Consider the following 72,089-nt stretch of genomic DNA (forward strand, 5'->3'; position numbering starts at 1 on the left):
AAAGTACATGTCACCGAGGCAAGTTATCAATGAATTTGACAGTAAAATTTAATGGTAATGATATCAGTGAGGTAAATTTTAAGAGTCTTTAGGCAAGTTTATTTAAATCTTGAGATTTACAACTCAAGTGTACATTACATGTCACCTATTATTATCCCCCGCCCCAACGAAGTTGGCGGGGGAAATGGAAATGGATTCCGTCCGTGTGTGTGTGTGTGTGCGCGTGTGCGTCCCGAAATCGTTTCTGGAGCATAACTCAGAAACCGTTAAATATTTCTCTACGAAACTTTGCATGTCTATCAGACTTGTGCTGAACTGGTGCCTTTTGCTATTTAGGAATTTTAGATTTTTTGATTTTTTACGTTTCCATGGCAACAAGTTGGACTTAGGTTCTATGAGGGTGCTGTTTGTTTCCGGAGCGTAACTCATAAACCATTAAATACTTTCTCACAAAACTTTGCATGTCTACTAGGCACATACTGAACTGGTGCCTTTTGCTATTTAGGAATTTTATAAATTTTTATTTTTTACATTTCCATGGCAACAAGTTGGACTTAGGTTCTATGAGGGTGCTGTTCGTTTCCGGAGCGTAACTCATAAACCATTAAAAACTTTCTTAAAAAACTTTGCATTTCTACTAGGCACATACTGCACTGGTGCCTTTTGCTATTTAGGAATTTTATGATTTTTTATTTCTTACGTTTCCATTGCAACAAGTAGGACTTAGGTTCTATAGGGTAGAGTTTGTTTCCGGAGCATAACTCAAAACCCATTCAATACTTTCCAACAAAAACTGTGCATGTTTACCAGACACATACTGGACTGGTGCCTCTTGCTATTTAGGAATTTTAGAAATTTTTATTTTTCACGTTTCCATGGAAATAAGTTGGATTTAAGTTTTAATATAGGATTGGTTTACTTTAGTAGTATAACAAATAAACTGTTTAATATTTCCTTGCCAACCATTGTATGTCTATATATAAAGCGCATACTGAACTAGTGCCATTTGATATTAAGGAGTTTTAGAAATGTTTATTTTAGAATTTCCATTGCACCTATTTTGACATGGGCTAAGAGAATGTTGGGTCTGTTATCTGTTTTTGGACCATAACGTGTTAAAATGGGCGGGGGATATAGATGACTTTGTCAACTATACGCTTGTTATGACTTCATTGCAATCTACATTCTAAAGTGAAAACAATCAAAAAATGTATTACAAAATTCTCTAGGTTTAAAAATCAATACAAATTACTGCACAGCAATTACCAAAGCAGTACACAGTAGTGTGTTGCTACAATGCTACAACGATGACAGTGGTCAGTATCAAATACAAAAACAGTGGTGATAGCAAAGGTCAGTGATAATAATATATTCACCCAGCGGCGACAGTGGTCAAACTCCAAGATGGGGAATAGGCCTTCCTCACCACTGCTAACATTAAGTAGTACTACATTCCTTGTATCATTGTCCAAATACCATGTAACGACCTTCGAACGAATCTCAACAGAAACAATGTAGCACAGTTACAATCATTGTTTAACAATAACATACACTTCCATATAACATTAGTCTTTCCGTCAACATTAAGTGAGTGAGTGGTTGGGTTTTACGTCGCCTTTAATACTATTCCAGCAATATCACGGCGGGGGGGGCACCAAAAATAGGCGTCACAGTTGTACCCATGTTGGGAATCGAAACCGGGACTTCGGCGTGCCGGGCGAACGCTGTCACCACTTGGCTACCATCAGCATTAAGTGAGTGAGTGGGTAATAAATGTTATATAGGCAATTTACAGTAAGCTATATACTTTTTCCTTCACATAATACAGGACATTTTCAACCTAATTCAATCAACGCATTTTACAAACACGTTTTGATCATGACGAGTCCCACATGCGTCGATGTGTAGCGTCATGCACTCGTAGACTCAGATGTCATCAAGTGGGCCCATGCGTGGCGTAGCTAAATGTGAATAATTCATACATGTATAGACATGATGTGAAATCTAAATTGGAATTACGTTTTTACACTCACTATATTGTAATCTGATGCAATATGCGCTCTGGGTGTGTCATTGATCGGGACAATGCATGGCTGATGTTATTGTGACCACATTGGAAATGTTTCATGTCAGATTGAAATATTAATCCTGTCATGGTCCATACTACGATAGAAGATCTCTAATATTCTAGTTTTGCAAACAGCCCTAGATTATTAATATACTGAGCAACAAAAGTTCCTGTGACATTAAAATTTAATGCAAAGTTATATTTTTTACCAAATCTGAATTAATTTCGGTTTGAAACAGATAAAAGACTCCTGTAAGTGTTCAAATGGTTTAATTTTGCCATTCTGACTTCAGAAAATGCGTGATTTCATAAAATTGATGAACATGCCAAAATGTCAATTTACATATCAATAGCGTGTGTGTCCACCTCTGGTTGCGATTCAAGCGACACATCTTCTTCTCATGGAATGGACCAGGCGTCGCACAAAGTCCTGTGGGATATCTGTCCATATCTGCTGGAGCATGTTTCGAAGTTCATGGAGTGTCTGCGGAACACGTGGTTGACGCCGAAGGCGCCGATCCATCTCATCCCACATGTGCTCGATTGGTGAGAGATCAAGAGAGCGAGACGGCAAGGGGATGACATTCACGTTGTTTTGTTAAAGAGAATCCTGAACAAGTCGAGCAATATGAGGCCAGGCGTTGCCATGTTGAAAGGTAATGCCTGCGCCATGACGACGCAAAAACGGTAGAACAACAGAGCCGATGATCTAGTCGCGATAGCGCTGTCCATTGAGATTTCCCTCTACAACTATCAAACGGGTCCTCTGTCTTGCTGTAATCTCACCCCATACCATAACGCTTCCGCCCCCGAACCGATCTTCTTCCATAACACAATGATTTACGTAACGTTCACCCCGAAGTCGGTACACTCGAATCCGGCCATCGCTGTTGCTGAGGTGAAAACGAGACTCGTCAGTGGATAGAACTTGTCCCCACTGCATGGCCGTCCAGCGTAGACGCTGTCTGCACCACTGTAGACGTGCTTGGCGGTGGTTTCCTGTCAAAATGGGACGTCTGGCGGGTCTTCTGGCGACAATCCCTGCACATCTGAGGCTGCGACGTACGGTTTGTGAAGATATTCGTCAGGGATGCTTCTTGCAGCCACTGTTGCTGTCTGGAATCGATTTCGTAGGTGTGTTGTTCGAATCCAGTTGTCTTGTCGATTATTGGTTACGCGTGGCCTGCCACTCCGAGGATGGTCTCTGACTGCATATGTCTGTTGCCAACGTTGCCATAATCACCAAATGGTGTTTCTGTGGACGTTAAATTGTCTTGCAACATCACGTTGACTCGAGCATACCAATGGTTCGCAAACGCTCATTTTCGGACAGGCGTGGCATTTCGTAATGTTGAATAATTGCGTAATTTTGTTGTTGTCAGCACGATGCTAAACAATGCATATGGAATCCCGTTAACGCACATGCTTTTATACTCATTCTTGGGTAGGGAAATGCATGTGGCTTGCATAAAAGTCAACTTTTGCATGGAATGGATGCTTTTCTGTAGCAGTTGCGTTTTTGCGACTTGATTCCATACATGTACTACAAATATTGAAAACCAAACTTTACTTGTTTGAAAAATACACTAAAATATTGGTGTCACAGGAACTCTTGTAAATATTCCTCTGTTATAAGCAAAACTAAAGAGAGAAAAATCCTCACAAATTCAAGCAAATAAACTCAGGAAACACAGTGATGAGTCAAGCAGTATGGTGCGTGGAAAGTTATAGTCGAGAGATTAGGATCATATCAGTAAGGATGTCCTTGCTCTTAGGCGTTGTGAGGTACATGTATGCTCTCATTCATCAGGTATTAAATGTGCGTAAGTGAGTAAGTGAATAATAATTTACATCACAGTAAAAAATATTCCACCTGTCTCTCAGCTGCCTTTCAACAACTGTGTGGTGGATCAGACGCACCTGCGGTTGACAGCACCCTCTATGCGGCCAGTTACAGCCACCCAGCCAGCAGTATGACACACAGTGGCGGCCTGGTTGGCCTTTGGGTGAGTAATTTGACACTTGCATTACCGGCGACAGTCTTCCTAGGCTGTAACTGTGACCATTTGACAAGATGCTAGATTACCTACTGTTACGTGTCGATTCCGAAATTGAAACAATAATATTTTAACCCAGAAATCTGTACGTAAAATAAATTAAGTGTGAAACTAACAAACAACCAACAAATTGTATACAATTGACATTTGTATTACAAAATTAACTAGGTTTACAAATCAATAACAACTTCTGCACTGCAATTACAATGGCAGTGTACATTTGAGTGGCGGTACATTATTCAATGGCAGTATAAAGTGGGATTTGGTTGGTTGGTTGGTTTGTTGTTTAACGCCGCACTCAGCAATATTCTAGCTATATGACGGCCGTCTGTAAATAATCGAGTCTGGACCAGGCACTCCAGTGATTAATACTACGCAATTGGGATCCATGACATGCATCAACCAAGTCAGCGAGTCTGACCACCCGATCCCGTTAGTCGCCTTTTACGACAAGCACGGGTAGTATAAAGAGGGAGATCAGTGGAAATTTCAATGGCAAGAATAATAATCACCTCGACGCAACAGTCAAGCTTCCGAGATTTGCCAAGGGTGAACATCAGGGTTGAAACTGATCTTCACACGAAAGCTGATCTTGATGTAATGTCAGATGAAATTTGAGATGACACAAGCATGCGCCCGTTCCACTTATTTGTCTAACTATCTTCCAGCACTTTCCACAAAGTGCTAGACCAGTCCAGTGTCACTAGAACATCAAAAGAATATTCCATATGTTTCTATAACGGTTGACATCCACCTATGCTACTTACAAATACCTCGAGAATCTAAATATGATAACTTCCTGACCACTGCTTACATTAAATAGTACTACATTACTGGCAACTAATCATTGTCCAAATATACAATGCCATGAACTTCTACTGATTCCCAACGGAAAACAACCAATGTAATACAGGTACAATCATTGTTTAACAATAAATGACTCTGCCATATAAAACTACAAAGTGAGATGTTCAGTTACGCCCTTGGAAGGTTCTCATCAGTAGTACAGATACCAGATCACCCGAAAGGCCAACCAGGCTGAGAGGCTGTAACGCGTATCGGGTGCTGATATTAACGAAATTAACCACGCCATCAGGTACATTGGTACAGTATCGGGCAGGTAACAAATTTTCATTTCATTCAGGTCGTAAGATTTCATAGTTTGATGTGTAACGCCGAATTCAGTAATATTTAAGCAAAACAACGGCAACCTGTACATAATCAGATCGGGATCAGACAAACCAGTGATTGACGTTGTGAGCACCGATCCACGCCGCCGATGTAGTTTCGTGCTCGATCACCCGATCCACTAAGTTGCTGACCCGTGAAGATCCGGGGTAGAATAGCTCTTCAGCAACCCATGCTTGCCGTAAACGCGACTATGCTTGTCGTAAGAGGCGACTTACGGGATCGGGTGGTCAGGCTCGCTGACTTGTTTGAGGCATGTCATCGTATCCCAATTGCGTGGATCAATGCTCATGATGTCAATCACTGGATTGTCTTGCCCAGACTCGATTATTAACAGACCGCCGTCATATAGCTGAAATATTGCTGAGTGCGGCGTTAAACAACAAACAAACAAACGTTGTGATCATACGACAAGCATAGTTTATTTGGGAGCTTATTCTGACCCGAAATCCCGACGGGATCGGCTCACAAGACATACAATGTGTCCTGAGAACCTTTTCCAACTCGGAATCCAAAAGGAAGCAATAATTGTGACAACGACTGAATGATATGTGTACATCAGGCAATAACGTCATCTTCTTAAAACTCGTTGCATGTACAGTACATTACGGTTATAACGAAGTCAAAGGGACCATTAATTTTAGTTCGTTATAACCGTAGTTCATTTTATGCATATATACAGCACATACATTTGTACAGCAAATGGCCGGGACAAAAAAATGTGTTCGTTATATCTGTCAGTTTGTTATAAGTGTGTTCGTTATAAACGTAGTTTACTGTAAATGCTATCACGACTGATGAGTCAAACGCTTCGCTTGTTTGGTTATTATTTAACGCCGCGCTCAACAATATTCCAATGAAATGGTTTGAAATGGATCTGTTGCTGTAAACATAATCCGAAGATGCCCTTTCAAAGGCATGATTCCAATAGGTGGACGTTTAGGTTATATGTATTGTAGACATAACGTCAAGCCAGAGAGTAACTAGTCACGATAATCCGACCAAACAAATTTCATTGTGTGTAAATGGTAAAATAGCGGTGAACATAATGTGAATGGATCACTGAATATCAGCGACACAAAGAATTCGCCAAAAGGGTAACAGTCGAGGAACAAAAACAACGATACTAAAACAAGCGGACGCTCTAACGGCCAGGACAACATAACCTCGTCGGACACAATGGAAGTTTCATATCACGCCACAACGTTGCCGTTCTTGTAAAGTTAATCCTGTAACTCAATTATTCAGTTGTGATGAAATGATTCTTCAACTGAATAAGACAAATTGTGGTCATCTGCATTTAATATCTGATCTTGTGAAACATTGACCCAGTAAGCGTTCCTTCATTAGCGCTGATCAAAGTAACACGTCTATTTTTTTAGACCCGCGTTCTGGTTGCATCCGTTCATTTATCATAACACTTTTTTCGTGTAAAACTTTCTTTATCGTGATAACAGATTTTTGGGTTTTTTTTTAAAGAATAAAATGTTTTATTTGCAAATGCAGTTCTTTGCTTGACAGACCTATCTATCAGTCGTGTAGGATTTGGACGCTATGAATCAATTATTGATGATGATGTGTAGATTTATGGTCGGGTTGTGTTGACTGTATCACGAAGACTCTCGGCAGTTCCTATGGGAAATTATGGAGAATCATGCCTTAAGATTGCATCTGTAATTCTGTTGAGGATACAAGCATTGTTGGTGGGTACTTGGAATAGGCGGATACAAAATCGTTACCGTTAAAATGTCATCTGATACTTATTGAGCATGGAATGATTAAATGTCAGTAATTGATATTATTTTGTAGTCAGAGGGATCTGTAACGTAAGCACTATCAATCAATGAATGTTTAATGAAGCGAACGAACACATGGTCATACACCCGGGAACATCAATGAAACTTCATCCCACTTTCTCACAAAACGAATATATTTCGGAAACGTTTTTCCTTACTTATTAGCACCAGAATCTCTGCACTTGTTCACAGCAGACGTAATTCAAAATCATATATCTATGTTTGTGTTGGCAAAATAAGTAAATGCGCTATCGTGTAATTGGATTGTCCTTTCCATCAATTGTCTTTTTTTATTTCAGGCCGCCGTGGCGTTTTAGTGTAACCTAACGTACATATGAAGTAAATACTTTTATCTTACCTTTCGCGTAATTGACTTGAATTCGATTGGTCAATGACGTTTTGACAATCTCTTTATTCCGCTACAGCGGTGTATACAAGAGAAAACAAAATACCCTGCCGCGATGACAAGAAATTTAGCCGATCTTTGTAACATCTGCAATTCAAGCTCCTTACAGTGAAACGGCATCGCGTGACAGATGTGACACCCGTGATCTTCAGCAACCCATGTTTGTCGGAAGATGGGAATATCAGGATCGTTGACTGCTCCTGACTCGATTATTTAGGGACCGCCGACATATTGCTTGAATAGTGCGACGTAAAACAATAGACAGACAGACTTGAGATGTACGTAATTCCCACTGCCTAAACATGAACAAATTGAAGTCTGGATCTCACATGTCTCACAAACGTTTCGCATCTCATTGTTTAAATTGTGGTCAATGATAAACATGGTTACAGGATAAATTAAAGACTTGTCTCTTGGGGAATATGGAAATACCCTATGTGAGGCCGTGTACCGAGCCGACAGGCAAACGGTATTCCCCTGGTGATAAGCCTACAACATATGGTACACACATTCTGTCAACCAAGGTAATTATCTAGTTAGTAAACACTTTACACACGAATGCGTTATTTTAATTGGCGCACGATAACAAAACATTTCAAAATGTTTGTGTATTTACAAAGCGTTGCCATGACATGAATTGTGAGTGTGTGATGCGTGGCTGGTTTGTTTATCAATATCTAACAACAACAAGGGCGTTTGTGTACAGAACGACGTTAAGTAGTAGGATAAGGTCGCTGTTTCTCACTGTACGGACGGACTGGTTGCGAGAAGGAGAAAATACAGGTAATGCCCATACATTACTATTTTCTCATATTCTATTTTAAAAAACTATAAAAGAAATGTCATATACACTTTGTGCTGCGATTGTCAAGATGTCCATAAAAAGCGATAAGCTGACTGTATTTATATATTCTGAAGTAGCTTGTAGGCTTAAGTATCACATGAAATGCGGTAATACCATCAATGTCCATGTTCTACTATTTTCCTGATGACACCCGTGAAGATCCGGGGTAGAATAGGTCTTCAGCAACCCATGCTTGCCATAAATGGTTGATATATGTCGTCGTATCCCAAATGCGTGGATCGATGCTCATGATATCAATCACTGGATTGTCTGTTCCAGAGTCGATTATTTGCAGACTGCCGTCAAATAGCTGGAATATTGCTGAGTGCGACGTTAAACAACAAACCAAACCAAATCCTGAAGAATGGCTATCGAATTTTCTCTACACCTTTTTCGTAAAATATGTTTAATTCGTTTTTGTCTCTTGATCTGAACTATACATTGTAAACACTGCATGAATATTCGCGGATTTTAATTGAATCCATAATCCATTTCTAGAATCTGCAGCGACCATGGCAGAATTAACGGGTACGTAAACCATCTAATTGAATCTTATAAATAAAAATGCACTTTTCAGTTCCAAATATGTTCAGTGGTGATTCGTCCAAATCATTGAAATTAATGTTTTAGTATGAGTGAGGGAATTGGGTTTAACGCCGCTTTGAACAGTACTACAGTTATAATATAACTGCGTGTCAGCTAAATATGGTTCGAAAGCTCGAAGTGATGCAGGTTTCAGACATCTGCCACTTTGGTGAAACTCATAGGCACGGGAATGGTGCTGACAAACATAGAAATATAATCGAGGCGAACCGGGATTCGAACCCACAATCATAATTTTCTTGCGTGCCCAAGGATTGCAGCTGGACAGCGAAATGTGGGGCCGTATTTTAGTATGACACCAGCTAATACGCAATATGCGCTATATATGTAGGCAGACGCATTAACAATCACGTTTAAAAACATGAGCATGGTTGAATTATACTATACATTCCGCTTTAGCTAACCTTATAGCAAAGGATGGCGTTTGGCTAATTTGAACCGCATCTTCAGATGTTTCTGTAGACAGAAAGAAATATTTGATTTTACGACACTTCTCCCACAGTTTCCCCTCCCTCGTTGACTGAGCTAAGAGCCTTGTCTGATCAAGAACATTTGGAATGTACAGAAGAGGAACTCGTCACTGTTCAAGGTAAATTGACCTGCCCTCGATACAGCAGTTTGAAGATGAACACAAATGCGTAGTTATACTAGTGAATATATATTGCATGTCATAATTATAAACACATTCTAAACATTGTATGATGCATTGTTAACCCTCGCACGAAAACGTTTTCCTGGGGATATTGGACAAAGGTTGGACTTAATTTTGGTGTTTGTAGGGTATCCGGCATACTTCAACCGTCGAACATGTCTTTGTGCAACTTTGTGCAACTGTTTAATCCTATCAGAAAAGCGGTGCACAACTTCCCTTAGCTATTCAGGGGGTCTTTGTTGAATGTTCAGATTATGTCGTGTCGGAAGCAATAACAAGTTGGACTTGAGTTTAAATGAGGGTTCATTTTGCGGGTAATAATTTTTAACCCATTCAATATTTCGTTATGCAACTGTTCAAGCACATCAGATGTCATGCATCATACAACCGTTTTCGGATTCTGGGTAATATTAGATCGCCAGAAATATATGCTTGTTGTTAAAGGCGGATAAATGAATCGGGTGACCAGAATTGTTATCTTGGTTGATTGTGCGACAGAGTGCGGTGTTGCTCATAATGCAGTGTTTATTCATAACAAACAGCGCATCAAATACCAATTCAGGAATTGTTTAATTCATTTTATATTGTGTTACGGAATTATGATTTTTAAGTCAGATATATTTTAAAATATATATGTGACACGGCTATCAAGTTCTTTCCACCGTCACGATTTTGCTATTTCTCTAGAAAGAAGGAACCATTGGTTAGTAATCAATCATAACGTCATTTGTACTCACAAGCTAGAGTATAAACCGCTTTGGGATTAATGAGATATATGAATAATTGTTTTGATTTTATACACATATTTGAAAGGACGTGTGAAATCGATGGCTTTGTCTTCGTGTTGTTTTATCTCTGAATGTTATAAGATAAATTGACTTTTAAAAAAATGGCCATTGAAAATTCATATAAAACGTGTGCACCTATTCACGATAGTGTTGATGGTTTGGGTAGCTTTCTGGAAGTTGTGCTGAAGTCTGTAGATATAGGGCTAAGTAATCTGTCACTAATAGCCCAAGTCACTCACCAGGGATGAATCATCAAACAAGTCTTTATAAGTATCAAGTCTGTAGATATAGGGCTAAGTAATCTGTCACTAATGGCCCAAGTCACTCACCAGGGATGAATCATCAAACAAGTCTTTATAAGTATCAAGTCACCTACATAGGAAAAGGGAAGGTGGTGCGTTTGGTGGTGCGACTGCACGGAGTTGGTCATTGCTTACCTAGCCTGGGCTGGCCATTTACAGTAAAGTACGGTTATAACGAACTCAAAGGGACTTCTAAGTAGTTCGTTATAAGCATATATACAGCATAACTAAAGCAAATAGTCGGGACCAAAAAGCAAGTTCGTTATATCCGTCAGTTCGTTATAAGCGTGTTCGTTATAACCGTAGTTTACTGTAGTAGACTAAGTAGACTAAGTGTGTATGTGAGTATCAAACCTAGTCCTGCGTCAGTTCTTATATGCGTGAGCAGCATTACGTGGGTGTCTATGCTAGGCATTAGAGTTGAGTTGAGTTGGGTTTAACGCCGCTTTTAACAGTATTCCAGTTATATCCGGGCGTGTTAGCTTAATGTGGGAGGAAAGCCCGGAGTGATGCAGGTCTCAGACGTTTACCACTTCGGTGAAACCCACGAGCACGGGTAAGGTGCTATCTCCCCTGTTGTAAGAGTACCCCTTACTGCCATGCTAGTCAAGGGCGGATCAAGCATTTGTAAAGGGGAGGGGTCCAAAATATCAAAATCCTGTCTCAGATAATTTTACTGCCTACAACATACTGCATTTGGTTTTCAAAAGACGGTTCCGGGCCCTCTGAACCCCCTCTGGATCCGCCTATACTAGTTACGTCTCCGGTTCACACTGGCGACATGGAACGAGAATGTGTATGTACAGGGCCTCTCTAAGAAACACAAGACCAAGCTATCACCTCTGATATGAAACACTGAGAAAGCATCACAATTAGTATATGTAGCCTCTTTTTAGTGCCAGCAGTTTGACAGTCCACGGAATTTGGAAGATATGACTATTCAAATGATTCAGTGTTGTAATACATGATGCTTTACTTGACAGAATGTTTCAATTACACGATGAATGCGTACGCGGCTATATGGAAGATACCTGAGCCTCGTCTTGAAGTGAAATATCCACGAACCACCGGCCAGATGCCAACAGGGGAAGACAACCCATATAATGCTTGGTAAGGCCAAATGAGTTAATAATCCTGACATTGCCACCTACACGTACAATTACTACCGGAGAAATGATTGTGTTCGGTCGCTATCATTTTAGACATGTGTTAATCAATCCACCAATGACGATGTAAGTCGTATGGTTAACTTTACATCTTGACTGGGGTAAACTTACAGCTTTATAGAGGACAATTGCAATAATTTTGTTTACCTCAACCAAAGGTCATGTAAACCCTATGAAGTTAAATGCTGCTTATCATGCTGACTGTTACTCAAATTCGGCAAGTAAAGACAACCGTCCTGGAGGTAATTATGGCAAAGTATATACCATGTATGTCTTTGTTATTTTTAACAACATTTGTTGCCTAGTATAACAGTAAGATCTCTGAGCGAAGATTTAGGCAAGCACATATTTGGCCACCTAACTGCGGGCTTTAAGTCAATGTAAGTGACTTCTTTTTAACGCCGTTCTGAACAATATCTTAGTTTTAACATGTCTTGTCAGCTGGACGTGGAGTGGCTGAGATGGGTTTAATGCCGCTCTGAAAAATGTCTCAGTTAGAGAATGGCGTGTCAGCTGGACGTGGGGCATTCAGGGTCTTTGTCGTTTTGTAAGGAACACGAATATAGTGCTGAGAGCCAATGGGTCATAATCGGGGTCAATGTGGGGTTCTAATATTTGAGCATGAGCTCGTTCTTGATCAACGGGGTTTTCATAGGAGATGGTTAAAAGGTCTTCTTGGGCAAAGGACTTGGTATACGGAAGTAACCATCTTACAAGTAAAAGAAAGAAAGTTTTCTTTACTTTAAAATTTAACATTTCCAGCAAGTTAAAAAGGTCCCTTTTTAACCTCGACCTACGCTTATTTTCAACACAGGTTTGTGAAGTGTGAAGTGCAAAGAGCGGAGTCGGGTGCTCTGAAGGACAAGACAATTGGTATCTCGGATAACATCGCTCTGGCTGAGATCACCATGAGCTCTTCAGCTCTGTTGGGAGACTATGTCCCTGAGTACGATGCTACTGTGGTCACCAGAATTCTCAGTGAAGGTAACTCCCCATTCACACAATAGCCATGCGAACGACAGTAACTTACTTTTCAATTTAGTGATTGAATGAGATCAAACGTATGACCTCGTCAGTAGTATGTTAGCAAAGGCTCGATGAAATTTACGTTTCTGTAACATGAAACAACGTTTATGGACATGCTTGTGATCAAAAGCAAGGAATATACTAGTATTCATACTGACTGAGTTACTAGTGTAACGCCGAACAGTATTTGAGTTATATATTTTTCATCATTCCACGTAAAATTTCGCTTCGGAAAGAACAAGTTATATCTCGTTTGAGATATAGCTGCAATTAGCACAGTGCTTTGCAGACAAATATGACGTAGCAATAAGAGGACATCACTAATCTCTCTGCTGGTAAGCTGTTGTTTTCACGCCCAAAACATTAGAATTTACTATTGTTCACAACCGGGAAAAGTTGGAAGAATGATTTTGGATGATAAATAGAATCACACCCGGGTATCTTCCAAGCCCGAATATATCAAGAGGCGTTGATACAACGCCTGAGTTATCCTCGGCAAACCTACTTGTAATTTTAATCGCATCGTCTTGATAATTATATTTGACATTCGGGTGAAATTCTCTGTGTATCTGCGGCGTGTCAGTCTAATGGTTTCCGGTTTACCACTTTGGTGAAACCCTCGAGATTTCATACGAACCCAAGATCAGTGGTTCCAGCTACGTCCTGAGTAACACTTATTGTGTTGTACACACATGTATACGCTAGACTTTGATAAATAAATACCATTTTCCATACATGTGTAAAAGCTGAACGAAACTGAAAATAAAATCATCAACGTTCAATTGGATCGACATTTATCTATGACACTTTGTCCAATGTGTGTTGTCATGCTTTGTCAATCATCTACGCTGGCTGCTGATGCTGTTATTTTCTCCAGGTGGTGAGATAACAGGGAAGACTGCGAACAGTTCTACTAGTTGCAGTGGGGTTGTTGAAAACCCACATGATACAACCCGTTTGGCCGGTACCGCAGATTCAGGTGGCGCTGCACTGGTAAGATGATATAGGGACATTCCCCACCCGAAACAAACATCCTAGCTTGTGGGAGTAAGTGAGTTTGTTTGTTTGCACCGCTTTAGCCAAGCAGTGAGAACGCTTTGACCTCTAGGTTACATCACTGCGACCAGGCTCTGATGTGCTGAGATTCCATGGTAGAAGTATCGGAGGAATACCGGAATATTATTATTTTTATCATGCACTATCATTACTAAATACGAGTATTACATACACTCTTAAATAAAACAGAAACGCACAGGTAGATTTTTAGTAAATTTATTGTGCCTAGTATATTTAATTTCATAGATACAAATCTGAAATTTTGGAGCACGATAGTCACATGATGTCGTTTTACAAAGGCATTTAAAACTGTTCATTGTCATGTCACATAAGGCCACAAGGTTGCGCTGAACTCAGTATCTCGTGTAACCTCCCCGGGCAGCAATCACGACTCTGCATCTCCTCGGCACTGACTGGATAAGTTTACGAATTCTGTCCTGCGGAATTCTGCACCATTCTGCTTGGCCAGTTGTGGTAGTGTCTGCGACGTGTTTTGACGCACCGTTTGTCGAATATCATATCACCAACATTTTCCAATAACATAATTTTATATCCAATTTATATACCGAACTTTTTGTGTAGTCAGGTTCAATGAACTACATGTACATACTACCTGTGCGTTTCTTGTTTTGAGGAGTGTATATTTGTGACCCGTGAAGATCCGGGTACAGAATAGGTCTTCAGCAATCCACGCTTGCCTTTTAAGGCGACTATGTTTATCGTAAGAGGCGACTAAAGGGATTGGGTGGTCAGGCTCGCTGACTTGGTGCATGTCATCGAATCCAATTGCGTAGATCGATGCTAATGACGTCAATCACTGGATTGTCTGGGCCAGACTTGATTATTTACGGACCGCCGTCATATAGCTGGAGTGCGGCGTTAACCAACAAACAAACTAACATATATATGACGTGTCGGTATAAATCTCGTATCGAGCAAACACTCCAGCAAGTACGCTTACCGACAACTGTGGACAGTCTATGGTGAGGCTTGTTGATAGACCTTGCTGTTGTCCTGTTTTGACGTAGGTGTCTGGTGGCCAGCTTGACATGGCTGTGGGGCTAGATCACGGAGGGTCACTTCGTATTGCCTCCAGCTGGACGGGGATTGTCGGACTCAAACCTACCTATGGGCTGGTCCCGTACACAGGGATAATAGCGGCCGAGGTGACGTTAGACCACGTGGGACCCATGGCGAAAACAGTCGGTGATTGTGCAGCTCTTCTCGAGGTTTGTTTGTTCCTAGCTCATTTTGCGTAAACAGCCAAACGATATACAATATTGCTTTGACACTGTAGCTCACCTGGTTACAAAGAAAATATTAGGTTTTAACCAGCATAACATGTCAAAAGCAGCTTCTGTTGCCACCATTAATATTTTGATGTAGTCTATTCATTGTGACATGGGTGGGCCAGTCGTCTAAGGCGCCGCGATTCGCTGTGCAGAGTTGCGTCCCTTGGGCACGCCAGAAACCTATGATTGTGGGTTCGAATCCCGGTTCGCCCCGATTATGTTTCTAGGTTTGTCAACACCATACCCGTGCTCCTGGGTTTCACCGAAGTGGTAAACGTCTGAGGCCTGCATCACTTCGGGCTTTCCTCCCACATTAGGCTGACACTCCGTGATATAACTGGAATACTGTTAAAAGCGGTGTTAAACCCAACTCACTCACTCACTCACTCACTCACTCACTCATTGTGACATAGATCAGACCTTATATATTAGCAGACACCAGCAAACTTTGTTGGTGGATTGAACAATCGTAGGTGAAGTAAGTTAAATATGTGAATTGCGCAGCTAAGGATTCCACGAACACATCGTTGACCTCTGCGTAACTATAGCTACAGATAAATATCAAAATGATATTATATACAAAAATTGCATCATATGAACACATGGGGATATAGCTCCAACTCCAATGGATAATATTGAAGTACCGCAAACACTGACACTTCATTTTCAACATCAACTCCAGGTTCTCTCTGGAACCGATAACAACCTGGATCCACGCCAACCAACAACACTGAAGTCCGTGAACTACTCTCGGGAGGTACTTGCAACCATTACTATTGTTCCTCTTGATTCTGAGTGAGTGAGTTAATATTTAACGTCACATCGGCAATAAGACAGCCATATCGTGACTCCTCTTGGTTCTGAGAACATTCGTGGGAACCATGGAAACCTACATGAGCCACGTAAACTGATTCCTGATTCCCAAACTTATCAGTATTAATTAATATTATATCCTTATCGCGAACACCTGGTGTCATCACTGATTTTCAGTGATCCATTCATATATTTTTTACTGCTATTTTACCTTTTACTCCGAAATGTTTCGTCAGATAATCGAGACTAGGTATCCTCTCGCAATAACGTTTTATATTTACAACTGCTGAGTTTGCTATGGTATTGCAAAGTAGATCAAAATATGTTAATACCAGTAAACAAAAAAGTAGTTTCATGATGCAGTATTGAATATAATGAAACTAAAATCTGTGTTATCACAGTTAGAGGAGTCTGTTGATGATCGCCGTATCGGGCTACTGAAAGAAGGATTTGACCTTGCGGATGAGGAGGTGGCCAAAATAGTCATGAAAGCTGCCATGAAACTGAAAACAGACGCCGCCGAGGTTGACAGTGTGTCAGTACCAGAACACGTACACGGTATGCGTTTCGAAACAGTCTATTTTGGTGTCATGCATGAGTGAATGAGTGAGTATGGTTTTAAGTCGCTTTTAGCTATATTCCAGCAACATCAGGGCGGGGGACACCAGAAATAGGCTTTACACATTGTACCCATGAGGGGAATCGAACCCGGGCCTTCGGATTGACGAGCAAACTCTTTACGCACTAGGCTACCCCACCGCCCCTCGTGCCTTAGTAACACACAGGGATATAAATAACTTAAGTCGACATTAAATTCGCGTACATGTACACATAGAGAGCCGTGTTATTGCAAAGCATAAGCCATTATTACCATAATTATGATTTTGTATCTTTTTCACATCTTCAAGGTCGGGCCATCTGGGGAAGCATCTTTCTACAAGGATCAATCAAGACACTGACCCAAGGAAAAGGCATGTAAAATTAACCTGGTGTGAAAAACGTGTAGCTATTTTGCTTATATGTGAGTCATTCCTATTTCTCAATGAAAAAGGTCATTGCACAATATACTAGTATAACAATACTTCAAAATGAAAATACAGGTATGTTTTATTGGTGAAAGTTAGTCAATGAAGGTTCAGAATAATGTGATAGCATCTGAACATTGAGTATTTTATTTACGTTTATAGTTTAATCTGTATTTGAATGGGAATAAGATGGATATTCATTCGTGGAACATGTAATGTAAAATGCTCTTCCACGGGCAGCTTTTCAGTGTGTGCATCTGTCAACTCAGGTATAGGGGACGGCTTCAAGGGGTATTACCCAGGCAGTCTCCATGATGCCTTGACTGCAACACTCGGGAAAGAATCCGGTAAACTTCCTTCCACGTCAAAGGCTGTGTACCTCACTGCGAAGTATGTCAACCAGGAAACCAGCAACAGGTTTTACTGCAAGGCCCAGAATCTAAGTCTGAAGCTGAAGGCAGCGTACGACAAGGCCCTGGAGAAGTATGACGTCCTCGTTATGCCGACCGTGCCCTTCATTGCACCTGCATATACCGACCTGCCCAATATGACAGCAGGTGAGAGTACCAGAGAGTGGGGGAATGAATATTGTTTTAATAGTGTTTGTTTTTGTTCAACGCAACCGTACACACGCACTGGTCAAGGTGCATGTATACCGTGGCGGCCTGAAAATGAGGGTAATAAGCAATCATTCAGGTCATACATGTTTTTAGAAGGTTCTTTTGACAATCATGAGATACTGGGGATACCAAGTCAAGATGTAGACAAATGTGGGTTAGACGATCACATTAAAAAGCATCAGTTCACATAATAGCCTTTAAAAGTGGAAGGCGTCATCCACAATTATTTTCGAGACATCATGATCCGCAAACAATAATATCAGTGGAATAATAGTCGAGAATTAACAAATCAGTGGGAAACACAAATTATATTCCCCAACTGGATTCACGGGTTTTCTTCCACACGCAATACACACCTTCAACCCCCCAACCCAAGCCCCAATTATTGTATTGATGGAGATGTGGTTGAATCACGTGCACATTATTACACTTTGGCCTAAACGTCTAAAGTGACATAATTCGCTGTGCGGAGGTTGCGTCCCTTCGTCTTGCCCGATTTTCAGATTTGTCAGCACCATACCCATGGGTTTGACAACAGTGGTCTGAGAACGCCTTAAGGCACGTGGTGATGTTGATATATTACTATTAAAAGTGATAATAAACCCAACCTCACGCACCGTTATTACTCATTCGTACATTTGGATACCCTAGTCTTCAAACACCCTCGAGACCAGCGAAGATCCGGGGTAGAATAGGTCTACAGCAACCCATGCCTGCCGTAAAAGGTGACAATGCTTTTCGTAAGAGGCGACTGACGGGATGGGGTGGTCAGGCTCGCTGACTTGGTTGATGCATGTCATCGTATCCCAATTGCGTGGATCGATGCTCATGATGTCAATCACTGGATTGTCTGGTCCAGACACGATTATTTACAGGCCGCCGCCATACAGCTGGGAGTGCGGCGTTAAACAAAAAACAACAACAAACAAACAAACACCCTCGAATCCCGACATGAGAAAATTATTTGTGGATCGCCCTCGTTTCCCGATCTGAAATTAGATTCTTCGTTGTCATTCAGTGACGAATAAAATGACATTGACGCATGTTTCAGGTGACTACTTCAACGGCATGGAGATGGTGAGCAACACGTCTCCTTTCAACTGCACTGGTCACCCTGCTCTGACCATCAACGCTGGGACCATCGATGGCCTACCGGTCGGCATGATGTTGGTTGGGCGCCATTTTGATGAAAAGCTGCTGTTGCGAATCGCAAAGAAGTTCGAGGGGGTCCGAGATCAGAAGGAAGAAGATATGGAAACGCCACCCAATGAGGCTTAGACGCTGGAGTCTACAGGAGGATACTTCAGGCATTCGATATACACAACAGATATGGATTTCAGTTTTGAAAGTTGCCTGCCAAAATTCAACATAGCACGACGATTGTGATAACAAAAATCAAATTGACTTTGCGTTTTAGTCATGCATCTTGCCATTTCTGAATGTCTGTTTCAATTTGGTGCACCTTTACATTAATTGTATGTGTTTGTTATTTAACAACGTTCAGTCCAAGAACTTTACTCGTATTATCCAATCAAAGCAACATCGCATCTGTAGTATCACAGTTTACTTAGACACATACATGAAACTTTTTATAAATTTTATAAATCGTAAAACACGACAGCCCAATAACTTTCTGTTCGTAAAAGGGAACATACATTTAAGAAAACTCTTAATGATGGTGTTTTTTTGGTTTAACGCCGCACTCAGCAATATTCCAGCTATATGACGGCGGTCTGTAAGTTATCGAGTCTGGACCAGACAATCCACTTAATGATGTATGCACATGTATGCACATGTATGTACACTTTGTTATGAAATATTAACTGCATGGTTGTAAAATGATTGACATGTCATTATCTGCATACTCTCCATAGCTATGCGACGGTAAGTTAAAACTCACTCACTCTACATTTATGACTTACTCACTTTACGCTTTTACTCAACGCCACAAGTACAACCATAGATGATGTTGCATCTCTATCTTCAAACGGTCAGCACAACGTGTCAAAAATGAAAGTAAAGGTATAAGGTTTAATGCTTAGAAAACAAAACAATGTATGTGATCATGAAATGCCTGACTTCCTCATAACATCTGTTCACAGGCTATTTAGGCAAGTAGTAAGCACCAGTTGTGTTTCCCTACTTGCTGATCAGTTTGTTTATGCATACGAATCGGAATTACAGTTCGGATTGGCGAGATCAAAAGTAGGGAATTTAGCCAAGAGGTTTGGTTAAGCTACAGGTATATCGGTGATCGGATATCGTTCAATGATGGTCAACTCGCCACTTCCCTTCCACGGATTTACCCAGCAAAGCAAGAATTAAAGGATATCAGTGAAACCTCCCCATCTGTTTCATATTTAGTTCCCAACGGATTGATACACTGATACACGGTGACATGGACTTGTACGACAGTGGGTATCTGGCCCTTAGAGGTGCGCGGAGAATTGGTATTTTTTTTCTATCTGCTCCCGTCGTTGAGCAATTAAGATGTACGTGATTTGAAGCTTCTGTTTTTCACGGTATCCCGTAAAAGGAGATTAGCTGAATGTAGTCGCACGTGTCATTGCATTTTGTCGCGTTGTCATCTCTCGGATCAATGACTGTAAAACAATGCACGAGAAAGCTGATACTCGGCCCTATTTTAATGTGTAAACAAAAATAGTCCGTCGTGTCTGGTAACCAGGTTAGATAAAAAACCATGAGGGCGTGTTACCTAAATTTAATTTACATAAAAATGTTTTGATAGCAATGCAACCGGTATGATTCCCCATCTATATCAAATGACATAGTCACGTATTGCATATTGCCGTGGTGCTGAATCTAATGAGTCACATAATCCCAGAGACGAAAACGCTTCAAAGGTTTCGGATTATCCAGCAGCATCCTGCAATTTGGTTTTTGACCAAATTGGTGGCACCGACTTTCTTTCTGTCATGATGGACAATGTTCATGCAAGGTCTTGCAATATTTGTTTTGCTTTTCATGACGAGGACATCATTTCTAGTAAGGGTGAAGTGCAAAAATATTTTCCCAGAAAGTGCATGGAAAATATACTTATGTTTCAGTCTGTTGAAAAAGAATTTCCTTTTGCCTGGCACAAAAAAATTGCTGTTGGAAGGTGTGTTTATTTTTACAACACTGTTAGGCTAATTTCTGGTTTCATCTGTTTCGTCCCCTTAATATGTTGTCTTAATGAAGTTGGAGATATGTATGTTTAATCTAGTGTGACGTACACCTTTAATTCTAACCACCTTTGTTTACAGGAAAGCTGAAGCATGCCCGAGCAAAGCACATCAATTATTGCATGAATACTAACCTTATACCAGCCAAAGCACTGACCCATCCTCGCCTTTAGTCAAAATTATACAATTGTTCACATATTGTGTCAGGTTTTTGTGTACAAAGAGGAAAATTTACATTTGTGGATTTGTCCCAAAACAATAAAAATGCGCTGTCAGTTCACACACTGTAATCTTGTGGTTTTCCTTCCAGAGAGTGAGTAAGTAAGTATGGTTTTACGCCGCCCTCAGCAATATTCCAGCAATATCACGGCGGGGGACACCAGAAATGGGTTTTCACACATTGTACTATTGTCGGGAATCGAACCCGGGTCTTCGGCGTGACGAGCGAACGCTTTAACCCCTTCCAGAGAAGCCTCAAATCCAACACTATTACACTTCAAACTGATGATGTTAAATGCTACTATTGTGATGTCACAGTAATGCGACGTCACGGCAATTGTGAAACAGTAACATCGTGACCTCATAACAACAACGGCATACTATCTATGAAGTCAGAGGGGGCACGGGTGGCCCAGTCGTCTAAGGCGCCGCGATTCGCTGTGCAGGGTTGCGTCCCTTGGGCACGCCAGAAACCTATGATTGTGGGTTCGAATCCCGGTTCGCCCCAATTATGTTTCTAGGTTTGTCAGCACCATACCCGTGCTCGTGGGTTTCACCGAAGTGGTAAACGTCTAAAACCTGCATCACTTCGGGCTTTCCTCCCACATTAAGCTGACACGCCGTGATATAACTGGAATACTGTTAAAAGCGGCGTTAAACCCAACTCACTCACTCACTCCTTGAGAAAACCAATGAAACATGTTGAAACATGTGAAGGGATATTTAGCGTGTCAATGGTTCCTTAAAATATATATATTGATATAGACAGTAAGATTTACAATGAGTAATGATGTTTCGAGTTACTGCTACCGATAGGGAAGGACATGCTTGTCCTTTTCGCGAACACAGGGTGTCATCACTGATTTTCAGTGATCCATTCATATAATTTTCACTGCCCATTAGAATCTGTTTCGGCGCTGTTATTCTCTGTCGTTGACGTTTCATATTTAAGGGGGATATCCTCTAAGAGAGAGGCGGTGGGGTAGCCTAGTGGTTAAAGCGTTCGCTCGTCATGCCGAAGACCCGGGTTCGAATCCCGACATGGGTACAATGTGTGAAGCCCATTTCTGGTGTCCCCCGCCGTGATATTGCTGGAATATTGCTAAAAGCGGCGTAAAACAAAACTCACTCACTCACTCACTAAAAATACTAATTATAAATTATCATTCACGTTTGCTAAACAACCTATGGAGATTGTTTATAATTATACATATCTTGAAATAAAACTGCATAGAAACGGGAGATTCACAACAGCAATAAAAATGTCAGTGGGGATTTGAAAAGTACATCTAAAACTTCTGAAAATTGCAGTGGGTCTTCTTTACTCAAAACCAAATTTCGTGGTCTACGGGGAATTTGGAAGAGTGCCCTTGTATATCAAAATTTATAAACGCGTTATCATATTTTGGCATAAATTGCAACAACGACAAATTAACAAAAACAATTATACCAGTTTATCACTGTTAATGGAACCTGTATTGCTGATAAACTTCCATGGATTTATTTGGTAGAAAACATTCTTAAGGATTGTGGACTTACTGAATTGTTTGATAACCCGTATGTATGTTCTACACAATGCCCGGCGTCAAAGAAGAGGAAATACTTAAAGATCCCTATCTGCAAACTGGCGCAGCTCTATTATGGAAAGTACTGCAAACGATGGTTTGTGGGTTTTCGAGTAATCAACTGAATAGAATTGCAATATTAAGCAAGACTCAATAATGAACATTGTACCAAATTATATACAGTAGGTGAAGGGCTAACAGTAAAACCAATTTACGTACGCTAGAGAGATTGACATGAGTAGGCTGAAAAACAAAACCAGCAGGATGCTATTGTCACAACATGATGGACACTGGGCCCTGTTCCACAAAGCCACCTTAGGGCTAAGGTGATCGTAACTCCCATACTTTAACACAGCCTTACGATAGTCGTAGCGCCAAGATAGCTTTGTGGAACGTTGCCCAGGATGGGATGAAGTAGACGTGATCTCTTTTGTGTGATTGATGGCGAATCTGAACTGTTTCTGCTAGATATCGTGCCTATCACGTGCTTGTATATTGTTACATAAGTTCGTTTGTCATTAAACTGGGACCTAGGTTCTTTGCATTCACAATATACATGCATGTTGCTGTTTTGTTAAATTAATACTTTGTCATGAAACTGGGACCTAGGTTCTTTCCATTCACAATATACATGCATGTTTCTGTTTGGTTCAATTAATACTTTGTCATGAAACTGGGATATAGGTTCTTTGCATTCACAATATACATGCATGCTTCTGTTTTGTTAAATTAGTATTTTGTCATGAAACTGGGACCTAGGTTCTTTCCATTCACAATATACATGCATGTTTCTGTTTTGTTAAATTAATACTTTGTCATGAAACTGGGATATAGGTTCTTTGCATTCACAATATACATGCATGTTGCTGTTTTGTTAAATTAGTATTTTGTCATGAAACTGGGATATAGGTTCTTTGCATTCACAATAAACATGCATGTTTCTGTTTGGTTCAATTAGTTTTTTGTCATGAAACTGGGATATAGGTTCTTTGCATTCACAATATACATGGATGTTTCTGTTTGGTTCAATTAGTATTTTGTCATGAAACTGGGATATAGGTTCTTTGCATTCACAATATACATGCATGTTGCTGTTTTGTTAAATTAATACTTTGTCATGAAACTGGGATATAGGTTCTTTCCATTCACAATATACATGGATGTTTTTGTTTGGTTCAATTAGTATTTTGTCATGAAACTGGTATATAGGTTCTTTGCATTCACAATATACGTGCATGTTTCTGTTTTGTTAAACTGTGATAAAGGTTCTTTGCATTCACAATATACGTGCATGTTTTTGTTTTGTTAAACTGCAATAAAGGTTCTTTGCATTCACACTATACATGCATGTTTCTGTTTTGTTACATTAGTATTTTGTCATGAAACTGGGATATAGGTTCTTTGCATCCACAATATACACGCTTGTTGCTGTTTTGCTACATTAGAATTGTATCAATAAACTTGGTCCTAGGTTCTCTGCATACACAATACGCATTCATGTTGCTGTTCTATTAAATTGGTTCGTCCGCCATGTAACTGGGACCTAGGTTCTTTGCATACACAATATATATGCATGTGGCTGTTCTGTAAAATTAGTTTGTTTTGTCATTTGACTGGCTGGTTAATCTAAGCATATAAGTCTTTGTATAATCTCCCTGATCTAAGAAACATATTCTGGCCATAGCATTTTATTGTAACTATGCTGTGTGTACATGATGATTAATTCGCTTCTTTGATAGGTGGTTTAAAGCAAAACAGGAGACATTGTAAGCTCAGAGTTTATTGTCTAGTGACTTGGGCGACCAAAGTGTTCATGTTCACATTGCCAACGTTTGTTTGTTTGTTGTTTTTTTTTGTTTTTTTTTGTTTCTTGTTTAACGCCGCACTCTGCAATATTCCAACTTTTTCACGGTGGTCTGTAAATAATCGAATCATGACCAGACAATCCAGTGATTGGCATCATGAGCATGAACATTGCCAATGTACAAGATTCATGTGGCTATAGAACGTCACATCAGTAAGAAAAAACAAAACGTCCCATAGACTATCTTGAAATTAGGCATTGGCATCTCACCGATCACTTTATCAATCCTCGTCATCCCTTTCACCACATATATTTGCGTATATGGTACGGCCTCGGAGGTTCTGAAGAGGTCGCAGGTTGCCAAACTTCTTGATAAGAACCCCAGGGAAATGAGTATATGTGTTCTGGATGGCCTTCAGCTGAAACATTTGAGAGACTACTGTACACTTGTCACACATCACGTCGCACGTAAAACACCGCATCAGATTAAGAAAGCCACGTTACATGTAGGACGCCATGGCACACTAAGGTGCCCTTGTCATACAGTGAAGACACCAAAATTCGTCAACGGTTATTAAAGAACACCTCACACATATGAAAACACGTCCATGTATAAGGTTACGTTACACAAGAACGATCACATCACAGGCGGATGATCAGATCAGGATAATAATGCACGTATGATACCACGTCAGAAGGAGCAGAACGGAAGTCACGTATTAAACCACGTCTGAAACAGCAGACCACTCGTCACGCATTAGACCTCGTGGGAGTAGCAGACCATACTTCACATAGTAGACGATGCCATACTGAAACGAGCCAACCGTTGTAGAAAAAGACAATGACACGCGTAGGTTGGAAAATAACTTGTAGACGACCACACCATGCAAAGAGGACTACGTTACACTTTAAAGAGGTGAGGTGAGGTGAGGTGAGGTGAAATCGGGTTTAACGTCGCGTCCAAGGTTATTTCACTTATATAGCGACGTGCATGTACGCGTGAGTGTGTGTGGCTGCTTGTACTAGTCCGGACTGATGCCGATGTATAGTGCTAGCACACTGAGATACCATGCCGCAGTTTAACATGAATACCCCACTCAGACACAGTATACTGACTCCGAGCCGACAAGTCCTTGTTTTAACCCTTTAATGCCGAGCGCCAGACAGGGTAACAACATGTACCATTTTTTAACGTCTTTTGGTATGACGCGGCCGGGAATCAAACCCCGGACCTTCCGCTCTCCGGGCGGACGCTCTACCACTAGACCACGCGAAGGCGGTCCTACACTTAAAAGACTACACAATACACAAAGTAGTAGAATGCCACGTTCGGATATGTTGTTTTTGCGAGGATACCTAAATATGGACGGTAAGCATACTGGAGGGTGACATTGTTGGTAGATGACATTAGAGATGCAGCGGATCGAGAAGCGACCGAGAACGTAAGGGGGTCAGTTTCCGTACACATGAACATGTTTGTTCTTGGAGACATATGCAACTTGGTTCTTTACCCAAATATAAAATATAGTTGGATTTGACCAAAATGTGCCCGAAATGTTATTGTGTGTGATTTTGTTGCTGTGTTGCACGTCTAGCTTTAAGGAAAGGTGGTATCTCAAAGACAAGAGTAGCTTCACTGAATAATTTAATGAAATTCTCTAGAAAACGTACGTGTAGGCTATATCCTTTTTGTGTATGGTTTATTTTGTTACGCCGCTGATCGGCAAGCACACAGCGTCTAATGCTTACCTGAGCTCGTGAGATCCTGATAGGTTTCTTTATCAGCTGCCATAACACGCTTTCGGAAAGAGTGGGCGTGGTCAGAGATCCGTAGTAGTAGTAGTAGCCACGGCTTGTTACTTGCGATGTCAGAAGATGTTCCGGCCTGATGGCATGATGAATGCCACCTACAGTATAGATGGAAAACCTGACAGATTTTTCACATTTGTCTTTTCACTACAGGGCACATAGAATCATAAAGTTATTGATAAACAAAGCTGGTAGGGCAGGATAAAGAATATGTTTTACACTGACGGTTAAATAGATCACTATAAAAGAAAAAGATAAGAAAAGGAAGTCCCTGTGTCGCTCAACACAGTCCCTGCCCCCTGTATCACTCAACACAGTCCCCGCCCCTACATCACTCACCACAGTCCCCGCCCCCTGTATCACTCACCACAGTCCCCGCCCACTGTACCACTCACCACAGTCCCCGCCCACTGTACCACTCACCACAGTCCCCGCCCACTGTACCACTCACCACAGTCCCCGACCCCTGTACAACTCACCACAGTCCCCGCCCACTGTACCACTCACCACTGTCCCCGCCCCTGTACCACTCACCACAGTCCCCGCCCACTGTACCACTCACCACTGTCCCCGCCCACTGTACCACTCACCACAGTCCCCGACCCCTGTACAACTCACCACAGTCCCCGCCCACTGTACCACTCACCACTGTCCCCGCCCCTGTACCACTCACCAAAGTCCCCGCCCACTGTATCACACAACACAGTCCCTGCACCCTATATCACTCACCACAGTCCCCACCCACTGTACCACTCACCACTGTCCCCGCCCCTGTACCACTCACCACAGTCCCCGCCCACTGTATCACTCACCACAGTCCCTGCACCCTGTACCACTCACCACAGTCCCCGCACCCTGTACCACTCAACACAGTCCCCGCCCCTGTACCACTCACCACAGTCCCCGCACCCTGTACCACTCAACACAGTTCCCGCCCTTGTACCACTCACCACATTCCCCGCCCACTGTATCACTCAACACAGTCCCTGCACCCTGTACCACTCACCACAGTCCCCGCCCACTGTACCACTCACCACTGTCCCCGCCCCTGTTCAACTCACCACAGTCCCCGCCCCTGTACTTCTCACCACAGTCCCCGCCCACTGTACTACTCACCACAGTCCCCGCCCACTGTACTACTCACCACAGTTCCCGCCCTTGTACCACTCACCACATTCCCCGCCCACTGTATCACTCAACACAGTCCCTGCACCCTGTACCACTCACCACAGTCCCCGCCCACTGTACCACTCACCACTGTCCCCGCCCCTGTTCAACTCACCACAGTCCCCGCCCCTGTACTTCTCACCACAGTCCCCGCCCACTGTACTACTCACCACAGTTCCCGCCCTTGTACCACTCACCACATTCCCCGCCCACTGTACCACTCACCACAGTCCCTGCACCCTGTATCACTCAACACAGTCCCTGCACCCTGTACCACTCACCACAGTCCCCGCCCCTGTACTTCTCACCACAGTCCCCGCCCACTGTACCACTCACCACTGTCCCCGCCCCTGTACCACTCACCACAGTCCCCGCCCCTATACCACTCAACACAGTCCCCGCCCCTGTACCACTCACCACAGTCCCCGCCCCTGTACCACTCACCACAGTCCCCGCCCCTGTACCACTCACCACAGTCCCCGCCCCTGTACCACTCAACACTGTCCCTGCACCCTGTACCACTCACCACAGTCCCCGCCTCTACATCACTCACCACAGTCCCCGCCCCTGTACCACTCACCACAGTCCCCGCCCCTGTACCACTCAACACAGTCCCTGCACCCTGTACCACTCACCACAGTCCCCGCCCCTGTACCACTCACCACAGTCCCCGCCCCTGTACTTCTCACCACAGTCCCCGCCCCTGTACCACTCACCACTGTCCCCGCCCCTGTACCACTCACCACAGTCCCCGCCCCTGTACCACTCACCACAGTCCCCGCCCCTGTACTTCTCACCACAGTCCCCGCCCCTGTACCACTCACCACTGTCCCCGCCCCTGTACCACTCACCACAGTCCCCGCCCCCTGTACTACTCAACACAGTCCCCGCCCACTGTACCACTCACCACAGTCCCCGCCCACTGTACCACTCACCACTGTCCCCGCACCCTGTATCACTCACCACAGTCCCCGCCCCTGTACCACTCACCACAGTCCCCGCCCCCTGTATCACTCACCACAGTCCCCGCACCCTGTACCACTCACCACTGTCCCCGCACCCTGTATCACTCAACACAGTCCCCGCCCCTGTACCACTCACCACAGTCCCCGCCCACTGTACCACTCACCACAGTCCCCGCCCACTGTATCACTCACCACAGTCCCCGCACCCTGTATCACTCACCACAGTCCCCGCCCACTGTACCACTCAACACAGTCCCCGCCCCTGTATCACTCAACACAGTCCCTGCACCCTGTATCACTCAACACAGTCCCCGCCCCTGTACCACTCACCACAGTCCCGCCCACTGTACCACTCACCACAGTCCCCGCCCACTGTATCACTCAACACAGTCCCCGCCCACTGTACCACTCAACACAGTCCCCGCCCCCTGTACTACTCAACACAGTCCCCGCCCACTGTACCACTCACCACAGTCCCCGCCCACTGTACCACTCACCACAGGCCCTGCACCCTGTACCACTCAACACAGTCCCTGCACCCTGTATCACTCAACACAGTCCCTGCACCCTGTATCACTCACCACAGTCCCCGCCCACTGTACCACTCACCACTGTCCCCGCCCCTGTTCAACTCACCACAGTCCCCGCCCCTGTACTTCTCACCACAGTCCCCGCCCCTGTACCACTCACCACAGTCCCCGCCCACCGTACCACTCACCACAGTCCCCGCACCCTGTACCACTCACCACATTCCCCGCCCCCTGTATCACTCACCACATTCCCCGTCCCCTGAAGCATGATGTGCGCAGCCAGAATCCGGCTCTCCTTCACACAATGGGTCTGTGGATAAAGCAAGCAAGCAGAAGGCCATCAGTGCCTCTCTAGTGGTTACATTCCAACAGAGCACACATTGACAGGTGCCCATCCTTCACCTTAAGGTTAAGTAATAGGTATAGGACAAGTGAACATCTAGTTGTTAGGTCATCTTAACAAAATATAATAAATGAAGCCAAGATGCTTTCTTCATTTTCAGAAACTGCAGAAATCTAGACTTGCTAAATATTACAGACTTGCTTGGGCTGTATTGAATTTTTTTCAGGGTCTGTATGACAGACTATCAGAGTGACTATATAAGGATAGAGAGGTACAGTTGGAAGAACTGACGTATGAATAAATCTCTAGGTGCATGCAACTCCGTTGAGTGCCTCTGTTGTATAAAATGTTTTTTGGTTTGAATTATTTATGGGATATACTTGTACTACATACGACCTAAGCGTATTGGCGCAAAACTGTTAGCTGTTCTCTTATAATTATAGCAGTATAGAAGTTTCTCATAACCCTGAGACCCGTGAAGATCCGGGGTAGACTAGGTCTTCAGCAACCCATACTTGCTGTAAAAGGCGATTATGCTTGTCGTAAAAGGCGACTAACGGGATCGGGTAGTCAGACTCGCTGACTTGGTTGATGCATGTCATTGATCCCAAATGCGTGGATCGATGCTCATGATATTAATCACTGGATTGTCTGGTAATTGACAGACCTCCGTAATTTAGCTGGGATATTGCTGCATGCGGCGTTAAGCAACAAACCAACCAAATCATAACCCTGACCCGAAGAGATTTTTATCTAACATTTCTGGTCGATGATTAATACAGATGACAATTTTGTAATAAAATAGAATCTATTCTGAATGTAATCAATCATGAATGTTCAGGATGGTGTTCGATTCAACGCTACAAGCAGTGACTAGCGTTTTGAAAGCCTAATCCTCACATTCGTTTCTTTTGCTAGCTTTACCATATCTTCACAATAATGTATTTGGTCTCGTAAAACATTGTAACTATCAACCATGGTATATTGCTCTCGCAAAGACCATTTCTATATAGTTTAGACTTGTGAGGTACACATGTCTTTGACATACGACACTTACCCAAAAGGTGTCCGATCAACCTAACAACATTCCAGGTTCAGTAAAACATGAAACAGCTGTAAAACATGTCTTTAGATAATCGATTTCGGTGTATGTATTTCAATATGGCTATGTCAGGTTGTAAATATATATAGCCAATGCAAGAGAATAAGCAGTCATCAGTCTAGATTATCCACAGAAACAGATTTCAATTGGCGTAAAGGGCAAAATAGCTGTAAAAAATATATGAATGAACAAAGGGAAATGTGTTTCATCAGACAATACTACAGGATACGATTTTCATAAACTGTTATTTCATATGAAATATATAGATAACGGTGCTTAAATATATTCCAGGTGTATACCATGATGCTGTTTAAGGGATTGGATCACTCCTAACCTGAACTTTGTAAATATTTACCTCCCGTATACTCCTGTATGCGATGCACTTTGTTCAGCATAGCGTCCACCTCACGGTTATGTACGCCTTCCGTGGTCTAGACAACATAGGATATTATTAACGCATTAGCCACGTGTAAAGTTACTTGTAAGAAGTCCATACAGAGGCGGTGTGTAGCCCTGTGTTTACATTGTTGGCTCGTCAGGCCGAAGACCACAAGGGTTTAAAGTGTTGATAATATTTCTTGTGTCTCCCCGCGTTTATATGGCTGGAATTATGCAAAGCTGTCTGCGGTAAAGCGACATCCATACTCATACCACGCCCACATACCGAGAGGAAGATGGCGATGACGGCAAGTCCCGCCTTCTCGCCGCTTCCTTGTGAGCCTTCGCGTACATGGACCAAGTGCATCTGGAAACAGAATTAAGATATATTCTGCCAACAATACAAGTCTGATAGTGCATATACTCATAAGACGCTTACAGTTGGTTAGACGTGGTGGCACACAAGAACTTGTTAGCTTATCAGTCACGGTTAAGCTTAGCATTGGGTAATTGTTCCATATTACGAAGACTAACATCATTGTTCGACTAAGGCTGTTTGACCACCAGTTCCTACCAAGGGTTGAAGGTATTGTTGTATATTTGTCAACGCGAATTTTGTGAGTGTATAACACGATTCTTAAAAAGATACTGTTGATCTAGTGTTGCTGTTAGTAGGCTTTATTACATGCAGTTCCCTCACATCATACCATACTACACACCTCTGCGTCGTAGCTTTTTCCCCCAATGACGTGCTCGGAACCTCTGCGTTTCCATTCCTTCCCGATGTGGACATGGATGGAGTTCAGCTCGAAGTCCACATTCTCGAATCCGGGCACACCGTTGAGCTTCGCCTTGCCGATATCACCTCCAGCCAGCTTAGGGTAGTACCCTGTAATGATGGGCCAGTGTTTCCTACCATCACATCGAAAATTGAAATTCTTATCTACCATCACGGTGATATCGCTGGGCTTGTTATCTACAACAACAGCGATACTCCCGAGACTGTTATCAGTCATCACGGTGATATTGCCGAGGTTATGATCGGTCATCACGGTGATATTGCCGAGGTTGTTATCAGCCACCTAGGTGATGTTGCCGAGGTTGTTATCAGCCACCTAGGTGATATTGCCGAGGGTGTTATCAGCCACCTAGGTGATATTGCCGAGGTTGTTATCAGCCACCTAGGTGATATTGCCGAGGTTGTTATCAGCCACCCCGGTGATGTTGCCGAGGTTGTTATCAGCCACCCCGTGATGTTGCCGAGGTTGTTATCAGCCACCCCGGTGATGTTGCCGAGGTTGTTATCAGCCACACAGGGATGTTGCAGAGACTGTGATCTGCCACCTCGCGGATGTTGCCGAGACTGCTATTTATCATAATGATGATATATCCTTGACTGTTATCTATCACTACTGTGGCTTTGCCGAATGGGTTAACGGTTATCACTGTGATATTGTGGAGACTGTTATTTACCATCATGGCGATGTTTTAAGATTGTTTTGTGCAATCACGATGTTATCTCTGGATGTTATGTTGTGCTGTTGTGTCATGGTGTTGTGTCGCGATGTTTTGTCACGATGGTGTGTCAAGATGTTGCAACCCGATGCTGTGTCATGATGTTGTATCACAATAGTGTCCAACTGTTGTATCATGATATGTCACTATTGTGCTGTGTTGCGTCACGACGGTGTGCCACTTTGCTGTCGCCTAATGTTGTGTCACGATGTTGTTACAAAATACTGTCTCCCGATGTTATGATGTTGTGTCACGATATTGTGCCAATATGTTGTATTTTCTTGTATTAAGTTATGTCTCGATGTTGTGTCACGATGTTGTGTCACAGTACTGTGTCAAACTGTTATATCATGATATATCACTATTGTGCGAGTGTTGCATCAGAATGGTGTCACGATGTTGTATCCCGATGTTGTGACATGACAATGTCTCCCGATGTTATGTCATGATGTTATGTTACGATATTGGGTCATGTATCTTTATGTGATAATCTGTTGTATTGTCGTATTGTATTATAATTATATGTCTTGATGTTGTGTCACAATGTTGTGTCACCACGTATAATGATGTGATAATATGTTGTATTTTCGTATTGTATTACTTCATGTCAGGATATTGTGTCATGATGTTGTATTTTGATGTTGTGTCATAATGTTGTATCATGATGTTGTGTCACGATGTTGTATCATGATGTTGTGTCCTGATGTTGTGTCCTGATGTTGTATCATGATGTTTGTGTCACGTTGTTGTATCATGATGATGTATCATGATGTTGTATCATGATGTTGTATCATGATGTTGTGTCACGTTGTTGTATCATGATGTTGTGCCAATGTGTTTTATTTTCTTGTATTAAGATATGTCTCGATGTTGTGTCACGATGTTGTATCATGATGTTGTGTCAATCTCTTGTATTTTCGTGTATTAAGATATGTCTTGAGGTTGTGTCACGATGTGTCATGATATGTCTATCCGTTGTATTTTTGTGTTGTATTTCACGATGTTGCGTCACAATGTTGACAGAGAGATTTTGTCTTACCATCATTCTCAAGTAATCCAGTGACCTGTCCCACGGGACAATATCTCAGTTTGGTCCGGCCACAGAAGCGTCGCACCTTGTCAGTGTCCACGTAGATCGGAGACTGGTTGACGCCATGAAAACACTTCCGTGTATCCCGCACGTTAAACCAGTAGAAAGGCCCTACATGGAGAAAGGCACTTTGTTTTATACATGCACATGAAATTATTCATGAAGTGTCGCATTCTCGCGTTTTCAGACGGTGCATAAAATATACAACGACAAATGTCAGCATGTTTGAAAGGTTGAGAACGTCACAATGTTTCTTTAAGTCTCCCATGAATTACAGGTAAGTGAGAATGTTGGATAACATATATCCGTGTAAACAGAGGCATTGTCTGTCCTCAAAACAGAAGCATAGATGCATACTGTATTTGCGATGTGGCGTGTGGTGACCCGTGCGCCATCCAGAATCATGTCATGTATGTTATGAAACTTGTCCTTCGTGGTGGCAGTTGAAGGTCCCCTTCTTCCTCTCTTGAAATCCACTGCCCAGCCCCTAACAGTGGCAAAGGAATGAGTATCATCCTCTAAAGTTGTCCACAGGGTTGGCTGTTGGAGTTTCAGTTGAAGATACTTCATGACAGGACAATAACTAATTCCGTGCATAATGGTAACTGATTTCAGACCCGTGAAGATTCCGGGATAGAATAGGTCTTCGGCAACCTATACTTGATGTAAAAGGCGACTAACGGGTTCGGGTGGTCAGACTCGCTGACTTGGTTGATATATGTCATCGATCCCAATTGCGTGGATCGATGCTCACGATGTCAATCACTGGATTGTATGATCCAGACTCGATTATTTTACAGACCGCCGTCATATAGCTGGAATATTGCTGAGTGCGGCGTTAAAAACTTGCTTATTTGATATCTTCAGCTTGTCCGAGGATAAACCAGACATCGATGAGTGCAAGACGTGCAGCTATTGGACGTATTAATATACCAAACTGTATGTATTTCTGATATCCTGACCAATTTGTGAATGCGCCACACATCCAACTTTTTATCTCTGATGTCCTAACTAATTTGCAAATGCTTTATACACCAAACTGTACATATTTCTTATGTCCTAACCACTTTGTGAATGATCCATACACCAAACCGTATATTCATGTTGTCCTAAACACTTTTCAATTGCACCATACACCAAACTATATATCCCTGATGTCCTTACCAATTTTCGAATACTCCATACAACAAACAATGTATCCCCGATGTGCTAACCAATCCTTTCGACTAATCCATACAACCAATAGTCGATTGCTCCATACACAAAACCATATATTTCTGATATCCTTAACATGTTTCGAACGTCCCATGCATCAAACTGTATACTAGTATTTCTGATGTCCTGACCAATTTTCGAATCCTCCATACAACACTCTGTATATCCCTGACGTGTTAAACAATTTTCGACTATTCCATACAGCAGAGTGTAGATTATAAAGGTCCTAACCAATTGACGAATGCTTCATACACCAAACTATGGAGTCCATGCATGTGATTTCTATACTATTTTATTTATGGAATATGTTCCGGCAGATATTCGAGACAGACTCTTCTCCAGCCTTGACGTTTTGGATTTCATTTGTATTTAATTCATCCCCAAGTGATATAATTGATTAACTCACCAAACTCCTCGTTGTTGCGGTCATATGAGAAACAGAACTCGTTCTCCTGCTTCTGGATGCAAACATTCCCATCATCACTGGGCTTCGCTCGAGGCAGAACAGACAACGCGCCTGGGACGGCGACAGAGACAGCGAAAACAACGCAGGCAATGTCCATCATACCCATGACTGCTGTGTTTGGAGGAGGTGCAGGTTGGTCTAATGCCGTGATGCTTCTATATGTAGTGCCGGCTATGAGAGGCGGAAGCAGCGATTGATTTATGCACGACAGCACTGTCAGGGTAGATTCGTCATGACACACGAGCTCAGTTATATGTCACTGAAGTGAAGTATTGTCAGTGATTCATCTTGAAGCAGCGTGACTTGTCATCCCGATATATCACCGTAATGGTCGGTACCAATCTCTGCAATATCACCGTAATAGAAGGCACCAGTCTTTGCAATATCACCATAATAGATGGTACCAGTCTCTGCAATATCACCGTACTAAAAGGCACAAGTCTCTGCAATATCAACGTAAAAGATGGCACCGGAATAAAAGGTACCAGTCTCTGCAATATCACCATGATAGAAGGTACTAGTCTCTGCAATATCACCGTGATAGAAGGTACGAGTCTCTACAATATCACCGTGATAGAAGGTACCAGTCTCTACAATATCACCGTGATAGAAGGTACCAGTCTCTACAATATCACCCTAATATTAGCATGTATCAGTCTCTGTAATATCACACTAATATTAGCATGCATCAGTCTCTGCAATATCACCGTAATAGAAGGCACCGGTCTCTACAATATCACCGTCATTGAAGGTACGTGTCTCTACAATATCACCGTGATAGAAGGTACCAGTCTCTACAATATCACCGTTATAGAAGGTACCTGTCTCTGCAATATCACCGTTATAGAAGGTATCAGTCTCTGCAATACCACCCTAATATTAGCATGTATCAGTCTCTGCAAAATCACCGTAATAGAAGGCACCGGACTCTGCAAAATCACCGTAAAAGACGGCACCAGTCTCTACAATATCACCCTAATATTAGCATGCATCCGTCTCTACAATATCACCGTGATAGAAGGTACCAGTCTCTGCAATATCACCGTAATGGAAGGCACCAGTCTCTACAATATCACCCTAATATTAGCATGCATCAGTCTCTGCAATATCACCATGATAGAAGGCACCAGTCTCTACAATATCACCGTTATAGAAGGTACCTGTCTCTGCAATATCACCGTTATAGAAGGTATCAGTCTCTGCAATACCACCCTAATATTAGCATGTATCAGTCTCTGCAAAATCACCGTAATAGAAGGCACCGGTCTCTGCAAAATCACCGTAAAAGACGGCACCAGTCTCTACAATATCACCCTAATATTAGCATGCATCCGTCTCTACAATATCACCGTGATAGAAGGTACCAGTCTCTGCAAAATCACCGTAATAGAAGGTACCAGTCTCTACAATATCACCCTAATATTAGCATGCATCAGTCTCTGCAATATCACCATGATAGAAGGCACCAGTCTCTGCAATATCACCGTAATAAAAGGTATCAATCTCTGCAATATCACTATGATAGAAGGCATGTATCAGTCTCTGCAATACCACCCTAATATTAGCATGTATCAGTCTCTGCAAAATCACCGTAATGGAAGGCACCAGTCTCTGCAATATCACCGTGATAGAAGGTACCAGTCTCTGCAAAATCACCATTATAGAAGGTACCAGTCTCTGCAATATAGCCGTTATAGAAGGTATCAGGCTCTGCAATATAACCCTAATATTAGCATGTATCAGTCTCTGCAATATCACCGTGATAGAAGGTACCAGTCTCTGCAAAATCACCATTATAGAAGGTACCAGTCTCTACAATATCACCGTGATAGAAGGTACCAGTCTCTGCAAAATCACCCTAATATTAGCATGCATCAGTCTGTGCAAAATCACCGTAATAGAAGGTACCAGTCTCTACAATATAACCCTAATATTAGCATGTATCAGTCTCTGCAATATCACCGTGATAGAAGGTACCAGTCTCTGCAAAATCACCGTAATAGAAGGTACCAGTCTCTACAATATCACCCTAATATTAGCATGCATCAGTCTGTGCAATATCACCGTAATAGAAGGCACCAGTCTCTGCAATATCACCGTAATAAAAGGTATCAGTCTCAGCAATATCACCATGATAGAAGGCATGTATCAGTCTGTGCAATATCACTCTAATATTAGCATGTATCAGTCTCTGCAATATCACCGTGATAGAAGGTACCAGTCTCTGCAAAATCGCCGTAATAGAAGGTACCAGTCTCTACAATATCACCCTAATATTAGCATGTATCAGTCTCTGCAAAATCACCGTAATGGAAGGCACCGGTCTCTACAATATCACCCTAATATTATCGTGTATCAGTCTCTGCAAAATCACCGTAATAGACGGCACCAGTCTCTACAATATCAACGTTACAGAAGGTACCAGTCTCTACAATATTACCGTTATAGAAGGTACCTGTCTCTGCAATATCACCGTTATAGAAGGTACCAGTCTCTGCAATATAACCGTGATAGAAGGTACCAGTCTCTGCAATATCACCCTACTATTAACATGCATCATTCTCTGCAATATCACCGTAATAGAAGGCACCAGTCTCTGCAATATCACCATGGTAGAAGGCATGTATCAGTCTCTGCAATACCACCCTTATATTAGCATGTATTAGTCTCTGCAAAATCACCGTGATAGAAGGTACCAGTCTCTGCAAAATCACCGTAATAGAAGGTACCAGTCTCTACAATATCACCCTAATATTAGCATGTATCAAGTCTCTGCAATATCACTGTAATAGAAGGTACCAGTCTCTGCAATATCACCGTGATAGATGGTACCAGTCTCTCCAATATCACCGTAATGAAAGGTACTAGTCTCTGCAATATCACCGTAATAAAAGGCAACAGTCTCGGCAATATCATCGTAATAGAAGGTACTAGTCTCTGCGATATCACCATGATAGAAGGTACCAGTCTCTGCAATATCACCGTTATAGAAGGTACCAGTCTCTGCAATATCACCCTAATATTAGCATGTATCAGTCTCTGCAATATCATCGTAATTGCAGATAATAAGGTCAGCAATATTCTATCTTTTCAATCACAATGTGTCCATCAATTAAATATTAAATGGGAACTTTTATTAAAAAGATCCTTGATGGATGAAACTTATGATAAACAAATTAATACAGTCAAATAGATCATGCTTGACCGTGATTTATTCATAAAAAGGGATACAGAATGGAGGATCTTCACCTTTAAATAAATATTCATGTTTATCTCGAGTGGCCAATCCGACATCGTCGCATAATGACCTCTTCATATCTGTACCAACCAAGTTAGTGTAACCGATAATTGGAGTTATTTCATGTAATTAATTGATACCTACTTGGGTGTCCCACTTCTTTTGCATAAGACCTCTGATGTAACATCTGATCACAGGTTAATAATCGCAATATGGAATTAAAAGTGGTGTCACAGATTTATTGAGTGCTGCTTTAGAAGCAGCATCAGCCATTGTGTTACCAATGATTCTTACATGGCTCGGTAACCAACAGAGACACTATACTGAACAACAAAAGTTCCTGTGACATTGAATAAGATTAAATGCAAAGTTATGTTTTTTACCAAATCTGAAACAATTTCGGTTTGAAACAGATAAAAGACTCCTGTAAGTGTTCAAATGGTTTAATTTGTCATACTGACTTCAGAAGATGCGTGATTTCACACAAAACATGAACATGCCAAAATGTCAATTTACAAATCAATAGCGTGTGTGTCCACCTCTGGTTGCGATGCAAGCAACACATGGAATGGACCAGGCGTCGCACAGAGTCCTGTGGGATATCTGTCCATATCTGCTGGAGCATGTTTCGAAGTTCCTGGAGTGTCTGTGGAACACGTGGTTGACGCCGCCGATCCTTCTCATCCCACATGTGCTCGATTGGTGAGGGATCAGGGGAGCGATCCGGCCAGGGTATGATATTCACATTGTTTTGTTGAAGAGAAACCTGAACAAGTCGAGCAAAATGAGGCCATGACGACGCAAAAACGGTAGAACAACAGGGCCGATGATCTCGTCGCGGTAGCACTGTCCATTGAGATTTCCCTCTACCACTATCAAACGGGTCCTCTGTCTTGCTGTAACCACATCCCATACCATAACGCTTCCGCCCTCGAACCGATCTTCTTCCATGACACAATGATTGACGTAACATTCCCCTCGACGTCGGTACACTCGAATCCGTCCATCGCTGTGGCTGAGGTGAAAACGAGACTCGTCATTTCTTGTCCCGACTGCATGGCCGTCCAGCGTAGACGCTGTCTGCACTACTGTAGGCGTGGTTTCCTGTCAAAATGGGACGTCTGACGGGTCTTCTGGAGACAATCCCTGCACATCTGAGGCAACGACGTACGGTTTGTGAAGATATTCGTTGAAGTCCAGGGATGCTTCTTGCAGTCACTGTTGCTGGCTGGAATCTATTTCCTTGGTGTGTTGTTCGAATCCAATTGTCTTGTCGATTATTGGTTACGCGTGGCCTGCCGCTCCGAGGATGGTCTCTGCATTCGTCTGTTGCCAACGTTGCCATAAACACCAAATGGTGTGTCTGTGGACGTTAAATTGTCTTGCAACATCACGTTGACGCACATTTTCACGCACATTTTCGCACATTTTCGGACAGGCGTGGCATTTCGTAATGTTGAATAATTGCGTAATTGTTTTGGTTTTTTGAGTGGTTGTTGTCAGCACGATTCTTAACAATGCAAATGGAATCCCCTTAACGTACATGTTTTTAACCCCATTCTTGGGTAGTGAAATGCATGGGTCTTGCATAAAAGTCAAGTATTTCATGGAATGCATGCTTTTCTGTAGCAGTTGCGTTTTTGTGACTTGATTCCAGACATGTACTACAATATTGAAAACTTTTGTTGTTGAGTATATGTCGTATTTGCCAGTAGCAAGATTTATGTTTTGATTGCTTATTTATATATACTAGTGCTGTTAAAATCGCCTTTACTTCGGCCGTAAAAATGGAACATTTCTCTGGTAGTCGATGTGATATAGTCCTGGATCCAGCGTCACCATCATTGGAATCATCTGTAAATATAGATTTGTAGGTATCGTATAAGGATCTTAATTGATTATATTCTTGTTGATAAATTAGTTGTTTTGTTTCATTCGGTTAAGGTTTGGTCCACCTCTGGTTTCACTACCTGCAGTGGTGGAAAAGACAAAAGCTAAATGGTGGCTATATTATCAATATTTGTTTTAGTATCAGAAATATCAGATTGTATTCTTATTTCAAGAGGTGGAATAAGAGATGATTTTTTTTAATTAAAAACACATTGAAACGCTGGATTTGAGTGATTAGCAAATATTTTGTGATATATTGTGAGGACAATTGGAGACGGCGTTGCTTGAGGGATGGCTCATCCGCCTTCACATACAGACTATGAATAGGAGATGTTCTGAGAGCTCCAAGGCAAAGCCTCAGGCCTTGATGATGGACAGTATCTAGTTTTTGTAAATTACTTTTACAGGCTCCACCATAGACGATGGAGCCGTAATCAAGTTTGAGTGCAAGTGTGTTGTCTGATCCCCTACCCACTTTGAATTAGAAATGACTTTCAACAAATCGAGTGTCTTTGGGCATTCAGATTTGAGGTATTTGATATGTGGTAAGAAAGTTGAATAGCTGTCGAACATAAGTCCCAAGAACTTAGCCCCCTTTACAACTTTGATATAGGGGGGCGGTTAAGGCTGGATTTTAGTCATAATTGTGCACTTTGGGTTAAAAGCACCAAACTTGGCACACTTATACATTGAAACATTCCGAACATTTCTGGATATGGATCCACCTCAGCAGCGCCACCTGGTGGTAGAAAACCAAGAGGCCGCCAAAGTGGTTAAAATCTCTTATGACGTCAAATTATATTCAATATATCATCATTATTTTGTCAATTTTAGTCATTTATATAAAATTAATTGAGTCAATGTTGTATATAATTCAAATCTAATATGCAGCGCCCACTGGTGGCGAAGAAAATCCAAGATGGCCACCAAAATTACTTAATCTTCAAAAAATGTCAAATGTTTGTCCACAATACCAATTGCTCATTGCAATCATTTCAATCAAATATGGCTTCAAAACCATTCCAAGTAATGCTTTACTGAATGTATAAGCTTTTGGTACTAAAATTCATTCATTTGAAGCAAGATCTGTATTCCGTAAGGCAAATCTGGGGAATATATTGGACTGCATGAACTTGTTTAAAATTCGGTAACTGAACTTGGAATGTGATAAAAATATTGGACCAGCACTGAAACATGCCTTTTTGATTCTGAATCATTAAGGCTAACTAAACGAGCAACACTTATCCACAGACGTGATTTAAGGTTGAAACAAACTTTCAGAGGAACATTTCCTTCTGACTGCCATAAACAGTATGTACCTGCCTCTTTGAAAGCTCAGTATGAAATTTGTAGGACCAGGTAAGAAAAAACTACGGTAAACTACAGTTATAACGAACTCAAAGGGACCACTAATTTGAGTTCGTTGTAACCGTAGTTTGTTATAAACATATATACACCTTATAAACAGCAAATGGCTTGGACAAAAAAAACAGTTCCGCCAGTTCGTTATAAGCGTGTTCATTATGAACATAGTTTACTGTATCTCAGAACATCTTGTCTTCAAAGTATGAAATCTCGGTGCACCAGCTCATCAACACAAAGACACCACTGAGACCGAGAAATACAAGTCCCAGTTTACTTGGTATTAAACAAGAAAACCTGATCTTGTTGACACATTTCAAAATATGGTGTATTTGAACAGATATAGCACAGTTTGTGGTGTTTATGAAGACATTCTCAAAAGATAACATCTATCATAATCCCTGCTCTACAACAGCAACATATCCACTTCATGGTACCATCATTTCACTATTGCAGCAGCGTTCAAAAGCTGAAGAGGAAGGAACATCACATGTTGTTCTTTTGGCTGAAGAATGCACACAAACAAGGAAAACCATTTACAAACAGCCCACAGTATATACTAATGTACCCCCCTCCTGTTTTAGCAAGATGGGTAATTATGTGCATCAATTAAAATGACCTTTCACCCGGGATATAGATAGTGTTAACACAATGCCTGACCATGAGTAAAACTGGTCATATCACATGAAGGAAGTATTGGGAAAATAAGACAAACATAGCCTCCAAAAACAATTGCCCATATGCCAAATGAATGTTCTAGAATGTGCACACTCTGTTGCTATGATACAGCATTCAATTAACGTGGTACAAAAAGGGTATTGAACATTTGAATCCTGGTCAGATGCATGTGCTTGCCTTGGATGAACCACTATACACAATTGCTAAAACAATCCAGTGGAACTGTCCTGAATTATGTGATAAACTTCCTTATCATGTTTGGTGGTTTGCATATAGAAATAGTTGCTTTCAGGATTCTCAGAAACTGTCCCGAAGGAAGTAGATGGAAAACTGCAATCTGTGCTGCTGGAATTGCCTCAGTCAGATTTGCTGATTCCTTCATCATGTGTATCCATCCTACTACAACATCAGACATATGTGCGATATAAGGAAACAGAAGTGAACACAGACGATCCTTTCAGAAACTGGTGTGCACCGAAGTAAGCTGCTCAGCCCATTTCACTACTGACCCCTTGTTCCTGAACAAGAACTTTGTATATTTTGCCTGGTGGGTGCAATTCAAAAATCAGATTTCCCAAAGTTTGAAGCATCACTTGTCATATTAATGGCTTGCGTTTCACAGATATGTCCCTCTTACAGTAGAGCACGAGCACCGCTGTACCTCGAATATTGTTCCCGTGGATTCGTGACAAACTAAACTAAAGACTAAACTGACATTCTCTTGTGTGGCACAAGGTCAGACACATGAACAATTCAATAGCCGTATGAAAGGAGATGGAGGTGCAGTTGGATTGACTGAAACAGCCGAGAGTTTTCTTCTAGAGGCCAACGGAATTCAAAGACATTGTCACTATTTCCTGCCATCGCCGGTTCATATGCTTGGGATACGTGTCAAGTATTTCCTGAAGTCACCAATGCTTTCCCATCATCAGCAGATATCTCTGACAACACAATGCAGATCCTTGAGCGGTTTGTCGTTCTCACTGGTTTCTTTGGAAGGTCAATGAAAGGCAAAATCTCTGTTCATGAAGATCTCAGACAATTGACATTTCAACCCAAAGAGGCAGCTCTGAGACAGCACCAATGCATATTTGGGGATAGGTGCTAGACAAACGTCCCACACTACAGAATCTTGTAGCCAGGCATTGGGAGAGGACATGCAGTAATATATAGATACCCAAGTGGACAACACTTGGTCAGGCACAAAGAAGTGTTATAAACTAACACTACACCTGCAAGAAATCTTGCAAACCTTAGTAAACTTTACACTGCCTGCCTGTACAGTGCTATGTGATACTTAGAAGGAAAGAGTTCACTGTAAGTGAATTATAGAACCGTAAACACATACATTGAACCGATATTCCTGGTCCTACTTAAGTAGGAAGTAAGTCAATGTCATAGGTTTATTGGCAATAATGTCAATAATACCTTTACATACATTCTTGTTTTTAAGATATGAATCCATTCCCAGATGAATGATTTTGGGGTGATCTTATATAAACTGGGGGGAACCTTTCTCAGTAGACCATTTATAAATTAATATGCCGAGAATAGATCATAGACAATACATATTAATTAATACAATGTCATTTAAAATGTTTCATCATATCAAAACTTATCAACTTAGTCCAAAGATATCAAATGATATCTATATCTGCTGAAGAAATAGACAATTTCTGAAAACTAAAACATATTGGAGGCCATCTTGGATTTTCGTCATCATCAGGGGGCGCTGCATACCAGATTTGAATTATATACAGGATTGTTGTCATTACTCCTAAATACATTACAATGATAATTTGTATAAATTGGCCAGATAACTATGATGTGTTGAGTACAGATTGATATCATTAGAGATTTCAGCCATGCTGGTGGCCATCTTGGATTTTCTACCGCCAGGGGGCGCTGCAAACTGTATTTGAATTATATACGTCTCTGCTGCAATTCATTCCGCATGCATTAGTATGGACATATGTAAAAAAGGAACAGATAAGTATGATATATTGAGTATATATTGATACCATTAGAGAGTTCAACCATGTTGGCGGCCATCTTGGACTTTCATCATCTCCAGGGGGTGCTGCATACTAGGTTTGAATTATATACAGGATTGTTGTCATTACTCCTAAATACATTTCAATGATAATTTGTATAAATTGGCCAGATAACTATGATGTGTTGAGTACAGATTGATATCATTAGAGATTTCAGCCATGCTGGTGGCCATCTTGGATTTTCTACCACCAGGGGGCGCTGCAAACTGTATTTGAATAATATACAGCTCTGCTGCAATTCATTCCGCATGCATTAGTATGGATATATGTAAAAATGAATCAGATAAGTATGATATATTGAGTATATATTGATACCATTAAAGTGTTTAGCCATGTTGGTGGCCATCTTGGATTTTCTAACACCAGGGGGCTCTGCTGCGGTGGATCCATATCCAAAGATATTTGGAATGGTTCAATGTATAAGTTTGCCAAGTTTGGTGCTTTTAACCCAAAGTGCACAATTTTAGCCTTAACCGCCCCACTAATAGGGGTGCCATTCAAAAATGGTTCAGGTTCCTTGTCCGCCTTATTTTCTACAGAAATGTATACAGTTAGTTTTTTATTTAGAAAATTTAAACCCGTTTTCAAGGGACCATTTATGAATTTTATTTAGACAGATTTGTAACTGCCTCTCTATTGTATGTATATATTTTTTCCAAGACAAGAAATAAAACCTTTGAAAGAATATTTATTTTCCTACTAAATAGACTGACAGACAAAGTACTGCCTAGTGGGAACCCTGATTTTGACGTAGTGGGGAGTTCTACATGTGACGTAGAGTTCTACATGTGACGCGGAGTTCTACATGTAACGTGATGTCCTTCAAGTAACGTGTAGTTCTACATGTAGTTCTGCTTGTAACGTGTAGTTCTACATGTAACGTGGAGTTCTACGTACAACGTGGTGTCCTTCATGCAAGGTGGTGTCATACAAGTAACATGGTGGTCTACAGGTAACGTAATGACTTACATGTAACGTGATGTCCTACATGTAACCTGTTCTCCTACAAGACACATGGTGTTCTACATGTAACGAGGTGTTCTACATGTCACGTGGTGTTCTACATGTCACGTGGTGTCCTACATGTCACGTGGTGTCATGTGTCATCCTACATCTGATGTGGCGTCGTGTCCTACATGTGACGCGGGGTTCCAACATATGATGCTGGGTTCTTCATGTAACGTGAGGTTTAACGCGTGAAACGTGTCTCGGAAATGTTTCAGCTGAAGGCCATCCAGAACACATATACTCGCTTACCCGGGGTCCCTATCAAGCAGAATAGCAGCCTGCGACCTCCTCAGAAACGCAATGGCCGTATCATGAACGCAAATATATATTGTGGTGAAAATAATGATTGATGATGCGGATTGAAAGGGTGATTGGTGAGATGCCCTGGCTAAGTTTTAGGCAAGTCTTCTGGCATGTTTTGTTTATTTTTATTACTGTATTGTTCTATAGCTACATAAGCTTTGTACATTGGCAATGTGAATATGAAAACGTTGGTCACCCACTTCTCAAGAGAATAAACTTTGAGCGTTTTGTTGTCGACTTCTGATGGACAATGCTTGCTACATGCAGTTGTGTCGACTTCTGATGGACAATGCTTGCTACATGCAGTGATGTCGACTTCTGATTGACAATGCTTGCTACATGCAGTGATGTCGACTTCTGATTGACAATGCTTGCTACATGCAGCTTTGTCGACTTCTGATGGACAATGCTTGCTACATGCAGTGATGTCGACTTCTGATGGACAATGCTTGCTACATGCAGTTGTGTCGACTTCTGATGGACAATGCTTGCTACATGCAGTGATGTCGACTTCTGATTGACAATGCTTGCTACATGCAGTGATGTCGACTTCTGATTGACAATGCTTGCTACATGCAGCTTTGTCGACTTCTGATGGACAATGCTTGCTACATGCAGTGATGTCGACTTCTGATGGACAATGCTTGCTACATGCAGTTGTGTCGACTTCTGATGGACAATGCTTGCTACATGCAGTGATGTCGACTTCTGATTGACAATGCTTGCTACATGCAGTGATGTAGGCTTCTGATTGACAATGCTTGCTACATGCAGTGATGTCGACTTCTGATGGACAATGCTTGCTACATGCAGTGATGTCGACTTCTGATTGACAATGCTTGCTACATGCAGTGATGTAGGCTTCTGATTGACAATGCTTGCTACATGCAGTGATGTAGGCTTCTGATTGACAATGCTTGCTACATGCAGTGATGTAGGCTTCTGATTGACAATGCTTGCTACATGCACTGATGTCGACTTCTGATGGACAATGTTTGCTACATGCAGTGATGTCGAACGTCAAGGGATAAAGGTGTTGATAAAGGTTGTCAGATGCTATACATTCGAAGATCAACGTCTAATGGGGTTAATTTCGAACGTGCAAGACGTTTGATTGGAGCTCCTACCAGCTGGACAGCAACTGGATGTCCTCAACAAACTCCACTGGTCAATAACTAGTGCATGTACTTTACAGCTTGAGCAAGGATGTCTCCTACAAAGAGTTCAAAGAGCGTCATACGCCTCTTGCAACATTCAAGGCTTCAGTAAAGCCTTCAAAACGTTTTATGGTAGATATGTGGAGAACGTTTCCAAATTTGACGCTTTAGTGACAAACATGCAATGTCCGATGCAATTCCTTGCTTTGACATGTACCATATGTTCCCATTGGGTGTTTAAGGTGACTATTTGCCTTGCCTTTCGATGTGTTTGTGACGGATGCCAGCGGTGGGGCAGGGCACACTTACCTTTTTGCGAACACCTGGTATATTCACTATTTAATAGTGATTCATAAACACATGGGTTTATTTGCAAAATTATTTTTTCTGTGCACATTGACATATAAACTACCTATATTATTAAAATGGCAATGTGGGGATAATATTCAAAACCAGCTATTTTCATCCTGTTCATATACACGAAAGACCCTTTCGAAAGGAGATCGAGTTTTTTTCAAAAGTACCAAATGATGCCTCCAGGGGAAGCCGTTGTCTGGCATTTATGATGCAAACCCATCAGCAAATCCGCTACAACATGCACATGCATGAATATTACTTGACGAAATAGCTAAAAAGTTAACTTTTTAAAGTTAAAAGTGCAGACACAATCCGTTTGTCAGTGACATGTGTCTCTTAAACGTGCATTTTGCAGGAATGAGTTACATCACGCAACACATTGCAAAACAAAACACACGCATTTATGTTAGAATTATGTAAATGCGTGTTACCCTGAAGATATTTCGAGAGCAGATGAGCATATGCATGCACAATAAATCAGTTATACATGAAATATATGAAACATTATGAGATGAATGAAGGCTTAAAAGAATATGGTACAACGGATTTCAGAAAGTAAGCCATATAATTTTCGAAATGTATAAACAGAAGGTAAGGGTGTCTTACCATCCACGACTAACACCCCTCTTCATGAGCTAGGCTGTAGATCTATGTTGTACTGGTGTCTTACCAACCATGAATAACACCCTTCTTCATGAGCTAGGCTGTAGATCTATGTTGTACTGGTGTCTTACCAACCATGAATAACACCCTTCTTCATGAGCTAGGCTGTAGATCTATGTTGTACTGGTGTCTTACCAACCATGAATAACACCCTTCTTCATGAGCTAGACTGTAGATCTATGTTGTACTGGTGTCTTACCAACCATGAATAACACTCTTCTTCATGAGCTAGACTGTAGATCTATGTTGTACTGGTGTCTTACCAACCATGAATAACACCCTTCTTCATGAGCTAGACTGTAGATCTATGTTGTACTGGTGTCTTACCAACCATGAATAACACCCTTCTTCATGAGCTAGGCTGTAGATCTATGTGGTACTGGTGTCTTACCAACCATGAATAACACTCTTCTTCATGAGCTAGACTGTAGATCTATGTTGTACTGGTGTCTTACCAACCATGAATAACACCCTTCTTCATGAGCTAGGCTGTAGATCTATGTTGTACTGGTGTCTTACCAACCATGAATAACACCCTTCTTCATGAGCTAGGCTGTAGATCTATGTGGTACTGGTGTCTTACCAACCATGAATAACACTCTTCTTCATGAGCTAGGCTGTAGATCTATGTGGTACTGGTGTCTTACCAACCATGAATAACACCCTTCTTCATGAGCTAGGCTGTAGATCTATGTTGTACTGGTGTCTTACCAACCATGAATAACACTCTTCTTCATGAGCTAGACTGTAGATCTATGTGGTACTGGTGTCTTACCAACCATGAATAACACCCTTCTTCATGAGCTAGGCTGTAGATCTATGTTGTACTGGTGTCTTACCAACCATGAATAACACCCTTCTTCATGAGCTAGGCTGTAGATCTATGTGGTACTGGTGTCTTACCAACCATGAATAACACCCTTCTTCATGAGCTAGACTGTAGATCTATGTTGTACTGGTGTCTTACCAACCATGAATAACACTCTTCTTCATGAGCTAGACTGTAGATCTATGTGGTACTGGTGTCTTACCAACCATGAATAACACCCTTCTTCATGAGCTAGACTGTAGATCTATGTTGTACTGGTGTCTTACCAACAATGAATAACACCCTTCTTCATGAGCTAGGCTGTAGTTCTATGTTGTACTGGTGTCTTACCCTGAGACGTGTTACATAGCCCACAGATGACCTTCCTCGGAGCGGTCGTCCTAGGGTCACCACACCTCGACAAGATCGGCAGATTACCCGTCAACACCAGCGACATCCGTTCCTAACTGCAAGTGAGTGAGTGAGTGAGTGAGTTAGGTTTAACGCCGCTTTTAACAATATTCCAGTCATATCACGGCGTGTCAGCTTAATGTGGGAGGAAAGCCCGAAGTGATGCAGGTCTCAGACGTTTACCACTTCGGTGAAACCCACGAGCACGGGTATGGTGCTGACAAACCTAGAAACATAATCGGGGCGAACCGGGATTCGAACCCACAATCATAGGTTTCTGGCGTGCCCAAGGGACGCAACTCTGCACAGCGAATCGCGGCGCCTTAGACGACTGGGCCACCCGTGCCCCCCTAACTGCAAGTGAAAGTGCTCGACAGACCATATGAACACATAATACTACACATATTTTAATATGTTCGTAGATGATTCGAGACTTTCGGGGCTTTTTCGGTTGAAAGAGAATCAAATTCAGAGCCAAGAATTGCACAAAGTGGACAAGATCCGATTACGGCTGTACTACAAAGCACGAACCTGAAATTCGTAGACGATTCCTAGAAATTCTTTGATTAACAATTTTTTTCTCACGAATCCCACGAACTACAAGAATATTTGGGAATCAAATAAGATATATTTAAGATTCTTAAGAAATAATTAAGAATATGTACGAATATGTAAGAATTCATATCCGTGGTAATTCGGGCTATTACATGACGTAGTGAAACAGGGGTATGTGTATTGCACTATTCTTGGTCCCACGAAATGCCCTCGTCGTCAGATTCGGAGTCTGTGCTGACCTAAATGAACAACAACAGGCTGGGCAGTATCTGGTTGGATACGGTCTTGTTTCCAATACTCTTCCCCAACTTCCCCAACATGTTGGACACAGTTTGCCCCACGTACATCTGTAATTTCTCCCACCCCTTTCAAGACAATCTGCTTGATGTCGGCCAGCTTGAAGGTCTTATTCTGCCGTGCGACCATATTTTTCAAATCACCCCAGATTAGTTCGATGGGATTTAAGTCACAATGGTAAGGAGGAAGTCTAAGAACTTCGTGACCGTGTTGTCTCAACATGTTATCAATAAAATAAGAGGGCGGGGGTTTGTTCTGGAGAACCAGTTGGTAGTAGTCACGTTTTTTGGGGCTTTCGTGGGCCGAGCAATGCGGTTGTTGTCCAACCACTGACATATCTCACCTTTGGTGGAATTTGAAGTTGGACAACGGTTAATAGGATCTCGACAACTGTGATAGGGAGCATTGTCCATAACTACCAAGGATTTATCAGGCAGTGCTAAGAGGAGCTGCTCCTCAACATACACAGTGAAAACCGGACTATTCATCTCGGTATGGTAGTCTCTGCAATCTGTAGATCTGGATATGAACACTATATCACACCCAGGGAGGAAACCTCTGTGGGAGCCTGCATAGAGGACAATCAGGCGCTCCTCTTTACCAGGGGGGGGGGGGTCTTGCTCTGTGGCTCTCTGGTATCTGGGTGAGACCATTGGTAAGCCACTGTGTGGTAGGCGTTAACCCAGGTTTCGTCCAAATAGATAGGCTCATAGCCTTCTTCTCGTTTCTTTTTAATAGTGCGCAAATAATTGATACGCAAACGAATGATATCTGGTCGTTCACACATTGCTAGTTTCGACCCTTTCGTATTTTTGTACTGATATCCAAACTTGGAAAGGAGCTTACAAATGGTCCATTTGGAAATATCTAAGTCATGCTCTGTAAGGAGAATTTCTTTTAGTTTTCGTGTTGAAATAAATTCATTTTCTCGTGTTAACCGCCGATCACGTCCCTGACAACTTTCTTATCAAAGGAATCTAACTTTCATTTCCTATCCTGATTTCAGATGCCCCCTAAGGGATGTGCAGGGAAGCATGTGTTTTTATGAGAGTTCAAAATCTTAACTACGGTTTGTTTGGGAAGCTGTAACGCATGAATTGTTCTTTTCACGTACTTTGAAATGTCAAAGAAGGGCGAACGTCTTTCACTTTCAGCCTAAAGTATTCAAATATTTTAACAACGAAACCTTTCGCATCAGCGGAAAGATGCTTGCGCTGAGACATCATGAAATCTAATGCTTACATCGTAATCTCATAACAACTTTGACTGGAGTAGGTCCAATAGTTTTTCAGATAGTGTAGTAAACGTCGGTACCTTAAATTAACTTCCAGACTATACCTATGTAAGTTTGTTGACTTGGATGTACTTTTGCTGGAGAGGTGAAAAACATACGTTTCTTAAATATCAAGCGAGTTTGGTGCATGATAACTCGTTGGAAAGCTCTCCAAATTCTACGACGTTTGATACACCTTTCAGGGGTCGTTAGGGAAATACAAGCGTTTGAAGGCGTCCAAATTGCCGTCAGAGGCCTCTGTTAGGGTGTTACCGCAGGCGCATACGCGACACCATGGTGGTTATTTTTTTACATAGTTGCATAGCTTCAATGTTTCCAAAAGATTTCAAGACATTTGGTCAATGCAAAGCGCATACAAAGACATTTACGCCAAAAGCGAAAAATGGCGCGTTGTTCGTTTTAAGTTAAAGCGAGAAACCCATTTCCATAATCAGAAAAAATCTCTGCTAAAAGTAGAGTCCACTTTTCGCTTCCACATACAGAGCTACGATTATAACGAGTGAGTGAGTTGGGTTTAACGCCGCTTTTAACAGTATTCCAGTTATATCACGGCGTGTCAGCTTAATGTGGGAGGAAAGCCCGAAGTGATGCAGGTCTCAGACGTGTACCACTTTGGTGAAACCCACGAGCACGGGTATGACAAACCTAGAAACATAATCGGGGCGAACCGGGATTCGCACCCACAATCATAGGTTTCTGGCGTGCCCAAGGGACGCAACTCTGCACAGCGAATCGCGGCGCCTTAGACGACTGGGTCACCCGTGCTCCCACGATTATAACGAACTAAACTGGACCACTAATTTTAGTTTGTTATAACAGTAGTTCGTTTTAAGCATATATATAGCCTCTACACAGCAAACGAACAGGCCACAAAAACAGTTCGTGTTTAACGTGTTCGTTATAAACGCAGGATACTGTATATCATATCTGTTATTAGTGGTGATATCAAGCGTTGCCCTACTTGTAGCAACCGCAACAAACACATGCAAAGGCAAGTCGTGTGTTTCCCTGATAAAATACGGGAACAAGCCAAACAATGGAATTGTATCAGAAATCAATTTGTCACTTTTGCCGAAAATTTGTAAATATCCAATAGATGTCTACCATAAAATGTTTGAAAGTTTTACTTTTGTTTGTTTGTTGTTTAACGCCGCACTCAGCAATATTCAAGCTATTTGACGGTGGCCAGTAATAATCGAGTCTGGACAAGACAATGCAGTGATTGATGTCATGAGCATCGATCCACGCAATTGGGATCGATGACATGCATCAACCAAGTCAGCGAGCCTGACCACCCGATCCCGTTAGTCGCTTCTTACGACAAGCATGGGGAAAGCTTTACTGATCCCTTAAATACTGAAACCCTGATCAAGCAGCTTTTGAGCACGAGTCGTGTGACACTTTTTGGAAGAGTATGCTCATTTTTTCCTCAAAAGTTTTGAAATGTGGACACCAAAGGCTGGAAGCGCTGGAATGCTGCTCGACATGCCGGAATCCTTCCTGCCATTCAGCCTTGTGGCTATTGTACTGTCACACTGCTTCCTTTATGCATTGATCTATAAATGAATCAGATGAGGCGATTCCCTGGTATCTTTTATTTCTAGCTGAGGTGGGTAATTCACACACCTACGATATACCTATGCTCAGTTAAACTTCTTTCCATGGTTTTAATTTTGCTAATCAAAGCAGAAATTCTGAGTCGCGTGCATAAAGAAACATATCAGCCAGTTGGAGGGCACAATCGGTGCCCATGGGGATTTCACTAAAGCCTTAAATGCCTCGGACGTCATTTTTCAAATTAAGCAAAGATGCTGTCGTAAAGCTGCAACCTTGATTAAAGCAGAGCTCAACTTAACTAATAAACATGTCCATTGCACCTTCAGTCGGCCACAATACATTCAGCACTACGTTATTCATCTGAGAACTATATAACAACGCTCCAATGTCTCCAAGTAGAGGAGTATGTGTTGGGTACATATAGCTAGTTTAGCAGACCTCAAATCAGATTTACCACTGGCTAAAGGTAATATGTACGTGAGGTATTCTGATTTTACTTTACACTCTCATTGAACCTTTTAGAATGAATTTAAGCATGAAGAAATATTTTGTTTCTATGTTGAGAACTTTTGCCGTCATATGGAGAAAGGGCCTATGTAATGATTTACTTGCTTGATTAGTTGCTGCAAATATGCCTGAGGACCGTGTTAACGTGACTTGTGTCAGTCATAGTACCGCATTGTATCCTTGCAGTGCTACGATAGAATGGTGTCGACAAACCATAAATCGTCATCAGGGATTCGAACCCACGATCACATCCTGACACGACTGGACGCAGCCAATTGCGGTGCCTCAAACCAATATTCAAAATTGCCCTTGTTACGGTGACAACATAACACAATATTGTTCATTTTAAAATTTTATTAAAAATATTTTCCAATACGTATGAACAAAGACAATGAATACACATATTTACACAGTTGTGTTTTCTTAAACGTTGCTCTCAATCAGGTTTGTACTAACATGGTGAGAATACAATCATCAAGTTCAAATGGAGGCACTGTACAGAAAATATACATCTGAGGGGGTAAGGCCGCTTTTAGCAGTAAATAAAATTTATCCATCTGAACACCATGGAGGACGTCATGAATGTGGGGATCGAACCGTCGTCTTACGCTTGGTTGGTTTGTTGTTTAACGCCACACTCAGCAATATTCCAGCTATGTGACGGCGGTCTGTAAATAATCAAGTCTGGACTAGACAATCCAGTGATTGACATCCTGAACATCGATCCACGCAATTGGGATCGATGACATGCATCAACCAAGTCAGCGAGCCTGACCACCCGATCCCGTTAGTCGCCTCTTACGACAAGCGTAGTCGTCCTTTACGGCAAGCACGGATCTTCACGGGTCTCTTAGGCTTTGAGGAGAAAAACACTTTAACCACTAGGCAACCTTACAACCTAACGATTTTGTGAGGCTAAATGTAATATTGTAAAGTACAATGGGAATACACAAAACATGTGTGAATTGCTATAATATATGAAATACAATCATCACTATATTAATCAATATTAGTATCACTTGTTTTGGTATTTACACTGACAGCGGTAGAATATGACCCGGACCTGTAAAGGACCGCTTGTCTACAAAGTTGGCTAAGGGTAGGTATCCCAGTGTGTACCGATACTATGGAAAACCCCTGGGCCTGTTAGGAAGGTTGTCAAATGAATACATCCAGAGCAGCATGGCTCAACCACATCTGTATATATCCATTCTCCTGAACTGTAAACACCACTAACATGGCGGAGCCCAACGTTGACCCACAGCAACAAAAAACTGAGCTTTGAAATTCAAAACAATTAGTGAAATTCAAATATTTACGTTTGATTTAATTTTTAAATATGCTTATTTAGAATGTCACTTGGCTGAACATATCCAGGGTAGCATGGCTCAACTACGCCTGTATATAGCCACCCTCCTGACTGACCGAAAGAAAATGTCATATAAACATGTTTCAGAATCCAATGATTATTTTCCTTGCAGTTATGATGTGGTTATGGCGTTATGTAATACTGTCCATCCTAATACCACCCAACATAAGATTTGAATTGACGAAAGAGAAGGCCCACTACCTAGTCGTAGAATAAATTCAGTTACCAAGGATGGGTGTCAGTGATATTATACCACAGTTAGATAACAGCACTGACAATGATACTACTAGTAGATGTGCTGTGTTCACTGTCACAACCCAACACAGGTGTGATGCAACCTGGTCCTTAGTCCACTCCAGTCTTTGAGTATGTATACAATGCAATATGTACAACATTCTGACTTGATGCAGTCAACATAGAGGCCCAACTCTAGTAATTAGATTTTTGTTTGATGTTTAACGCCGCACTCAGCAATATTCCAGCTATATGACGACGGTCTGAAAATAATCGAATCTGGAGCATGCAATCGGTGATTGACATAATGAGCGACCAAGTCAGCGAGCCTGACCACCCGTTACTCGCCTCTTATGACAAGCATAGCCGCCTTACAAGGCAAGCATGGGTTGCTGAAGACCTATTTTACTCCGTATCTTCACGGGTTGGTCCTTGAGATTACGCGGAGTAAGGCAGGGGATCAAGACTAGTCCACTCCAGTCCTTGAGTTCCGATACATCGCGGAGTAAGACGTCCATTACGACAAGTCCAATCTGGTCGTTGAGGGTTCGAATACATATACGGAGGTAGGAAGCTTGACCTTGAGACCTGGAGGAAAAGCCTGTTGGACAAAGTATGCTTGATATTAATTCACAGGATGGATACTTGAACATACTTGTATAGTCACGTTTCTGTTATATACATAGGGACATGTTTCACATTATTTGAGCAAGACAGTATAAAGGTGAAGAATAAGGTGTGTGTTATACTAGCCTGCTATGCCTATATACGTTTTTGACAACTGTTGTCTCAAGTTATTATAGTGATGTTCTTTTCCCATTTTCAACAGAATCTTGTATATTCTACAGATGTTTGTATCGAGTCATTGTTTGCATAACTCAGCATTCAGATACTCACCATTGTCCATAAGCATTTGTGTAGTTGACAGGAGAGTCAGGTGTGGGAGTCACGAGTAGGTTGCTGCTGCGGTAATAGGACCTGTGCACATACAAATTGTGATTAGATGTTGAGTCATATGGAATGAAAAGAAAAGGAATGGAATAGAAACTACGTAAGATGTCTTTTTCTTCTTCGAATAGCCTACAGAGATACAATTAAGATGCATAATTTTCAAACATCAAAAATAGGATAGCTGCACGATATATCGCAAAGAACAATGAAGAACGAAGCGTGATTTATTTTACAATAAATCATTTTCCTATCATGACGTCATTTCTTGAGATTCGAACATGGCCTCGCAACATGATGACGTTGTAAATTGGACGACGTTATTGTTTATAGGGAAGTATCCAGTTAGTTGTTTCCAATAAGCTGGGCAAAGTCGATAAGCGCGAGGGCCGAAGGATCGCATCCAAAAGAGGGCGAGATATGACAATCGACACTGTGAGAAAAGGTTGATATAATCGAGAAACCCAAATACCCAAGAAAAACAAAAAATTAACCCCCTTTTCATAAATAAACTTGTTCGACATGGCTGAGGTCGGATTGTATTCAGGGAGTCATTCTTCAAATACGGGTAAATATTTGTAAAGCTTGTACATCGTATTAACGTCCTACAAAAGGTTGTATATAATTTGAAACTCACCTTACGAATTTGTTGTGTTGAAAATACATCCATCTTAATGAACTTGGAATCTGCGTACCCATCACGTGGTATCTGATGCAATCAAATGCCAGTGGCATCGGGCTGTGGTAATGCGACCTGTACATGAAGACATTGTGATGAGATCTAACTTTATATACAACAGGAACATTCATTTAGAAAAGTGTAGACCAGAGGAATGTTCTGGAAAAGAAAATACAGATGGCCTGTATCTACGAATAAATTTTAGATATAATTAAGATACATGCCTTTCAAACATCAAATAAAGTATATAGTTTGAAACTCACCCTGTGAATTTGTTGTGCTGAAGATGCATCCATCTTTGTGGTTGACTTGAGATCACGTGGTATGTGGTGAGATCACGTGGCATGTGGCGTGATCAGGGGCGATGGCATCAGGCGAGGACCGTCCTCCAGTTCAGACATACAATGTATCCAGCAGTAGGTCCACGGGGGTAGTATTGCTCAGAGCACATCATGACGTCATTCACAGACGGGCAAACGACGTTACCCCTCATAATGCCAATAGCATCGAACATGGTTAGGAATGTACTCCGTCTTTAATTTCAAGTGTCAAGAATGCTATTTAAAATAAATTGATGTCATAGCCAAGGGTAAATAATACTATACAAGAAATACTCGTGTGATAAGAGCTACTCATTTTAAAGTACGTACAACCTTTCTGCTTTATAATCATTCGAAAACGTCACTGTCTAAAGACGCTAACTAAATACCACTACCCGAGAAGATGCTTGTGAATACAACCGAGTCGCCGTTCAACTAGAAGGTGTTGGCGGGTGTTTCAGGTAGGAGAATGAGCCATGAAACATAAAACACCCCTCAACATCTTGAAGCCGCCGAGTCATCAGGAAGTACACATCACCATCCAGGTGTTGTAAGTGGACGATCGTCCAGAAAATCATGACTATGAAACGCTTATGGGCGATGTATCTGGTCAGTGAGCAATAGTGGCATGCGAAATAAGCACTATGTGCGTTGCCCAGGTGGGCAGTAGTGACATAAGACGCGCACGAGTACAATAGCTGCTATTAACAGTAAACTATTGATTCCAAGGTACTGCTGTGCAGGTAGAACGTTTACGTTGTAAACTGAGGCACCAACATGTTGAGGTGAAACTGCATTAAACATGAAGATATGTTCATACGGCCAAAATACGGTGCTGAGATACCTTCGTTATCTGGTACATTATAGGAAGCAATGGACATGTACATGTCCACTTGGTTCAAACATTCCAACAGAAAAATAACCTCTGTAGGCTGCCCTTAGTCGGAACATGGGTATAAAAATGAAGTATAATTCCTGCACATGAAGCGATGTAATTAGCAGGTGTTAGGGAAGGTAACATTGACTGTACCAAACCTGAAGAAGAAAGAGTATTTTGTTGAACAGAATAATTCAGTGGCTTTTTAAAACGTAGATAATTCCATTTGAGTTGCAAAATAGTTTCGATAATGGACGAACGGATACTATCGACACTTATTCAACAAAGATATACATAGAAATAACGTCATTTCCATCTTGAACTAAAATTAAATGAAGTTCTACTTACCGTATGTAGCGGAGAAAGGCCTAGTTGACGTGGTTGCTGAGGCCGGCTGGTTGGTTGGCAACAGTAGGGCGACTCAGGGTAGCTGGCTAAAAAAGAGTAGGGCGACTCGGGCTTGTTGGCTGACAACAGTGTAGGGCGTCTGAGGCTGGCTGGCAACAGTAGGGCGTCTGAGGCTGCATAGCAACAGAGTAGTGCGACTGAGGCTGTCTAGGGTAACAGTAGGGTAACCGAGGCTGGTTGGGTGGCTGGCAGCAGAGTAGGGCTAATGAGGATATCTGGCAGCAGAGTAGAACGACTGAGGATGTCTGGCAACAGACGGGCGACTGAGGATTATTCCTTAAGCTGAACAGGACTGGGGACAGGGCTGGGGATGAATGTCAACTGTCTAACGCCCGTCTGATGAAATCATCTTGATACTTGTGACGACACCTGGAGTGAACAGAAACGTGTTTCGTTAACATTCACAAAATAAAAGCTGTTGCAGTTAATTATTAATACTAATTTTAGAAAAAAAATAGCATCTGTCTAGTTAATACTTCGACAATTCTACGTGAAACGACTGCAAATTAACACGTGTCCTGCTAACAAGCTATTCAAAGCATTCAATTGTTAGAATAAACACACATGCATTGTGTACCATTTCATATGCTTTAACCGGCACTCAAAGCATGATGTTTTGGGAGTGCCTTTCCTTCTCCGAGAATCTCCTGGGGTAATATATAATTGGTAGCAGTAGTTGACATTTAGGGCAAACTGAACCGGGAACAATGTAACTTATATGTATTAAGTATGTTCCAGCAATATGTTGGGTGGGGGGAGTTGGTGACGTGATGGATTACCTCCCTTTCTAAATGCGAGAACTGAATCAAAGATGACATACACACATGACGGTCCACTTAATCTCCACTCCTCCCAGCGCCATCTGGAGAACTCCAGCTGGTTTTCGCACTCGGCCCCTCTACAATGAAAGAAAACAATTCATAGACACTCTTCTCCTGTCCAAGACACAATCTACAGAGGACACAAAGCTATAGTGATGTTCTCCCTGAAGTGAGTGCTGGACTGTTGCAGTTGTAACGTGTCTCAGTTTAAGGCAACTTCCACCTACAGGTCAACTATGTTACTTGTGGCTTACAACATAAGCAACGACCCACAATAAATGGGTACTGGGTTTCAATCAAATTCGGTATATTATTTGTTTCGAAAAAAAGATAGGCTATATGAAACTCACGGAAGTCCTCTGTGCTTCGTCCAGATGACGTACGAGTAGCAACTCCTCGTATGACTGTTTGTTGCCCTCGTTGCTGTTGGCGATGATGTCGTTGCCTTTTCCGCCTGACCTGGCGTTGGTTTCTCCGTTCTGTTCTTTGCCTGGCCTCGTCAGGTGTATGGTTCTGAGTGAGAAAAGTCATTGAAAATATAAATGAACAGCATTTCATGACTGCGTATAATTATATGTTGCATTAATTGCTGCTAATGACATAAGATTACTTAATAGTTGTGATAAGGGATAGTGTGTGGCAAGTTATGCAATAAAAAAACTATTGACACTTTGGGCCCACCTCCAATATCGTGGTGCGACGCAATCACAAACATAAAGGACTGATGAAGGCGGCGTTAAACCTAAACATATTCATCGTGGTTGACTTACATTTTATTTCAGAGGCTGGTTTTCTTCTTTAAGTTCACTGATATCCTCTTGTAATTTCCGGCTTTCCTCTCGGAGTTTCAACAATTCCGCGGATTCAGAAACCTGTCAAACATAAACAAATGTCAAATATTGCCAAAACAATGAACTTACACATACTGCCGGGTAAAGGAAAGTAGACAACCATGCGTGATGGTGGCTAACAATGAAACAATCAAGGGGCGGTTTATTCCATGCTGATGTTTTTGATACAGCTGTCATAGTTGTGTTCATGACCAGAACTGTAGAAAACCCCGTGCTATGACAGTACATCAAACTTCCATTTCACTTTCAACGCGACTTTTTGGTGTATATGTTGGTACATTTTACAAGCAAGTTAAACAATAACGGGACAGGACATGGGCATGTATATATTGCTACAAAAACAAACAGTTAAACCAAATCAATATATAGGATAACACATGGTGACCGTAACAAAATATTGCCCAGTAGCCCTGATGTCATACAACATACCATTGTGATTCAGTTTTCTTGTACAATCAGACTTTGGAACGCTGGGGTAGCGTAACGAGTAAAGTGTTCGCCGGACACGCAAAACGACTTAGGTTAGATCCTTTCCCGCCGTGATATTGCTGGAATCCGCTCACTCAGAAGCGTAACAAAAATAAATAGATTCAGACATGAACGATTGCATCAATTACGCAGTAAGCATGTCAAGTAGAACGGGTATCGAGACGTTGCTTGAAGAGGATGAACTCTATCAAGTTAATGTGTTTACTTACACCCACTGGAGTCGCCACCGATGCCGTGCCCCTGCTGCCTGCCTACTCTCAGATAGTGTGGTCACCATTGGAAGGGCAAAAGGCGTTGACGATGATGATGATGTTACCCTGGAGGATGCCGGAGTAGTGTCCTGTTTGACCAGAGGAGTTGCTTGTGGAGTGGCCTGTCGAGACGGAGGGGCCTGGGCTGAAGGCTGTGCAAAACTCCGCAGAACGTTCAACATGATGGAAAGCGGGTAAATGTAGCGAGGAGAACGACGCGATGAACGAAAACCGTGATGCATCCTGGGAAGTATCCGTGTTATACACTGGCCCATTTACACCAATTAAGCCAACAAGCTAATACATGGGCTATCCTTTTGTCAAATCGCAACCCTTAAAACAATGGAATCTGTAGATGGACATGTCGAGCACGGACTTCTCGTGAAACACGCCATACTCTTGATATGGAACACCTCGGGACACATTTCTACACACTGGAAACCAAATTAAACCCCAGCGCATAACTATAACGAGTATATTTTCCTCAATGTATCTTTTCATTTTCTATAAACGTTCATTGTCAACACGGTGATTCTTCAATATTAACAAAAGCCATGTTGGTCTTAAATTTTACATCTCAGTGTTGGTGTGCAGTGATTCCTCTTACTTGACGTTTAGCTCGTCACGCCGAAGACCTGGGTTCGATTCCGATATGGGTACAATGTGTGAAGCCCATTTCTGGTGTCCCCCGCCGTGATATTGCTGGAATATTGCTAAAAGCTGCGTAAAACCATACTCAGTCAGTCAGTCTGTCCAACTTGACGTACATTATGGTACATTATTCAATGTAGATAACTTAACTACAAAGTCAGTTAAATCCGACTTGGTGTTGATGGAACATTTGTTTTATCATATAATTTACACACAAAACAAAAATGACGAAAAACGTCAGGCACCAGCAGGGTCCGACCAATCGTTATATAATGGTGTCATTCCGTAGGGGGGCGGTCGGGTAGCCTAGTGGTTAAAGCGTTGGCTCGTCACGCCGAAGATCCAGGTTCGATTCCCGACATGGGTACAATGTGTGGAGCCCATTTCTGGTGTCCCCCGCCGTGATATTGCTGGAATATTGCTAAAAGCGGCGTGAAACCATACTCACTCACTCATCCCGTAGGACAAAATCACATTTTGTCGAGTTTTGAATTTTTTGGCATAACGCACTTATTAACAGTATTAACAGTATTTTGAGTTCCTCTGGAAATTTTCAATTGATTTTGCATATATGAGAGTTGGAATATGGGTAGGGTGGTTTTGGTATTGTTTTTTAATTTATGCTGGCTTTCAGAAAGTAGTGTTTTACAGAGTTAACGACGCCCATATATGTGATAAAGATTGTTTTGGTGTCAAACCTTTTCACAAATGTGTCAAATGAAAGTCGTTGTCCCTTGTCATCAATTAGGTAATTTATCCAACGGGCGCAATTGTTATACCTTCTTTACAAAAAACATACATCCTTTCGCCAATGTGTATGTTGTATAAGTATGTCATTACGTTTAACAATACTAAAGTCAATTTGAGAAGCGAAATCCCCCCATTTTTGTAACATCTTTGTAATAATAATTTAGTATCAGTGTTTCTCAAATATTGACAGCTATGTTCAAATATGTTACTTTGGTCAATCTTTGGATGATTCAGTTCGAAAAGGATACACCATTTTAGGTACATTGAAACCCCGGTCTCTTTTATCACATATTACATGATCCCTCTTGATCTTGTCAGGTTTAAAATTCCAAATAAATCGAAAACACTTTTTCTGAACAGTTTTTTTAGGGTCCGGAAGAGCGCAAAACAGATGATTTAGTTTTCGAATTGTAAGCGATTTTGAAACTGTATTCCAACCCATCAGAGTAAGGTGACGAGATGACAATATAGATATTAATGTTTCACCTTTTCTTATTTATGTTTTATAATTTTCATCTATCATATCGTCAAGATTTAAGGTAGATTAATACAGCAAAGCGACAGCGTACAGACCCATCATCGGCAAACTGCTGAAGTAAATATTCTACATGTATATTACCTATATATATGCCTTTTTCGTTTTTGTTATTTATTATCAGTATTGTGAGTATTTCAGCACATAAGATCACCTCGACGACACCCTCTAGAATATCAAACATGTCACAATCATGGCCATTTACAAGCACAATAGATTAATTCTCCGGTAGAAAATCTTAAACAATCTACGTATGAAGTCACCAAAATTTAAAAAATGATTATGTTTTATCTATAAATGTCCAGTCAACAGTATCAAATGCTTTTTCGAAGTTAATCAGTCGTAAAAGAAGTATATTCCATTAAGTCAAAATTTTGGCTAGTGACTTCACCGATGGACCTGTCAGACATGAATCCCTTTTGGTCTTCGTTTATAAGTATATCAAGAGCTGACTTTATCCTTCTTGATATAATGAGAGATGCAACTTTATAAAGGACTGATAACAATGCCATCGGTCGCCAATGTTTTAAATACTGTCTTGGTTTGTTGCCGTTTTGTATACATGTGATAAGTCCTCGCTTTAAGGATATGGAAAGTTCACCAGTTCTATATGCCATGTTTAACGATCTAATTAGATATATCCCCATGTCAATCCATAAATTTATTTAAGAATTCATACACCGGGAGCCCGCGTGGTGCGATATTTCAAATGTTCTGCTGAGCAGAGTTGCATCCAATTGGGAGTTTGTGTGAGTATTTTATGGGATGTTGATATGTTATGTTGTCATTATTTAAACTGAAAATCAGGGGCTTCGGGACCTGAGTGGTTTTAGCCGCAACTCGTAATGCAGCGCTACATCCCTTAGTTTTGCAAGGATCCGAAGAGTTCGAATCCCAAGTTTGTAGCTTTGTTTATGCTAGAAAGCATCACATCACTGTCGAGGGTTTAACCAACGTCGTAAACACACCGGTGATACCGATGTTTGTTTGATTAACGCCGTACTCATCAATATTCCAGGTCTGTCAAAAATTGAATCTGTACCAGACAATCCAGTGATTGGCATCATGAGCATCGATCCACACAATTGGGAGCCTGACCAATACCCTACTCGGACACAGTATACTGACTCCGAGCCGACCAGTCCTTGTTTAAGGTCCTCAATGACGAGCGCAAGACAGGGTAACAACAAGTATCATCTTTTCACGTCTTTTGGTATGGCGCGGCCGGGGATCGAACATAAGTAGTGGTAGTAGTAGTAGTAGTAGAAGTAGTTGCAGTAGTAGTAGTAGTAGTAGTAGTAGTAGTAGTAGTAGTCGTCGACGTCGTCGTCGTCGTCGTCGTCGTAGTAGTAGTAGTAGTAGTAGTAGTAGTAGTAGAAGAAGTAGTAGCAGTAGTAGTAGGTGTAGTCGTAGTAGGTGTTTATGAAGTAGAGGAAATAGTAGTGGCAGCAGTGGTAAGAGGACAGTAGTAGTAGTGGCAGCAGTAGTAGTAGCAGTTTGTTATGGAATTGTAGTAGTAGTTGCAGTGGCAGCAGTAGTAGTAGCAGTTTGTTATGTAATTGTAGTAGTAGTTGCAGTGGCAGTAATAGTAGTAGGTGTTCATGTAGAAAAAGTGGTGGTGGTACTAGTTGTAGTGGTAGTAGAAGTAGTAGTAATAGTCGTAGTAGCAGTAGTTGTAGTAGCAGGTGCTTATGTAGTAGTAGTAGTAGTAGCAGTAGTAGAAGGTGCTTACGTAGTAGTAGTAGTAGTAGAAGGTGCTTACGTGGTAGTAGTAGCAGTAGTAGTAGTAGTAGTAGTAGTAGTAGTAGTAGTAGTAGTAGAAGGTGCTTACGTAGTGGTTGTAGTAGCAGGTGCTTATGTAATAGTAGTATTAGTAGTAGAAGGTGCTTACGTAGTAGTAGTAGTAGTAGTAGTAGTAGTGGTAGTGGTAGTGGTAGTGGTAGTGGTAGTGGTAGTGGTAGTAGTGATAGTTGTAGTAGTAGTGTGGCAGGTATGAATCACCAAGTGTATAGGTTCCTGTCATTTCCGGTTGTATGAAATGTGATTGTTTATAGCTTTATCTTTTATAGTATCATCTGTGAGCGTCAGCCTATAGTTATTTTTAGATCTTTGTCACGTCTGTTACGGGTGTTGTTGTGTCATTGCCTGTGTTGTGTTCTTTGTCTTGCGCGCCCCTTTTGTTGATTGGCTTGTTTTAAAATGCTAAAAGCTACTTGCACGTCAGCCATTGCTCTTCGCAACAATCAGAGCATGTCAACGATCACATCTCAGAGCACATGTAGGAATAAACAACAAATCTAAACGTAAGTATAATGTTTTTAGTGTTGTATATATGTTAAGTACTGAGTAGTAATGGTGTTGACGTAAATTAATTTGTGTAGTGCATCATGTTTGCTAGAATGTATCAATGTGTAGCTTTTTGTGCAATGACGTTTATGCATAAGTTTAATACTGTTCAGCATTATTATTCATAACGCATTGTGCTTTAAAGCGCTAGTTACGGTGTATATATGGTTGAATGAAAGAATGGACGAATGATAAGAGGTATGACATTTCATAACATTATCGCCATGAAGTTCATTAGTAATGTATACAATACCACAGTCAACTATATGTGTATATGTGCGCATTTAGAATATTCTGACTGTGGTTTGTTTAGTCTTGTAGCAGCGCTATATTGCTCCCCAGGACGTGAAATAATCGTATCCCCCTCCCGAAAGTAATATATATATTTTTATTTTATTTTTTATTTTATTTTTTTAAATTTTTTTTTTTGGGGGGGAGTCTTAGCATATAGTTCTCTATCTTTAGTATCCAATGTGTTTGACTAGTCGTACTAGTAGTTGGCTCGGTGTCAGACTCGGTGACTAGGTTGATGCATTTTCCCAATTACGTAGATCGATAATCATGAGGTAAGTCACTGGATTGTCTGGTCCAGACTCGATTATTCATGGCTGGAGTATTGCTGAGTGCTGCGTTATACATCAAGGAAACAATCAGCCGCTGGTTTAACTGTTCCGATTACTCACAGTCGAGATTGAAAGTGGGAAACGTCTTTGAAAATGTACTACACACAGAAACGTATCAAATATTTTCACAAAGGGAACATCATACCACCTTTTGCTAACTGCAACCCTTTCACAAGTTGGAATAGATGTACGACCGATGTATTCACTTTTCTTGAACAAATTATCAATCTTTACAAGAAGATGGTGGTGTGTTTCTGTTTGATTGAATATGATTTTGTGGCGTTTTTAGCAATATCCCCGCCATATGACGGCTGGGGACACCAGAAATGGTCTTCCCATGTGGGGAAACGAACACGGGCTTTCGTCGTGACGATCGAACGCTTTAATCGCTAGGCTACCCCGCAGCCCTGCTTCTATATAAAGCCATAACACATTACACAGTTAAATACATTGACTAATATGACATGCCAGCCAGTTGGGAAAATCATAAAAAGCATAGCTACTCTGACGGCAGTGACTCATTATTGTAGCAACCGCGCGTGGATTATGGACGTTGAAACATGGGGCAATCTATAAAAAAAATCAAGATCAACTGAAACATTGTGTGGGCAATGGTTTTACATGTTGATTTCCATTGTCTGGGAATGGATGTCACTCGTATAGTGCACGCCAGACATGTCCAGCTGGAGCCTTGTTGCATAAGACTGTCCGGTAGGGGCTGGGGCTTGGTGACGTCACACGCGGGGCCCCATTGTTTCAAGACGCTTCTGACTTGACGACGTGCTGGAGCTTCAGGTGACTAAATCAGTGCACACTTTCAGCTGCTTGTTACTGAACACACTAATACTCCCCTGGCACGTGCTTGCAATTGCAGTCAGATTTCGCGATCTTTAGTTTCGTTTTTACTGAAAATGACAAATGAAACACTCGTCGAATTAGAAGATCGTCCACTTTCGCCAAGGTACATTTATATATGAAGTCCGTGCAAATTTTGATTATTTTATTATAGCAATATTTTATGCTTAGGTCGGGCAAAGCGCACAATGTTTCATTTTCGTACGTCAGCTGGCATTACAACACAGAATTTGTATGTTTGAATATAAAAAAAATGTTCATACCAAACACTTGAAATTAGGATTGGTAAATATTTATAAGTCGATCATTGTATCCCCCAAATTCTATAACATGACACGTTAGATTAACCCTGATATGACATGATGACTTGAAAATTTAAATTTTATTCTGTCTAACGTTTGGATAATAACTTTGCTGAAATGGTTGATAATTTACCATTGCGTTGTTATTTTCTTTTGTCGATAAAACAATACGGATATTTAATCCGTTAAAATTAAGATATCGGAGATATGATTATTAAAATCAATTTTCACACGTTTAACTATTTAGACAGGTTACTAATATGAAACGAATCTAGCCTTCCATAACGTATTTCAGGTAAGTTTTTTTTACACATTCTATGTTCGCTTTTGTCTTAACAACAGGTATTAATGTGCAAAATATTGGTTCAAATGTCCCTTGTTTAACTAGGCATGCACCGACCGTTTGAAATCACTACACCCTCTTTACAGCGAGCGCCATGTGCTAAAATCAATCCAGCAAGCAGGGCTAAGAAGTGTGAAAACATTTGCCCTGTCCACAAGTGTCATGGGCTCACACATTTAATTTAATCGCAAGTATGATGGGTTCATACTTGGGTGTTCATGATAACAAAGTGTTTATTTTTATTATTGAAAATATTTGTTTGTTTGTTGTTTAGAATTAACGCCTCACTCAGCAATATCCCATCTATATGACGACAGTCTGTAAATAATCGAGTCTGGACCAGACAATCCAGCAATATTGACATCATTAGTTTCGATCTTTGCAATTGGGATCCCATGACATGCATCAACCAAGTCAGCGAGCCTGACCACCCGATCCTTACGGCAAACACATGGGTTGCGGAAGACCTATTCTCTACCCGGATCAAAGTATTGAAAATGCAAATAAAACACCTATTTAATGGTAGATCTAGTCGCAAAGATTATTCTTTTGACATCGGTTTCATTCCCGTCAAAGGCAATTAATCGCGTACGTGCGATCGCGGGGTCAGTCGTGTTGAACAGCGCGCACTCCTGAACTCGCCTCACGTAACAGGTTAAGGCAGCAACCATTTGCTTTGGGAGGGGTGTGGGGATATTTTCTAAAATTATAATCTAGCCCCTGTTTTACTAAAACAAAATGTGCCCTTATCTTGCAGACAGTATTGTTGAAAGGTCTGGGTGTCAAATTGTATGTTAATGTGTGTGTTGGAAAAGGTAATTTAGCTCCTAAACATTAAAAAATGCATATCTCGAACCAAAATCAAGCTTCCACTCCACTCCACTTTCAGTCACTTGGTTTGACCTGCAGGTCGGATCCCAGGGACCAGAGGCATCCAAGATACCCCCAGCACCCAAGGGATCACAGACAGGACCCAGACTCCCTTATCGTCATCGAGGATATCGTCCACGTCGTCAACATCTTTTGCCACCCCGATGACGACCACAGCAGCAGCAACTAGACGGACAGCAGTGGCACGTCATCGATCGGGGGCGACGCTAATGAATGTGAGTAAACACAGTAGTTTATATTTAACATTTCTGCTTCAACCCATTCAACACTTTCTACTATAGATTCTAGCTCTATAGATCTACATGCCAACTAGTTCTATACATGCCGGAAGGGGCGGTCGGGTAGCCGAGTATTTAAAGCCTTCGCTCGTCACGCCGGGTTCGATTCCCGACATGGGTACAATGTGTGAAGCCCATTTATGGTGTCTCCGCCGTGATATTGCTGAAATTTTGCTAAATACTTCCGCCCGTATCCCCGACCACGATTTATATATGTAGCAAGTCCATAGCATTTTTAGATAAACGGTTTGGATTTTTAAAACTATTTTACCAACGTTTGTTGAAACCCAGTCTTGCAACAACCTTTACTCTTCCAAATTCGACCGCCTCCGTGGTCTAGTGGTAGAGCGTCCGCCATGAGAGCGGGGTTTGATCCCTAGCCTCATCATACCAAAAGACGTTAAAAGATGGTACTTGTTGTTACCCTGTCTGGCGCGCGGCATTATGGGGCTAAAACAAGGACTGGTTGGCTTGGAGGCGGTATACTGTGTCTGAGTGGGGTATTAATGTTTAAACTGTGGCATGGTATCTCAGTGAGCTAGCACTATAAATTGGCATCAGTCCGGACTAGTACAAGCAGCCACACACACACACGCGCGTGCATGCACGTCACTATATAAGTGCAATAATCCTGGAGGCGACGTTAAACCCAATTTCACCTCACTGCACCTATTCCAAATTCTGTCGATTCGATCTTGACCAACAAGCTGTACTAGTCGCCTACCGTCAACTCCACAAAGATACCACATTTCCATTTTTGAAAAAAACCCATCACACTTCTTTATCTCAAATATGAAACTTTATTAAACAGATATGTTTGAACCACAAACATGTATACAGTCTGTAAGATGAGTACATTGCTTTACAGAAAGGAAACTTTGGTTTGGAATACAGCTTCTTCGCACACCAGAAAACCAGTTCATCCATTTCAAATCCAAATTAAGACTCAGCAAACATGCAAGAAGACAGAAACAGTTAATTAAACAACATGAATGATGTACCATGTCAATATTGTCAACAACATTATGAAATAGTTATTTAGACACATTTAAGTTAGAAAGTGTCAAGATAAAAGACTGTGAACTGCTCCTTTGGTTTTCTGTAGCATCAAACAATCTGGATTTTAGTTGGTACCATGTTAACATTATTATAGATCTTTAACCTGTATTATCAGTGTTGGAGATAGTTAAGAAATAAAAATATTGTTTTGAAACTGAAGACACCACAAAATAAAACTTGTAGCAAATACTGAAATCTCATCAGTTAGAATAACGAATTGGAGTTTGTATACATGATTAATAAATGAGAACAAACAAACTTTAACATAGGTTAGTATGTCAACATCATCAAAAGAAGAGGACTTTTAATCTGAAAGGGATGTCAGATAATAAACGAAATAAACTTTCCTTTTCTTTTGCAGGGGAATGGCATTTCTATTAAACTTAGTTTTCAAGACTAGTGTGCATAACAATAAAAATAAATGATCTGCAAAAACGCTCCGTCTTGATGGCGGGTTAGAATTATTGTTACCCAGAAACCTAGCTGTGATGGTCGTAAGAGGCGACTTAATTGGTTTGGTCTTCAGGCTCTGTGATTTGGTTGATTGCGTGTCAGTGTACTCCGATGGCATGGAACGCTGCTCATAATATCAATCACAGGACTGTTTTGTCCAGATTCAATTATTTACAAACTGCTGTCATATTGCTGGAATATTGCTGAGTTCGGCAATAAACAACCAACAAATCCACAAAAACATCAACAGTGGGGATCTGCTCACGATAGGTCCACAGCCACAAAACTGGATACTTTTTTTTATTTATGACCATAAGCCTTATTTTTGTAAACAGGAATATGCCTTGCAACAATGTAATATTTGTGTCATGCAAATTTGTGTGTTTTTATCAACAGCCTGAAGCATAATTTTGATATCAAGACTTTTGGGGGACAATTATTACACTGTTTCTGTTGAGATTCAGTAGAAGTTCATTGCATTTGGACAATGACTAGTTGTCTAGAATGTAGTACTATTTATGATGTAAGCAGTGATGAGGAAGTTGTTATATTCAGATGCTCTATTGTTGGTAAACTTCCGGAAAAGCATGGCTGGCTGTCAAGCGTTTTAGAAACATGGAATTATTTGTGATGTTCTAGTGACATTGGACTGGTCAAGCATGGTGTGGAAAGTGCTGGGAGCTGGTTAGACTGTATAAAGTGGAGGGGGCCTATCACTCTCTCATCTCACATTTCATCTGACGTAACATCAAAACCAGCTTTGAGTGAAGATCACTGATCAGCCCGAATTCCCAGCCTTGGCCTATCTCGGAAGCTTGACCACTGTTGTGGAAAGGTGAATATTATCGCTGAACTTTTTGCTATCACCGCTGCCATCATATTTTGTATTTTATCCTGCCATTGAATATTGTACTACCATTCTATTGTGTACTGTCATTGTCATTGCTGTGCAGTAATTTGTATTGATTTGTAAACCTAGTTAATTGTGCAATGCAAATTGTTGATTTTCAACCTTTTGTTGGTTTCATACTAAATTCTTTGATGTACAGATATCTGGGTTACCATATTGTTTCATTTTGGGTATCAACTCTTAACCTGATATTATAATAAAGTATAATTATTCTTTTGTGAAATATCAGGATAATCACCACACAAGAAGACTGATAATCAAATCTTCATTCAGACGCATGTACGCACGCACGCACGCACGCACGCACGCACGCACGCACACACACACTTGTCAACTAGGCGACTATGCTTATCATAAGAGGTGACTGACGGGTGGTCAGACTCACTGACTTGGTTGATGCATGTCATCTATTCCCCTTTGGGTGGATAGATGCTCGGTATATCTTCCACTAGATTGTCTGGTCCAGACTCAATTATTTTCATATAGTTGTAATGTTGCTGAGTGCGACATTAAACAACAAACGAACAAACAAGCAGACAAACACTCACATATATCAATTATTTCTTTATTATAAAACGATGTTATGCTATTCTATTTTTCCAATGGATATCTTTTCTCTCAGATGCAGGCTTTCAATAACAGCAACAGCAGCAGCACCCACAATGGAAGCAGAACACCAGAGACTCGCTCAGAGGCAGCTACATCAGCAGCAGCTACAGCCTTATCAGGAGCTGATACATATTTTAGACAAAGCGCAAAGGACTTCGGTGAGATTTTTTTACTAATCATTTGTTATTTATTGAGATTTCATGTTAATGCAGACTTTCGTCCTCAACAATTGTAGAAGTACTGGTTTGTCCAGTACTGACTTGCATTTAGCCTTGATGCAACTACAATAGTCACTCCAAATGAGCTGTCATCAGTTCATGAAATAATCGGACAATAGTAGGTTAGGCTGCTCCAATGTCACATACGGGGACGTGGGTGGTCCTGTACGTTGTCCAAGGCACCGCAATTCGCTGTGCAGAGAGTCTTTGGCATGCCAGAAACCTATAAACGAGTGTTCAAACACCTGTTCGCAATTATTATGTTTCTTGCGAAACCTCATTATCGATGGTTTGAGAAGGGAGCTAACTCCGCTTGCCTTATAGAAAGTTTGAAGTGGGCCCACATTCGAAACTAAACATACTTGTTGTAGAGAATACTGTATGTAATACGTCAAAAATCTGTATCAAGAACTACTATTTTGTCTATTTAAAATGAGTATTGTGACTTTTAATTGAATATTTAATTAGAATATACAAATGCGTAGAAACTACAGCAGAACTCACTTGTACAAACATCGCAAAACTAGGTCATGGGGTCATTAATATTCATGAGTTATCCCTTTTATGGAACAAGTTCCCGGAATTTTTTTGAGGTCATAAAGGCTTGTAACATGACCGAGTTCGTTTCAAGTATAGACATAATTTACAGGTTTATATCACCACCGACATTTATGATTGATGTGTTATATGTACTGGATTGTATGGTATGGTCTCTCTAAAGTAATTTGAAGTACGTTTCTTGCGTTGTAACTATTTTTGCAAAACTTTGTTTTGGAACAAAAATGATCAGCTGATGACGTTATTGAAACTTCATAGACGTTTTGT

General features: G+C 41.4%; 3 protein-coding genes across 3 annotated transcripts; 1 reads left to right on the top strand and 2 right to left on the bottom strand.

Annotated features, from left to right (window-relative positions):
• Nucleotides 1-9,064: 9,064 nt before the first annotated feature.
• Nucleotides 9,065-19,490, top strand: LOC139446311 (amidase-like). Its single transcript, XM_071227660.1, has 11 exons — nt 9,065-9,113; nt 9,465-9,551; nt 11,688-11,814; nt 12,685-12,854; nt 13,774-13,889; nt 14,981-15,181; nt 15,927-16,001; nt 16,459-16,615; nt 16,966-17,028; nt 17,352-17,639; nt 18,754-19,490. The coding sequence occupies exons 1-11, from the start codon at nt 9,065-9,067 to the stop codon at nt 18,978-18,980; spliced, it is 1,560 nt and encodes a 519-aa protein (XP_071083761.1). The 3' UTR covers nt 18,981-19,490.
• A 5,266-nt stretch (nt 19,491-24,756) lies between these two features.
• Nucleotides 24,757-35,161, bottom strand: LOC139446312 (putative carbonic anhydrase 1). Its single transcript, XM_071227661.1, has 8 exons — nt 34,996-35,161; nt 33,324-33,485; nt 31,489-31,658; nt 31,056-31,136; nt 30,747-30,822; nt 29,191-29,256; nt 26,225-26,382; nt 24,757-24,894 (listed from the first exon to the last, which is right to left on the bottom strand). Exons 1-8 carry the CDS (start codon nt 35,159-35,161, stop codon nt 24,757-24,759), a joined length of 1,017 nt encoding a protein of 338 aa, XP_071083762.1.
• Nucleotides 35,162-55,235: 20,074 nt separating this feature from the next.
• LOC139444893 (uncharacterized) lies at nt 55,236-56,716 on the bottom strand. Its single transcript, XM_071225898.1, has 4 exons — nt 56,688-56,716; nt 56,383-56,499; nt 55,695-55,775; nt 55,236-55,398 (listed from the first exon to the last, which is right to left on the bottom strand). The coding sequence occupies exons 1-4, from the start codon at nt 56,714-56,716 to the stop codon at nt 55,236-55,238; spliced, it is 390 nt and encodes a 129-aa protein (XP_071081999.1).
• Between the last annotated feature and the right edge of the window lie 15,373 nt (nt 56,717-72,089).

Source organism: Haliotis cracherodii, unplaced genomic scaffold, assembly GCF_022045235.1.
Source record: "Haliotis cracherodii isolate W230 unplaced genomic scaffold, xgHalCrac1.p SCAF_6, whole genome shotgun sequence".
Lineage (NCBI taxonomy): Eukaryota > Metazoa > Mollusca > Gastropoda > Lepetellida > Haliotidae > Haliotis > Haliotis cracherodii.

Excerpts from the sequence above, each read along its gene's own strand:
- LOC139446311 (XM_071227660.1), top strand. The coding sequence starts at position 9,065 with ATGGTTCGAAAGCTCGAAGTGATGCAGGTTTCAGACATCTGCCACTTT. Across the intron at positions 9,114-9,464 it reads TTCAGACATCTGCCACTTTG|TTTCCCCTCCCTCGTTGACT; the intron begins GTGAAACTCATA and ends CTTCTCCCACAG. Across the intron at positions 16,616-16,965 it reads AGTACCAGAACACGTACACG|GTCGGGCCATCTGGGGAAGC; the intron begins GTATGCGTTTCG and ends CACATCTTCAAG.
- LOC139446312 (XM_071227661.1), bottom strand. The coding sequence starts at position 35,161 with ATGGGTATGATGGACATTGCCTGCGTTGTTTTCGCTGTCTCTGTCGCC. Across the intron at positions 29,257-30,746 it reads CATACAGGAGTATACGGGAG|ACCCATTGTGTGAAGGAGAG; the intron begins GTAAATATTTAC and ends CTTTATCCACAG. Across the intron at positions 24,895-26,224 it reads TCAGGATCTCACGAGCTCAG|CTGAAGGCCATCCAGAACAC; the intron begins GTAAGCATTAGA and ends CAAATGTTTCAG.
- LOC139444893 (XM_071225898.1), bottom strand. The coding sequence starts at position 56,716 with ATGCATCTTCAGCACAACAAATTCACAGG. Across the intron at positions 56,500-56,687 it reads CAGCACAACAAATTCACAGG|GTCGCATTACCACAGCCCGA; the intron begins GTGAGTTTCAAA and ends CTTCATGTACAG. Across the intron at positions 55,776-56,382 it reads CAACACAACAAATTCGTAAG|GTCCTATTACCGCAGCAGCA; the intron begins GTGAGTTTCAAA and ends GTATGTGCACAG.